The 72,089-nt window shown below is 40.0% G+C and overlaps 2 protein-coding genes across 3 annotated transcripts in view; both read left to right on the top strand.

Moving 5' to 3' along the window:
• The window catches only part of LOC148358624 (solute carrier family 13 member 2-like), a 29,693-nt gene extending 6,011 nt beyond the window's left edge, over positions 1-23,682 (top strand). The window contains exons 2-13 of one of the 2 annotated variants that reach the window (XM_088345266.1): positions 4,377-4,505; positions 4,574-4,710; positions 4,782-5,029; positions 5,115-5,153; positions 8,657-8,831; positions 11,739-11,861; positions 11,937-12,146; positions 16,034-16,131; positions 20,949-21,049; positions 21,127-21,288; positions 22,869-23,006; positions 23,220-23,682. In XM_088345266.1, the coding sequence (XP_088201392.1) occupies positions 4,377-4,505; positions 4,574-4,710; positions 4,782-5,029; positions 5,115-5,153; positions 8,657-8,831; positions 11,739-11,861; positions 11,937-12,146; positions 16,034-16,131; positions 20,949-21,049; positions 21,127-21,288; positions 22,869-23,006; positions 23,220-23,348 (1,689 nt within the window). In that variant the 3' untranslated portion in view covers positions 23,349-23,682. Of the gene's footprint in view, positions 1-4,376; positions 4,506-4,573; positions 4,711-4,781; positions 5,030-5,114; positions 5,154-8,656; positions 8,832-11,738; positions 11,862-11,936; positions 12,147-16,033; positions 16,132-20,933; positions 21,050-21,126; positions 21,289-22,868; positions 23,007-23,219 lie in introns of both variants that reach the window. The other variant, XM_088345264.1, reaches the window with a different exon arrangement.
• Positions 23,683-36,981: 13,299 nt separating this feature from the next.
• On the top strand, positions 36,982-71,593 carry foxn1 (forkhead box N1). Its single transcript, XM_088345650.1, has 9 exons — positions 36,982-37,085; positions 53,474-53,621; positions 56,122-56,397; positions 57,760-57,849; positions 57,963-58,084; positions 59,563-59,659; positions 68,641-68,848; positions 68,912-69,316; positions 70,795-71,593. Exons 2-9 carry the CDS (start codon positions 53,493-53,495, stop codon positions 71,064-71,066), a joined length of 1,599 nt encoding a protein of 532 aa, XP_088201776.1. The 5' UTR covers positions 36,982-37,085; positions 53,474-53,492; the 3' UTR covers positions 71,067-71,593.
• Positions 71,594-72,089: the final 496 nt, after the last annotated feature.

Raw genomic sequence — 72,089 nt, 5'->3', positions numbered from 1 at the left:
AGAACATGCAAACTCCACACAGGACGTTCGATCTCATTACTTCAGAACCGTGACGCACACGCGCTTACTACTGCGCCGCCGTGCTGCCCACTTTCATTTTATGTTTCTCTAAATTTTAAAAACTTGAAAATAAAAAAGTTTGCACATACACAAGGTAGGTAGGTCCGTCAACCTGTTTTACGAACGTGTGCAACTTGACGCAACGATATTGACGCACAGGCAGCCTTAGGCAGAAAAGGGGTGGGGCGCCTGTTGGGCCAATCACAATGCAATGCAGCCTCTCACGACTGCACTTCACTCATCATGCTAATGAGTCATGTTAATGGATACATACTAATGACTGCGTGCTAACGAGTCACTCTAATGACTACATGTTGGCGAGTCATGCTAGCGGCTATATGCTAAAAAGGCATGCTTATTGCAACATCTGTTGCAGCCTGGTCATCCTAGAAGGGATTACCTCATGTGCTGTCCCTTCTCAAGGTTTCTTAAATTACCTCATGTTGAGGTTTTGATTTTTCCTTGCCCTCATGTAGGTTTTAGATCAGGGGACGGTGTCATAATAGTCTGTTGTTTGCAATAATCTGTGGTCTGAGCAGCCCTTTGAGACTCCTTGTGATAAAGGGCGTCACAAATAAACATGACTTATTAACTTCAATCAAAAAAATGTGTGATTTTTTTTATGTTTCGATAAACAGAACAAAAAGCAAATTATATTTTATCAGTGGAAAACCAGTTAATATTTTTGCAGTATGGTTTCCATATCCACAGACAAGATGTCAAAAGTGAAAATAATATTGATGAATTGTCAGGATCAGGAACCAGAACAGGATCAGGACCCAATCGCGTGACGTTCTCACACAAGCCTTTATTTTATGGGAAATGGGGAGGCATGCACGTTAGGCAGCCGGTCTGGCGTGGAAAGAAGGGAAGCCAGAGACCCACGAGATCGATAACGAATCAGGATAACGAAAATAAACAGGAGAAACTAGAAGGGAACAAAAACTGGAGAAACTAACAAACAGGACAAAAACAGACGGAAACAAGACTGGAACCCGAAATTAAACAGGACAAAAATAAATGGGAACAATACCGGACTTGAAATACCAACAGCAAAAGAGCACCGGGTCAGCACCCACGTCTTGTGGGGCAGAAGTTCGTTTGACGGGCTGACCACCGAAGCAAGAGAGCGCTGAGCTTTATATAGAAAGAAAACCAATCTCTCAATGAGCCGCAGCTGGCGCCACCCGGGCGGGGCCAATTTGGCACCATGGCAACCGTGACACTCACGGGCGGGCCAATTGGACAACCATGACATGAATAAACTGTGAAATAACTTCCTATTTAACACAGCCATGTTTCTGTGGAGGATTCCTATTATTCTTTAAATGTGTGACAAATTTCTACACATTTCTATAATATACAGTAAATGTTTTGCTACATTTATTTGAAAGTCATATTTCTTTTGCAATTGAATGTTCCATAAGTTGGTGTTTCGTTGCTTTAATTCAAAACACTTTTTGTGTTGGATTTTTATTGATTATTAGCTTACATCAAGCATTTTTCTGATGTGTTTGATTGAAATTTTCAGATTTTGAGAGTGCAATGCAAATAGTTTTGTACTGAAAACATACCGATGCGTGAATCTATAAAGAGCTGTGGTGATATCGGGTTATAATTAGTCAAGATATGTCGTTTTCCACTTTTAAAAATAGCAATGACTTGTCCTGTTTCTGTTGTTGTTGATAAGACGTCACACCACTAAATAGCAACTTGGTAAGTTATGTAATATCATTGTAAATGGTAGCACAACCGATCGTTAATGTATTTTTAGTCATATCAGTGAACATTTGGGATTTTTAGTTTGCTGTTCTTTGTGATTCTTCGATTGTCTATGCAAGCGCTACCAGGCTGCTTCTTTGTTGCTTGTTAGTGCAAAGAGCAACCAGTTTGATATGCATTTCTGAAATAGTCTGTTATCATGTTATTACTATGTTGTTACTATGTCATTACTATTTTGACGTTATTTGTATGGGAGAGTGGACCCAAAATGGATATTATTAATACTGAGCGAATACTTGGATTGAAATGATACTATTGTCTTAATATTGATACTTTCTTTCCATTTTAACTATCACCATAAAAATGTTGTCAGTGTGTTGGAGGTTTATACAAACTTTCAAAAATGGTCCAATTGTGGTTACACTTTCCTGCAAAATCTTGTGCAATGAAAGGTACCATATTATTAGAGCTATAATATGCACCTACTGATAAGACGCACCTTCAAAAATACACACTTTCCAATCGCTGGCAAATTTGGGTTTTTGGGGCACCTTATTGTCGGTAAAATACAGTATTATAGCTGTTTTATTGACATTATTATACAGTATATGTATTTTCATTTCTTTGCTCCTTTTGTTTTTAGACTCTCTTGACTTTTGTTCTGAAACAGTTCTTGCTGTTGAAGTATACTGTATACTTGATCACACTATTTGCACTTCATTTTCAGAATACTGTGTAATGTGAGCTATTATTTTTGTCGTGGTGACGTAGTATAGCTGGATTTTCGATACATAGTTGTTTTTGTTTTTTGCTTATGGCGAAAAACCCTCAGAAAAGTCTCTCTATCCTTTTGGAAATAACAGTTTCCCTTCTCAACATCCATCTCGCACATTATCCGTTGGTAATTTGGAAGATCATTTTGGCGTATTAAGGTTTATGGTAGAGCAAAAATGGTTTTCTATACATATGATAATTGGAAATCACAATAAAAGCAGCTCATTTACATAGCAAGAAATAGCAACGGTAAGACACTAACATAGCTAGTTAGAACTAGCTAATTTATTATATTGAGTGTCTTTGACCCGTCAAACCTACATGACATGAAATTGCTCGCAATTGGATCAAATGTACCTTGTAAAAAATCTTTGCTCCAAATCCTACAATACTTGGGGGCTGCCAGCCTGCTACTGTTGACTGTAGATAAACATTGCAGTCTTCTGTCTTCATCCTAAGGGATACAATTCTAAATCGGGATTAGAAGCTTGCCCACCCAAAAGGAATTAAACACCATGGTAAAAAGTGGTGGTTATATTCCTCCGCCGTGGTTATTGGTATTTGTTTCAACTCAACTGCCTATTCAACTGCTGTACGCTTAACTGTTTTTGCCGTCCGCCATGTCTCCTATTCTGCAAAGGGGCAATATTACCGTGTGTTCACTTGGATAGGATCAATAACAAAATCCCAGTATCGCCCACCTCTAGTTATTTCTGAATTAGTGTGAGTTAACTAGTAAAGGGAAAAAGGCAATGGGCGAGTAGCGGACATATATAAATGACAGGCTAATTGAGGAAATGTGTATTTAGAGCTTTAACTACACGCTATATCACACAAATAAGTTGTTAAAAAAATCAGGCATTGTGATTTCTGGATTTTTCTTTTTAGTTTATCTCTCAGAGTGGAAATGCACCTACGATGAAAATTTCAGACCCCTCAAGGGTTTTTAAGTAGGAGAAATAGTAAAATAGCAGGGTGTTCAAATACTTATTTTCTTCATTATATATACTTTTTTATTGTTAGTTAGATCCCTCAACCCCTAGGGTCGTAGGGGCACCATTTTCTGTGGTGTGTCTTGGGCAAGTGCAGCCTGGTGGCGCCCATCCAGTGCAAAAAAGCAACTTTGTTGTTTATGGGTTGTTTTTGGAACAAGAAATCATAGTAAATCTGAAAACCCATGGACACATATCAATATCAACATTCCAGGTGTTAGCCAAATAACCAAACAATAAACAAAAACACATACAAATCAATGGTATACACCTGCAAATATATAAGATACTACTTTAAATGGTGCAAAAAATATGTATTTTTTGTTGTTTAAACATGCTTCCCGCAGATCCTTAAAAAGTTTAAAAGGTATTGATTTATTATTCAAGAAATTTGACCTTAATTGGAATTAAAATGTCTTGTATTTTCAAAAGTCTTAAAAATGTGAATAAATTAAAACAATTTATATTTGTTAGAACTAAAAAAAAATAGTAATATTTATCAATTATATTTTTTCATAATACACCGATTTAAGTAATGGGTTCAATGTAATCTAATGTAAAATTTATTTTTCAAAAATATACTCTAGAATAAGCAAAACGTATCGTGATCCAAAAATACTCCTAAAAGTACATCATCTACAACCATAACTCACCAAAACGTACTCAAGTAAATGTAACGGAGTGAATGCAACTCATGACCTCTCAGCTCTACCAAAATCACTGTTGAAAAATTATTTCGTTTTACTCTCAAGTCAGAGTAAGCCTGTTTTGTTCATATTCACATCGTTCAATACGCATTACATCACATGTAGTTTTCATATATTACAGCAAGCAAAATGTGGCTATGTGATCATCCTGATGGCGTTGTACTGGTGCACGGAGTGCATCCCTTTGGCTGCTACGGCATTGCTCCCCGTCATTCTTTTCCCCATGATGAAGATCATGGAGTCAGATGAGGTATATACAGACAAGCACTATGAAGAATTCGAGTCAAAAATTTGGCAACCGGTTTGACTTTGTCCCAGGTGTGTATCCAGTACTTGAAAGACTCCAACATGCTCTTCATCGGTGGCTTACTGGTGGCCATTGCTGTGGAGCATTGGAATCTGCACAAGAGAATAGCCCTTCAGGTCTTGCTGTTTGTTGGTGTCAAACCTTCGCTGTAAGACCGCAATTTGTGATAACCGCTTTAAAAAATAAGAGTTTGAAAGGTTATCTCAATGTACTTTCCAGCTTGATGATAGGCTTCATGGGCACCACGGCCTTCCTGTCCATGTGGATCAGTAACACGGCATCCACGGCCATGATGGTGCCTATTGCCAACGCCGTGCTGCAGCAGCTCAACGACTCGGAGGCCAACGCAGAAGAGCGAGTCAACGAAGGCCAGGTTTCCAGGGATGGCCTAGAAAATCAAAGTTTTGAGATGACAGAGAGCAACGGAACCAAGGATGTAGAACTGAAGGACAGCAACATCAACATGGGTCAGTTTAATTGACTTGACTGATTGAAGAAAATTGAATATTTTTTTATTGATTTTCGCTTTTGGTCCTATTTATGCCCTTGCAGATGGAGATTATACAGAGGTGACGGATAGTGATGTTTCAAGTAAGTTTTTGTCTTTTATTTTTTGTGTTTTAGGGAATAAACTATTTTCTGTAGATAAGCTTTGAGAAAAACATTGCAAACATATTTTGGTGTCACTTTAATTTGCCTATGGCATGCAATTGAGTCATGCCATCCAAAAATCTATCAATCATTACCTTGATTAGAAGGCTATGGAATAAACAAAAGCTTTCAGAAATATTACACAGTCATTACATATGAATAATACATATGAGTGAATTAAACTTAATTTAATACAACTGTCATTTTGTACAAAGGAAACACGGGAGAATTAATGTTCAGAAAACAAACAAACATCCTTGCGGTGAAGTTTGAACTTGAGCAAACATTTGAAAAAAGGTGAGACATCAATGGATTTTGAACTTAAACCAGGGAGAGAAGCCTTCACATAAGAGTCTTTGTCTAGTCCTTGTTCTAAAACCACCCAAAGCTCCCTATCTTAATGAAGTCTTCCTCCATCCATCCATTATCCGCATCGCTTATCCTCAGTAGGGTCACGGGAGCAGTGGAGCCCATCCCAGTTGTCTTCGGGCAGAGGACACCCCGAACTGGTTGCTGGCCAGTCACATGGCACTCAAAGACAGACAACTCTCTCCCTCATTCACACCTAGGGACAATTTGGATCGAACAATTAACCTGAAATACATGTTTTTCAATGTGGGAGGAAACAGGAGTGCCCGGACGATGCCCACGCAAGCACGGGGAGAACATGAAAACTCCGCACAGGATGATTCGATCCCATGACCTCGGAACTGTGCCGCGGACGCGCTCACCACTCAGTTGCCATGCTGCCCTATTCAATCTTCACCCTTGAGGGGTGTGGAAATTAAAGAACAGCAACATGATTGGCCGGTAGCGAAATAGTCAAAACAATAGACAACAGTGCGCGATATTAGTCAAAGCAAGGAACTGGCATCCTACGAAATCTCCTTTGTGATGGTCCACTATTTAAAACAGAATAAACTCATGACATATTTTTTGACATTTTATTGTCTTAACTTGTTTGACTCAAACCAAAGTTCTGTAATAGTTTCTTGCCAATTGGAGTTAGCATCTTTCAAGCGCCAAATTTAGTATTAGGAATGGACATTTTGCTTTCAAAAAAGAACAAAAAATCCCATAGTTTGTTATGATCCTGGACAGGCATCTTTGGTGGCTAAATACCTGTATATTTTATGATTTTTTTTCTTTCTTAAAAATGCAAATGGATTACTTTGAATTATATTTTTAAAACAACACAAAAAATAAAACCTTGAAGTTAAAGATGAAATAACAATAACAATTCCGCTCCATACAATAAGTTAAAAAGAAGAAAAAAAGATGATCGACGAATATAATATAAAATCTATCAAATACAAAAGGTTCGCTAAAAAAATTGTTGATTCATTTTTGTGAAATTCTAAATGGAAAATGGTCTGCAATTAAACAGACGCTTTACTACATACGAACGAGATTTGTTCGTAAGTTGCTTCAGTGCTATATTTTTTATGTTTAAGGTTTGTATAAGTATGTTTAAGGCTGGTATAAGTAACCTGTATTGTTTTGTACTAAAAAAAACATTTCATAAAATAATATGCTCTATAAAGACAAAGAAAGTTAAGATTAACTAACTTTTAGAAGATGACCTTCAACAGTTAGGTGACTCCCTCCTCCGTGGTAGAAAGTGGCCGAAAAAAAGCGATCCAACCATTTTATCAACCGCATCAAGCTTTCTTATTTCACTTTAATTTCAAAAGAAATGGCTTGCCTCTTCTTTTGAATTTACTCCAACCATATTGAATGGATGCACGAGATATTAAACAATAAACACTGCGCTGGAGATAGAGTATAGAATGTTTACACACGAACTAGGAAGAGGAAGTGGATGTCTTCTTCGGGGTGGATGCTGGGTGACCTCTAACAGTGCCACACGCCGGTAGCGGCGAAAAGAAGCTCTACACTAATCAATGTCCTGTACTTTGAAAAACGTGCACACAATACAAAATCTAACTTACAGCAATGTTCGGATATTTTTCGACATCCTGAAAAAAATGATCTATGTACCGTTTTTCGTAAGTCCAATGGTCGTAAGTAGGGAAGCGTCTTTCAAGTCACGGAAGACCTCCCAAAGTGCTTTACAATCTTCTTCACACTTACTCACACAAAGACTTAGCAGCGATAGCCATGCAAGGCACCTACCTGCTAATCGGGGGCAATAAGGATTCAGTGTCTTGCCCATGGACACTTCGAGATTTAACTCATAGGAGCCGGGTATTGAATCTGCGACCTCTCGCTCCCAAGACGAGCGCTCTACGTCTACCTTTTATTTTCATCACATATTCTACATTCGTTCACGTATTTCAACAATCTTTCTTATATTTCAAATAGTTAAAATACAGTACGGCATATATTTGTATGTGTTTGTTGATGAAAATCATGTAAACAAGATGTACATCATTGTAAAATTGTCTTTTATTTTGGAAATATTCAGAATAATAAAAATCTTGATAATTTTGAATTTAATCTGCAAATAACCATATAGAGGTGTTAAGCAAATATTTATTACTTTTTATAGTTTACCATATTTTTCTGAATTATTAACTGCAGTTTTTGGAAAAGAAAAAAAATACTTTATATATAAAATATATTGGAAAGAATACAGAAATTAGGTAAATGGTTTGCAAACAGAATAAAAAAATATTTTAAAATACATATGTATACATTTTCAATTTAAACAGTTTTTACAGTACTAACTCCATGAACATTCAATAGCAGGGGTGGGAAAATTTCCGCATAGGGTTAAAAGATTTTGCAGAGGGGCCGAACCAAAATAAAATAAAAATTAAGGGACACTGGGGACAAGAGCGGAACCAAAACTCCAATTATTTAAAAATATCTTGCTAAATAAAATATATACATTACAAAAAACATCATGTACAGAAATTTCTCATTAAAATCATAATGGGAGAACATTAAGGGTGTCACGAGACCGGACCAGATTGGAGGCAAGAGGCAGGAAGGGTGAACTCATTCGCGTTAACGCGAAGTTACTTTTATTAAGGAAATAAAAGTCGTCCAACACTCAAGGACAAAAACAAAACAAAAACAGGCTTACAGGCAAACAGGAACTCAGACTAGGAATACTCACAAAACAGGCTTTTACTCAGAACGGGCAAGTGCAGGTTTCCTCAAGTCAAACAGGACAGAATAATGCAAAGTAATGCAATGAACCCGCAACCAGCAATCCCCACAACCCGCCCTTAAGAAGCACACACGCAAATTAGAAAATCTGCTACAGCCGGTGCCAAGGGGGCGGGGCCAGCCGGTCGCCACGGCGACCATGCTGGACATGACAAAGGGACACTGGGGACAATCGCAGCACCAGAATTATTTGATTATTTTAAAGCTCTAGTACCTTTTTCTTACCATACATTAACATTGTTTGCCCCATCCCCCTAATTTGACTCATTTGGTGTCACAAAAACATCTCTAATGTCTGCCTTCAGAAAGTCGCAAGTGGAAGTCAGACATGATGGAGCAGCGCAAGAAGAAGAGAGATCAGAAATACATGAAGCTGACAAAAGGCATGAGCCTCTGTGTATGTTATGCTGCTAGCATCGGTGGGACCGCCACCCTCACGGGGACCACACCCAACGTCATCCTCATGGGCCAGATCGATAAGTACGTTCTCGTATTACCCGGAATGCATATTTGTTAGGATTATTCAGTGTGTGTACAGGTATTTTTTTATATTTAATGCTTAATATAAATACAAAATAATGTCAACGCTAACCAGCCTAAATGCTAACTTTCAATCCCTGAGCATGGGTTCAGCAACCTGCAGTGCTAGAGCCACATATGGCTCCTTAGCATCACCCTTGTGTCCATTTACCTTTCATATTAAGACGGTGGGCCTCAAACTATCATCCCAAGGGACGTAATCATCCCCAGACTGCAGTTTAAGACCCCTGCTTCAAAGTGTATACCATAAAGTTTATTAAATAAAGGGTATAGTTCACAAATGGTGAATGGTCAATTGTCAGGAAACGGACAGGGAAGCAGGAAGTCGGAACTCATATGCATAGACGATCTGTCACTTTAATTGAGAAATTAAAGTTGTCCAACACACAAACGGACCAAAACAAAACAAAACAGGTTCAAAGGCAACCAAAATTACAAACTAGGCATTATTTAGATCAAACGGGCATGAACAGGGTTTCAACGAGGGTTAAACAATGGTCTGGCAACGGGCAGTCCCAAAAGGAGTGTTTAAGTACTCCAAAAGCAATCAGTCCAATGCGTCTCAGCCGGTGTCAAGGGGCGGGGCCAGCTGGGCGCCATGACAACCGTGCAGGACATGACAGTAAATAGCATTTATGTAGATATTTTCAAGTCACTGAAGAGCTCCCAAAGCGCTTTACAAATAAAAATATGAAATATAAGTAATAAAGTTATTAAATTCAGAGGTGTGTTCAGAAGAAAACTAGGTGGTGCTTGAGCCTCTGCTCCTCTGCTTACTCAAAAAAGTGTATTTTTGGATAGTTTAAAAAATCTGTTGACTAGTTTACTGGCACCAATATCCCTTGTGCAGTATGACTATGTTTTTGTATTTATTTTTTCCTTGCATCAAAAAAGGATAGATAAAACATGGACATTTCCATGGATCTGTAAAAAGTGCTCCTCCGAGATTGCCCTAAACTATTAGATAGCACCCCCTGCCAAAGAAAACACACACAACCATTAATTTTGTATTCCATGTGTAGCGACCCTCTTTCATGCACGACACAAGGTTTCACAGTCTCTGTGTTTATTGCCTGCATTCAGTAAACAAAACAATACAAAAATCAGGGGCATCTGTTCACGACTGCAATTATCTTCAGCGCTTACAAATTCACTAAAGCTACGGCAACATGCGAGCACATTAATAATGAAACTTCCATAATAACAATGAACATAACTTTCCCAAGTACCTGCATTCAGTAAACAAAACAATACAAAAATCAGGGGCATCTGTTCACGACTGCAATTATCTAAAATATTAAAGATACAAAAAACGGGTCATCACTCAACAGGCCGCACCTCGTTGCATCATCGTTTCAAGCTGTATTGCTTTACCTCTTATTTAGTGCTTTTTTTAATATACATCATCTAGCAAAACTTATATATCTTTATATACAAAAATAATTTGCGAAAGCAGCTTATATGTCTAGCAAAATATGCATTTTTTATCCAACTGATATTGGGCACATCTTACCTTCAGCGCTTACAAATTCACTAAAGCTACGGCAAGAGCTGAAGCACATAAAGTGCCAGACGAAAAAGACAGTCGCAGACGCCCATGACTTAACAACTGAATGAGGTACCGGAATATTAACAGTAATACAACACAAACACAGATTTTGTGAGAATTCAAAAAAACATTCAAAACAATCAAATTTCAACTCTGTTACACACGGACTTCCATTGCAACTCATTATTTTTCAACCAGTGTAAGTTGCAAAATATTGCAGGCACCCCAGAGCAATCCCCCACAAAGTCTGTGCACATTAACTGTTTAACAAATACATTAACTGAATTATCTGAAATCAGCCATCTTTATTGTTTGCGTTTGCCTTGAACACCTTGACGCGATTTCCCACTTCCTTTTTTGTTATCTATTCCCTAATGGACAACAGAAGTTGTCATAAATGTGTTTCAACATTTTTATCAAGTGCAAAACACCTGCGGGTCAGATCTGTTTTCGCTCACAGGTCACGGTGTAGAATAACACATTACCATGGGGGCCGGACTAGTAGATTAGAGAGAAATAAAGAGAGAGAGAAAGAAAGAGAGAAGAATAAATAGATAGAAAGAGAGAGGTAGAAGTAGAAGGGATAGAGGAAAAGAAAGAGAAAGAAAGAGAGAAAGAGAGAGCAGATAAAGTAGGAGGGATACAGTGAAGGAAAGAGAGGGAGAGAGAGATAAAGAAAAAAAAGAAGAAGCAGAATGAAAATAAGAGAGAAAAAAAACAGTTAAGGGAAAGAAAATTATAGAAATAAAGAAAGAAATAAAGTGAGAAAGGAAGAGAAAAAAAGGGAATACTTGAGAGAGAGACAGAGAGAGAGAGAGGGAAAGAGAGAGAGAAAAAAGGGAGAAAAAAAGAAAGAAAGGGAAAAAGAAAGGTAGAATGAGAGAAGGAGAAATAAAGACAAAAAGAAAGAAATATTATAAGTAAAGAGAGAGAAAAAAAAGAGAAAGAAAGGAAGGGACACATACAAAGAAAGGGAAAGAAATAGAGTTAGAAAGAGGGGGAACGAGAAAGAAAAAGACAGAAATATAGCGAGAGAGAGAGATATAGGAAGACAGAGAAAGAATAAGCAAGACAGAGTGAAAGGGAAAGAAATACAGCTCCAGTTGTTGGGAATGGCCTGGCTTTGGCAACATGAAGTGGGCACATTAAGAGGTGCAGCTCGGTTTTCTTTTGTGCTTCTTTCAGTGTTGTCTTGGGAACCGGATTAAAACCCTTGGAAGGGCTGATCCGGCCCGTGGGCCATACGTTTGACACCCTTGCCATCCTCTGATAATGTCATTTCCTACGCTTATTCTCAGACTCTATCCCGACAACGGCGGCATCATCAATTTTGCAAGCTGGTTTGGCTTTGCTTTTCCCAACATGGTTCTCATGCTTGCATTAGCTTGGTTGTGGCTACAATTTATGTTTCTGGGCTTCAAGTAAGTGGAATTCTTCTCGTAATTCTAACATTTGACTCCATTTTGAAGCAAACGTCATCAATTGTTCTCTCGCAGTTTCAAAGAGTCATTCGGATGCGGTGAAAAGACTGCAGGTGACAAGGAGGCCTACCAGGTAATCAAAGACGAGTACAAAAAGTTGGGCAGGATGAGCTTCGCTGAGGCCAGCGTGCTGGTTATCTTCACGCTGCTGGTTCTTCTGTGGTTTACCAGGGAGCCTGGCTTCATACCAGGCTGGGCCACTGTTCTCTTCAACCAAAATAAAAAGTGCGTATCACGAGGAATGTCCAGCCAGAGTTGAGTTTCGAATTGTATGGAGGACCGATCCTGCAGCATCTACAAATAAATATGAATGAACAAATGCCTACAAATATATGCCATGTACAAAAATAAACACATAAATAAGTCACTTCAAACCTAAATAAATATGTTAAGTTTCAACTTTAGTAGAAACTCAAAATGAGGAGTGTTGGGAATTGAATATCAAAATGTACCGTTTACCAAATTGTTCGAATTAGTTATCTGACTCCAGTAACCAAACACAACCTACATTCACCCCAAAATTTATGCGCGCTCGTTTCTTGATGGAAAAGATGAACAAGGAAGTCAATATTTTCATACGGGGGCAGATTTAATTTTGTTAATCATTTCACTAAGTGTATTCCATCGTAAACGGCCGAATGAGTGTCGGTTAAGTCCCTGGGAAGCCTTTTTCCTGAAGTCCTCAAGCTCTCTTCTCGGCCCAAGATGGTGTGCCGGCTCCTCCCATGGGCGGGCCAATGAAGCGCAACGTGAGCTTCACAATCTCAGAGACGAGCGTCCCGATGTCTGTGGTTCCTCAAAACAATGGAGAGAGCTTCTTAAAACAATGCCTGCCATTCTCCGTCACCAGGGCCTTTCATCTGGATGTGCTGATTATCAGCCTTACGTCCCGTTCCCGCCATTCCTGTAAACAATATTTCCTACCAGGGTGCCCTGAGCTTTCACTGATCATTGAATAAAGGCACAATCAGTAAATAACTACAGCATTAAACACAAAGAAAAACTTGTATTCAATCGTATAAAATCCTTTATAGTCAAATGTGTAAAATCCTTCAGGAGAAAAGACATCAATGGATTTTGAATTTGCCGTGAGAGAAGTCTTTTGAAAGATAATTCTAATCCATTCCAAAACTCCCTCCCAATCCATCTCTTTCTATTAAATATAAAAAGTTAGAAAATGCAGATCAGCCCTACAGGGTTTGAAAATCAAAGAACAGCAACATGATTAGCCAATAGCGACATTGATGTAATAGTTACAACAGTGTGCTATAATATTCAGGCAGGTGTCCTATATTAAAAACAGAAAACTGGTGAACTTCTCAATATGACATAAATGCTTTTTATTAATGCATTTTGTCGTTTATTTATTATTATTTTTACAATTTATTACTTCAGAATTCATTTTAATAGTAATAATAATGATACACTGCATTACCAAGCACCTTTCAGAACACCCAAGGTCGCTGTTCATATGAGTAAGACACAACAATAAACGAAGACTAAAACAAGCAAGTAATGACTAGCCAATAAAACACATTATAGTTAAAAGGGGCAGTGTGTGAGGCATAAGGTCAAGAATAGGCAAGTCTGAAGAGGTGAGTTTTGAGTCCAGATTTGAAGGTGGACAGGGTCAGGCGGCAATGAGTTCCAGAGCTGCGGGGCAGAGCGGCTGAAAGCTCTGCTTAACATGAAGCTGAGGCAGGCAGGGGGTATAGTAAGATGGAGGGAGGAAGATGGTCAGAGGGTGCGGGATGGCGTGGCAGTATGAAGGAAGTTGGAGAGGTAGGGTGCGTCAAGGTTATGAATGGCCATGTAGTTCTCATGTATTTTGTCATGTATTTTGTTGTGTGTTAAACCATTTCTTCGTGTTTATTGTATTTAGTAATTCGAATAAGGAGGCTGCAAATTTGCCTGAGCTGCTCACTTATTGGTTGATCAATAATGATCAGTAACTACATTGATCAACCAAATCTCAGCCAGTTTGACCCGGAGCCCCATTTGGAAAACATTTTGTTGTGACAAAATACATGAAATAATTAATACTGAAATAAATAAACGACAAAATCCATCCATCTATTATCTAGGAAACTTATCCTCAGTATGGTCGTGGGGGTGCTGGAGCCCATCCCAGCTATCTTCGGGCAATGGGCAGGGGACACCCTGAACTGGTTGCCAGCCAGTCGCAGGGCACACAAAGACAGACGACTTACTCTAGGGACAATTTGGACAGAACAATTAACCGGACATGCAAGTTTTTGGAATGTGGAAGGAAACTGGAGTGCCTGGAGAAAACTCACGCAGGCACAGGGAGAACATGCAATCTCCGCACAGGAAGGCTGGTAACTGGATTTGAACCCATGACCTCAGAACTTTGCCACGGACGCACTAACCACTCAACTGCCATGCCGATGCCGCCCTATTGTCATCTAATATTTACTGTATAAATAATAAAAACGGCAATAATTTAAACTGTCATTACACCAGCCTAACACTGGAGAATAAAAGGGGCGCTAACGGAATGAAAAAGTCCCAGACCAGCATGTCCTCAAACACACCTAGGGACATTTTGAACCGGCCAATTAACCTGACATGCGTGTTTTTGAATGTGGGAGGGAACCGGAGTGCCTGGAGGAAACCCACGCAGGCACAGGGAGAACATGCAAACTCCACACGGGGAGGCTGCGATAGCTGGACTTGAACCCTGAGCACCATGGGTCTGTGTGCTAACCACCCATCCGTTGTGCTGCTACACAAAAACTAAAGGACAAATTGCATTAATATGAATACATTTAACATCTTAAAGTACCCTACACACTAAAACTACTGTTTTTCTTCCTTTAAAAGCACCTAGTTGGTTGGTTGGTTGGTTGGTTGGTTGGTTGGTTGGTTGGTCAGTTGGTTGGTTGGTCGGGCGGTTGGTTGGTTGGTAGGATCCCTTGACCATTAGGGTCATAGGGGCATGATTTACTATGGTTTGTCTTGGGTAAGTACAGTCTAATGGCGCCCATCCCTTTCCAGGCCAAAAAATGTTTCCACCCGGTCTCGAACCGGGTACCTTTCAACTACCGATAAATTAAAAAAAAAAAAAAAAAACGACCTTTTTCTCAAATGTAAACAACAACAAAGTAATCTTCACTCAAGACTAGTATTTTAATTTACGGCTGTTTATGTCAGGAGGACCAGAACAGAGCAGGAGACCCCAGAGCGTTCGTTACAAGTCTTTTAATTGGGGAAGCGTACAGGGTTAGCGGGAGACGCGATGACCGTCGAACGTCAGCAGCAACGCCGTGAAGACAACTTCGGAAGACGTAGCCAATCGTAGCGTGGGACGGAGGCAGGTCGAGTTTACCAGGACTTGAGAGAAGATCGTAGCGTGGGACGGAAGCAGGTCGAGTTTACCTGGACTGAAGAGAAGATCGTAGCGTAGGACGGAAGCAGGTCGGATCGGAGGCAGGCAGGCAGAATCAGGTAAACAAGAAGGCACATGTAATCGGGAGAGTCATACGGGGTACAGAAGTAATCCTCAGACCAAGAGGTCTCCGCGTAGCGTGCTTAAAAAGGGAACATAACCCAATCAGGAAGCGCATTCCAGCGCGCCAGATGATTACCCCAGGTGGCTCCACTTGGGTAATCATGACAGTTTATTATAAAGTGAGAGTTTGCGTGTGAATAAACCTTCAACGATCGTATCAGATTTTCGTTTTGGTTTTCCAATTCCTGGTTAAAACAAGCACATTTTATTATGATTTTTTTTTATATTCAGGAGACGGCTTTTGTTTCACACGTAAAAATAGAGTGCACGGTAATATCTGTCATTTTTTAATGTCAGAAGGTTGGCATCTCTCTATGACTTGATTTGTTTTTGTGTTTTTTTATTTATATGGCATCTATTGGTAGGTAATCATTTATCTATACGTTTATTTATATGTATTGGCAGAATTGGTCCTTCATACAAGTGAGGCATTGCACTTTATTCATAAAATTCCACTACAATGTTGTCTTTCATTTTATAAGTTGAGTATCAGGAAACAATGAAGCTTGTTAGAAAGAAACCTGAAAATCTGCAATTCTATTTTATAGCAAATATTTTCGTTTTCATTCGTCCTTCCTAGTTATGTCACGGATGGCACAGTGGCCATTTTAATGTCTTCGCTGTTCTTCTGCATCCCTTCCAAATTCCCAAGATGTAGGAGTAGCTCATCAGAGGACGGTAAGCAAACTCAACTCAATTTTAACATACCGGATTTTCCAGACTATAAGGTGCAGCTAAAAAAACAAATTGGGCAGAAATTTTGAAGTGCGCCTTATACAGACGCTCCCCTACTTACTAATATTCGAGTTACAAACGGAAGATAGAAACATTTTTTTCGGAATGTCGAAAAATATCCGGACATCGCTGTAAGTTAGATTCTGTACTGTGGACCTTTTTTCGAGTACAGGCCATTATTGTAGTGCTTTTTTCCGCCCCTAACAGCGTGGGGCGCTGTGAGGGGTCACACAGCATCCACCCAAAAGTAGAAATCCGGCTTCTACTTCCTAGTTGTTGTGTAAACATACGATGGTACGTGTACTGTTTCTCTAGCGTGCTAAGAACTTTGACGTTTTTATTGTGTAATATCTCGCGCATCCCTTCAATATGGTTAGTGTAAAGTGTATAGAAGAGGCGAGCTGTTTCCTTTGAAATGAAAGTGGAATAAGAAAGATTGATGCGGTTGAAAAAAAGGGTCAGAACGCTTTTTTTCGGCCACTTTTTAACACTGAGGAGCATATCTTGAAGCGCATCTCCCAAAAGTAGGTTAAACTTTACTTTATTTATCTTTATAGAGCATATTATTTTAAGAAATGTTATTTTTTTTTAGTACACAAAAAATACAGGTTACTTAAACAAGCCTTAAATAAACTTATATAAAACCTTAAACATACAAAATATAGCACTGAAGCAACTCATGAACAAATTCAACGATCATCCGCAATGTATCTCGTTCGTAAGTAGTGCTGCGTTTGAATGCAATGGAAAAAGCGAGTACTTAGGTTGGAAATGCATACAGTTTTTATAAGTGTGCAGTACCACACAATACTTTACAAAAACGTACTGTATGCTTTTCAATGACCTAAATCGCAAAATATTGTATGCAACGAAAATCGCACCGGTGTCGCCACAAGTGATAGATAAGAAGGCATTAGATTTCATCTCATTATCATACTATTTGTACTCATGGTGCCAGAAACGAATGTTAGGGACTTAGAAAAACCAGAAAGTTGTCCATGGAGATATAAATAAAAGTAAAGCCTGATCCATCATCAGATGCAGACACTGCCCTACTTACGAACGAGAGAGGTTATGGACGATCGTTTGTAAGTTAAATTTGTACGTAAGTTGCTTCAGTGCTATAATTTGTATCTAATGTATGTTTAAGGTTTATATAAGTATGTCTAAGGTTTGTATAAGTTACCTGTATTGTTTTGTTCTAAAAAATAAACATTTGATAAAATAATATCCTCCACATATATAAATAAAGTGAAGTTTAACTTACGTGTGGAAAATTGGCTTCAAGAGTTAGGCTACTTTCTCCTCCATGGTAGAAAGTGGCCGAAAAAAAGCGATCAACTATTTTCTCAACCGCATCAAGCTTTCTTATTCCACTTTTATTTCAAATGAAACGGCTCGCGTCTTCTTTACACTTGACACCAACCATATTGATTGGATGCACGTGATATTGAACAATAACAATGTCAAAGTTCTTAACGCGCTGGAGATACAGTATAGTATGTTTACACACGAACTAGAAAGAGGAAGCCGGATTTCCTATTCGAGGTGGAAGCTGGGTGACCTCTCTTAGCGCCACAGCGGCGGAAAGAAGCACTACAGTACTGCCCTGTACTCGGAAAAAGGTGCATTATACGAAACATAACTTACAGCAATGTCCGCATATTTTTCGACATTCCGAAAAAAACCTTCTTATGTACCGTTCTTCCTAACTCGAATGTTCGGAAGTAGGGGAGCGTCTGTACACCAAAGTGTTATTTCCCTTGTGGTGTTGTACTTTGCATGTATTTATACCTTCTCAGTTCTCTAACATTCATTTCTGGCACCATAAAAATAATGTGATAATGAGAAGGCGTGTCTAATGCCTTTTTGTATGTCATCTGTATCACTCGTGGTCTAGTGGTTAGGTTCTCACTGCTTTGATTCGGGTTTGATTCTCGTTGCATAGGATGTTTAGCGATCATGGTCAATGTTTCAACTGAACTAATACGTATATACACAAATAAATGCGGTAGCTCTTACACTCGTTTTAATTTATTGTGACTTATACTCCAGTGCACCTTATGTATAAAAAAATCTATTATGGTGCACCTTAAATTGCAAAAAATATGGTATGTCAGTTGTCTATTTATTTTATGCTCCGTCAAAAAAAGAAAAAGAAACCAAACACAATAGCTGAAGGAAATTTCCACCAGGTTTGTCGGGAAAAGTTTTATAATGTCTGTTATCCCTCTCTTCCCTTGAACACTGACTGTAAAGATAGTGCCTGTAACTTTTAGGGCTTTATAAAAGCAATCGAGCTGATTCTGTGTTTTTAGATGACCCTTATCAGATTGCTTTCCCAATAAGATGCCTTCAAGGTCATGTTTATAACATGGCAACGTTATACAAAATTTCCTGTGCTTACTCTCAGATGAAAAACACTACAGTGGGACCTCGTTTATCGCGGTTAATGGGGACCAAAACCACCCACGATAAGTGAAAATCCGCGAAGTAGCGGCGCACCTTCAAAAAAAAGAAAAAAAAAAAGTTATTTTTAAAAAAAAAATTAATTATTATTTTTTAGACCCGGTTAATGGGGACCAAAACCACCCGCAAAAAGTGAAAATCTGCGAAGTAGCAATGCCACTTCAAAAAAAAAAAAATATATATATTTTTTTTATTTTCTTATTTTTTTTACTTTTACAGGCCGCGAAGCTCTGAAGCCGTGAACGTCGAAGCGCAAAGTAGCGAGGTCCCACTGTATTATTCTGGACTATAAGGCGCACCCTCAAAATATTCCTCCCTGAGCTATTTGTTTCACATATAAGACGCACTTGTTTAATAGAAGTCAAATAATAGGAAAAACATTTCTGTCATTTATATTTGACTGTAAATATGCATTTCGGATTTTATTTACAGTATTTCCGGTCAATAAAGCACACTAAATTAGAAGGCGCACTTTGGAATTTCTGGCAAGTTTTAGGTGCACCTTATAGTCCGGAAAATACGGTAACTACTAACTATTCTTTTGAATTTTTTCTTTTTTCCGTGGAGGGGTGAACCCATTCCTGGACAATATATAGAAAGAGCCCCAATTTTTTTTTCTTTTTTTTTTAACATGAAAGCAACTTCAAACCTGAAAACAATAGTATCCTACCTATCAAAAGGTTGCTCTGTATTTTTCAAATCTTAAAGGGACAGCGAGCCTTATTTGACCACTAGATGTCTCTGTATTGTGTCATGCAACTAAAATCGGGTGCTAAAAGGCACAAGAAAACTATGGAGACTCAAAGTGCAAACTGCAACATTTTTCTCCTGTTTTTTTGCCCAGTGTCTCTGAAGTTCTTAGCGCGCTGGAGATACAGTATACAGTAGTATGTTAACACACGAACTAGAAAGAGGAAGCCGGATTCCTTTTTCAGGGTGGAGGCTGGGTAAGATCTCACAGCGCCACACGCCGGTAGCGGCAGAAAAAAGCACTACAGTGATGTCCTGTACTCGGAAAAAGATGCACAATACAAAATCTAACATACAGTATTGTCCAAGTATTTTTCAACATCCCGAATCTACAGTTTTCCGTAACTCGAATGTCCGTAAGTCGGGGAGCGTCTGCACTTTCTTTTTTAAAATAGTGAGGAAAAATTTGCGAAATGAAAAAATAAAAAACACTTTATGATTTAACATGACAGTGGCATTATTTGTGACTCGATAATTTTGATGCCTATTACAATTCCGATGTGTTTAAATAATGTAGTCAATGGGATTTCTTCTTGCATCTTGCCCAACACGAAAAAAAAGCCCCTAAAAGCTTAGAGTAATGTCTCTAAAACAAGAAGCAGTTTGAATTACATTTCTTGGACAATACAGCAAACCTGTCAACTTATAGGTTTTTCCTGTATTTTATACGTGTCTGATCATTTCAAATTGAGTACTGTGGATAACAATATTTGTACAGGAATTATATTTTTTAAACACATATTTTTTTTGTTTGTTTGACCATTTCGGCTCTGATCCAGATTGTCTCAGTCATTAGCAGCAGATGACGTCCTCGTAGATTGCTCATATTATTGGTATTTTACATTTTACATAAGTCTTTCTTGCTGTGAGTAAATAGGAGCTGCCTTGTGTTTGTAAGGTTTATTGTCGCTTAATAAGGGGAATTGCAATCATTGATAAGGGGAGCAATCGGCTAAGGTTGCCAGGTCTGAGATTTGGACTTTTACTTCAATGTTTCTCATGGATGGATACGCTCTATATATAATGGAAGCTAGAGCTCTTGTTGGTGATAGAAAGGAGTGGAGAGGTGTTGTGAAAGGATAGTGGGATTGTGGACGCGTTCTTAATGATGGGCTGGGCACCCGTATGATGCGGCAGGGGTAAACCAGTGAAAGCTGTCGGGCCCTGGTGTTGAACAAGAGTGTGTTGTGTCACCCTGACCCGAGTGACATGGCCGCTTTCTGGTGTCCCATTTCATCTGGAGGGATGAAAGCATGACCAACTTGGGTGCCGAGGTGCCTAACTTGTTTGGGTGTTTGGGCAATTGGGTTGGCCGTGGTCCAAAATTTTTTGTGTGTTTTTATGCTATTTATTTCTGTTTTATTTTATTTGTTATTGTATGAGTGTGTCTTGCTGTCGGTCACCCCTCTTGAGGGATATGACCAAGGTAGATAGATAGAAATAGGATACGCTCTGCCAGAATTCTCTTTGGTTGAAACAAAGATAGATAACCAAATTGTCGCCACGGTGGTGGTTTGCTCCAATAGATGGCCCTTCTGAAGTGGCACCTCCCCTACTTACATGGGAGACGGTCCACGAAAAGATGCCTTGGAACATCCTTTTGCTCCTGGGAGGAGGTTTTGCTCTGGCCCACGGTAGCGAGGTAAGCCCATTTCGCATTTTTCCCACAATTTTAATCTTTTCTTTTGACATTTGGACACAGTCGTGAATTTTTTATAGGTTTCTGGGTTGTCAAAATGGTTAGGGGAAAGTCTAATCCCGCTGCAAAATATACCTCCGTTCGCGATCTCCATCTTGCTGTGCCTGCTGGTGGCCATGTTCACGGAATGTTCCAGCAACACGGCGACCACCACACTGTTTCTACCGATACTCGGAGCAATGGTGAGAAATACTTATCAATGTCATTTTATTTTTTCCTGAGGGAAATTATTATTGAGGTTATTGCAAATTCAAAGTAAAATAATCCTCTTATGGTGGATCAAGTGATGTTCTCGGTTCACGGAGCCCTTAACCGCTCGGGTCATAGGGGCCCCATTTCCTGGGTTGTGACTTGGGCAAGTACAGCATGGCGGTAGCCACCCCCCTTCAGACAGGTTTTTGAGTTGGGGTTTACTCCCCCTGTCACGACCAGAACAAGCGGAGGACCCAAATGCGTGACGTTTCACACAATGCTTTATTAAGGGATAGGGGAAGTCTGGGACAGGGGAAAATACAGCGATTTGGTGCTCGCTGGACAGGTGGAACAGGAAGGCCCCGCGGCTGATGACAGAGGGCGAGGCGGACAGGCAGGGCCAGAGATCTGAGCGTGATCATGGACCGGACATGTCGGGTTACCGGGACCGGAGAATGAATCGTGATTGCGGATCAGAATAAGTCGGGCAGCCGGTACGGGAGACGGAGCGTGGTCGGCGATCGGAACAAGTCGGGTAGCCGGGACGAGTGGGAAACCAAGCATCGGGGATCAATACAGGAAACGAAATCAGGCAGGATACAGGTAGCCGTAACAGGAGAACGGAGCTTGGATCGGGGATTGATACAGGAAACGAAACCAGGCAGGATACAGGTAGCCGTAACAGGAGAATGGAGCTTGGATCGGGGATTGATACAGGAAACTGAATCAGGCAGGATACGGGTAGCCGGGAAAGGATAACGGAGCTTGGATCCGGGATCGATGCAGGAAACAGGTCGGGATCAAAACGAGAGCCAGAGTCATAAGTGATTGCCTTGCATGCGCTCCGGTTCGCTGACGGACTGACCAGGAGTGAACGAGAATTACTTGCTTAAACAGCAGAATGGCTAATTAGGGAACAAATGGCAGCTGGGCTAAAAGAGTGAGCTCAGGTGAGGGCAATTGACAAATCGTGACACTCCCACATGAAACAGATAGTTTCCATGGTTGCCAGTAGCAAGAGAAGCCTCCTAATCTGACTCAGATACAGCACCTTCATCATCAGGTCACTGTTGATTTCCGGCTTAAAGCGCCATCTGGCTTTTCAGAGATAAGCCAAATCTTGGCATTAATGGGCAGCACCGTGTGTGTGTGACAATACTGTTAGTAGACCTTACATCACTTAGGAAAAACTCTGCCCTTACGAAATTTAAAGTAGATCTGTTTTGTTCATATTACCATCATACAATATGCATTGCATTACCTGTAGCTTTCATAGTCTGATTAATATTTTTACTAGGAATTAATTTGTTCTACATTTTAGAGGGCAGTTATTTTACTATATTGTCGCTGCTATGCTAAAACAATGTATCTTCATTTTTTTGCTAATCCAATAATCTGAAGGACATGAGTCCTGGTTTTTAACGACCTTTCTGGGGTTTTTACGTTCAAGTAGCGGGGTTCACAACAAACTCCTGTATTTTAAAGGAGAAAACATTGTTTTAGTTGCAGGAAATGTATGCTCAAATTGAATTGGAACATCTCTCATGAGTGTTTTTCTTTGATTCCATAGGCCACAGCCATTAAAATCCACCCACTGTATGTGATGTTTCCCTGCACCATTGCTGCCTCCCTGGCGTTCATGCTGCCTGTGGCCACGCCCCCCAATGCCATTGCGTTTTCCTACGGCAACCTTAGAGTCATGGACATGGTAAGTTCGATTCCTAGCGTGCGGTGCTTGTCCTTTTTAGATCCTGGGTTCCGGAATCCAATTTTGACAAAAAGCAGCTTATATTAATACCATGTCTGATCTCATTGTATTATTCATTTGTAAAAATGGAACATCCCCCAAAAATATTGTAGTAGAAAGTGAGTGAACAGATATGTTTTTTGCACTTCTAAAGCGCATTGTTGTTTTTTACAGGCCAAGGCTGGTTTCATCCTTAACTTCCTGGGAGTCATCACCATCAACATCGGCATAAACACGTGGGGGGTGGCCATGTTTGATCTGGACACTTTTCCCAGTTGGGCAAATGTTACTAAAAACCCTTAAATGTGATTTCTGGAAAAACTACAGTAACAAATAACCATTTTCTTTATTCCATTCCATTTTCAAAATCAAGCTCTGCTCAACAATGAACATTCAGTGCCATTGCAGGCAAATTATCAACAATCGTGAAAACTGGGTCTTGTTTTTTGTTATATTTCAGAATAATTGTGCAATAGGGATATGCCAGTTAGAACTTTATTGCCGAGTGAATATGATTTCTGTATTCTACGCACAACATCACCGTTTTTTTTAGTGCTTTACCAACCACTGCAATAAACACACCTGCATTAACTAAATGAGGTCAAATGCAAGTGCTGCACGTACAAATATCTTCATTTTCTCGATGATTACACTATTACACTGCAAAAATGTTTAAGAGTTAAAAAATAAAGAGCAAATATAGAACAAACAAATAGTAAAACAATTATTATTATTATCATCCATCGATTATCTTCCGCTTATCCGGGGTCGGGTCGCCTTAACAGGGAAGCCCAGACCTCCCACCTCAACTGACTCCTCTCAATGCGGAGGAGCAGTGGCTCGACATACAGTCCCTCCCGGATGACTGAGCTTCTCACCTTATTTCTAAAGGAGAGCCCAGCCACCCTGCAGAGGAAAGTCATTTCAGCTAATTGTATCCGGGATTGTGTTCTTTCAGTCGTAACCCACAGTTCAAGACCATAGGTGAGGGCAGAAACATAGATCAACCGGTAAATCGAGAGCTTTGTCTTTTGGCACCCTCTTCACCGCGACGGACTGGTACATGGTCCGCATGAAAGCAGACCCGTCTGTCGATCTCTTGTTCCATCCTACCCTCACTCGTGAACAAGACCCCAAGATACTCGAACTCCTCCAGTTGGGGCAAGATCTCATCTTCAACCCGAAGGGAGCATTCCACCCTTTTCCGGCTAATTACCATGGTCTCGGACTAAGAGGTGCTGATCCTCATCCCGGCTGCTTAACACACGATTGCGAATCGCTCCAGTGAGAGCCGAAGATCACGGCCTGAGGAAGCCAACAGCACCAAATCACCTGCAAAAACCAGAGATGCAATTCTGAGGCCCCCAAACCGGACTCCTTACCCTCCAAGGCTGTGCCTAGAAATTCTGTCCATAAAAGTTATGAACAGAATCTGTGTCTAAGGGCAGCCCTGGCGGAGTTCAACTCCCACCGGAAACTAATCCGACTTACTGCCGGCAATGCGGACCAGACTCTGGCACCGGGCAAACAGGAACCGCACTGCCCGGATATGACTGTGTGCTACCCCATACTCCCGAAGCACCCCCTGCAGGGCTTCCAGTGAACCACAGTCGAACGCCTTCTCCGAGTCTATAAAACACATGTAGACCGGATAGGCAAACTACCATCCACAAGGACCCTGCAGAGTTTGAAGAATGTGTGTATTAATATTTTTATTATTAATCAATTCTTATTAAATTGTATATTTTCTATAGTTTTAACAGGGCTTTCTTGCATTTTGAAGAAGCAAGCACACGAAAAAAATTGTTTTGTTTAAAAATCTACAAGAATTCGGTTTGAATGAGAAAAATAACAATCTGTCCAAATAAATTTCTCAAGCTGGTGGAAATTACTATTTGTCAGGACCAGAACGGAGGCAGGACCCACTTGCGTGTGTTTCTCTTAGTTTTTATGGGAAGAAGGGAAAGGATAGTACACATGCTCCGTAAATCGCTGGTCGCGGGGAGCAGGTTGCTCAGACGCGGAAGTGGTATTTCCGTGGCGAGCAATGGCGGTGTCGAGAGTGGAAAAAACAGATCAGTAGCCGGGACGGGGGAGCAAAAATCGTGGTCAAGATCAGAAAAGGGGTGGAGCCGGGAAACAGACAGGAATCAGAACAGGAGGGAGTCGGGGTTGAAAAGCTTGCCTTGCGTAAGCTGAGATTTGCAGACGGACTGACAACCGGTGACAGAAAGACTGGGGTTTAAAAACTGGCAGTTGGCGCCAAAGTAGCGGGCACAGGTGCCTCGCATCAGTAATCATGACACTATTGCTCAATTCAAAGGGTTATTATTTTCATTTATTATCAGGATTTCTGGTACCCATTTTTTAAATATCTAAGATAAAATGCAACTTGAGGTTGATACAACTTGACTTTTCGCATTGTGGAGTTGCAAGCACACAGCGAAAGGTCCAATTTAAAGTGAGGATTTTTTTTGAACTATTTTTTTTTTAGAAAAATAGCGCTGAAACAGAATTGTCTTCAAACACAAACACAACCACATACACAAACAAGTTACTAGAAATTATTAATTTTCTTTTATTAAGAACTTAATGTCTATTTATTCTTTTTTTTTTTTTGCCTTTTACACCACCATCATGAAACATTTGTGACATTTAGATCAAATTTCCTCCAAAATGTTTCCTTTGAAATCTAGTTGGATGAAGCACTTGCATTTGAGCTCATTATTTTGTGCAAGGATTACCAATGAATTGTCAAAAGAGTTGTTTTTTACTTGCCACTCTGTCGTTGTTGTCTGATGCACACATGCAATTGTAAAGCTTATAAAAATCCGGGTTTTATTCATTTACTGTATATTATCTTATATCACGCCGGAAGGCGAGTGTTTATGTTTAGCATACTGAGGTTACATGTAAGCTAAGTTTCATATGCATGGGTTCTGACCTTGACCATATGGAACTATACAAACCTGATGTTATTTTTTAAGATGTGCTCGTTACTTTAAAATTGATTGTAACATTTTCCTCTTTTTTGCACGTGAGTTATGCGTCCAATAAATATCGTACCTTTGACCCCTTTGTAAATCCCTTCAATGTGAAAGTAAGGCGAACTGATTGAAAGGGAATTTCGGGAACGGAAATCTGATTGGAATTATTTCATTGAGGTCTTTGGCAAGGGGCCGAATGTCTGCCCTATGCAAGTGGGTACTGCGCTTGATTTGTTCATTTTTTCTCCCTGGTCAATGTTGGCAGACATCAGCGCGGTGGCACTGGAGATGGACGTGTGTCAAAAGAGGTAAGACACGTTTATCTTGTTTTTAATAGAATTGGAATTGTTTTATTGTCATCGATAACAACATGGTGATAAGAAATTTTGAACTTGCAAGCAGAACAGCAGAGTGCTCTTCCCCCTGAGATCCGATCTGCAACCTCAGTGGAACTGTTTAAATCTAGGCTTAAAACACACTTCTATTGTCTAGTTTATGAATAACCTATGTTTCATGTTGACAATATATGGGTATTTGTTGTTATCCTGGAAGGGAGATTACCTCATGTGCGGTCCCTTCTCAAGGTTTCTTCATTTTTCTCATATGGAGGTTTTTGAGTTTTTCCTTGCCCTCATGTAGGTTTTAGATCAGGGGATAGTGTAATAATGGTCTGTAGTTTGCGATAATCTGTGGTCTGTGCAGCACTTTTAGACTCTTGTGTTTAAGGGCTATACAAATAAACACGACTTGAGAACACTGTAAAAGAAACCCACACAATCCGAATTTTGAAATCTGTTCTATGTCAGGACCCGAACGGAAACAGGACCCAATTGCGTTACGTTTCTCACAAGTTTTATTGGAGGAAAGAGAAAGGGCTGCACCCACGATCTGGTATTCCCTGGACGCGGGAAGCAAGTCGCTCTTGTAATCGGATGGTGCTCTGAAGTGGATCCTCCGTAGCGAGCTATGGCGGTGTCAGGGATGGAAAAAACAGGTCGGTAGCCGGGACTGGGAGAGCAAGGCGTGGTCGGGGTCGGAAGCAAGTCGGAAGCCAGAACGGGAGAGTAGACGTAGTCGGGATAAAAAGGGGTCGAAGCCGGAGACAAACGGGAGCAATAAACGGGACAGGTGGGAGTCAGGGCCGAAAAAGGCTTGCCTAGTGTTCACTGAGGTTCGCAGACTGACTGACAACAGGGGACAGACAGGACTGGGTTCAAATAGTGACAGGGAGCCAATCAGAACCCGTGGCGGTTGGTGCCAAATGGGCGGGTCACATTAGTAATCATGACATTCTAAAAGCCCTCCCCCGAGCCCTTTCGTTTTACTTGATCTCCAAGCAGTTTTGATGGGATCAGATGAGTGTGGAGATAAAAGAACAGAAACATCATTGGCTGATTGTAACAACGATACATGCAGTGCATAATAGTCAAAATAACGAACCACAGTGAATACTGTCGAAACAAAACAGGCATCCTATGCAATATCCCATGGAGATGTCCAACATTAAAAACAGAAAAAACATATCAGTAATGAACACTGTTTACAGCGAGATTACACAAGGCACTCCAAGATAAACACAAAAAAAACCTAAAAGAGAAAAATAAGATAAGAAGAATGACGGGATAAAAAGGCACAAATATTTACATGGTAGTGCTTGGAGACTGTAGGTGCATCGGAACAACAGTTCAGTAACATTTAGCAGAAACAATACCCCAAAATAAATTGCTAAATAAGATATGAGTACCCATTTTTCTATACAGTTTTTTACAGTCTTGTGCGCTTGTTTAGGGTGGTGATGGCCCTAGGGAATAAATTGCCTCTGAGTCATTAAGGCGTTGATTCAAGAGACCTGTAGTGTCTGTCAGAGGCCAGCAGATAAAGAGGTGGTGGTCATGGTGGGTATCGGAAGCCAGCAATGTCCTCCAGACTGGGCAGAGAGCAGCCAGTGATTTTCTGGGCTGCGTTGATTACTCTGTGTACAGTTTTTCTGTCTGCTGCTTCGAGCATACCAAACCCTGGCGCCTTAACTATCTGACTGTTTTGTCCACGTTCCCATTGTAGCGCCTTATAATCCGGTGCGTCTTATCTATGTCAAAAAATTTTTCGGGGTGCGCCCTATAACCCGGTGCGCCTTATAGTGCGGAAAATACGGTACATAAAATTGGCCGCTTCACTGAATAAGCCGCAGGGCTGAACATTTGGGAAAAAAGTAGCGGCTTATAGACCGGATTTTACGGTACTTCATTCAAAATAGGTGGATACACGTAGTGACCATTTATAATGAAATGAAATAAAATGATCTGCATTTATATAGCGCTTTTCAAGTCAAGACTTCCCAAAGCGCTTTACAGTGTGCTTCACATTTCCCAATAGCGGCCGTGCAGCAACTAAATGAATAATATGTTTATCAAAGTAATGGTGTGATGACTATGTAATATAACTAATATCGCTGAAAAACTCATGCAATCATTCAGGGACACATTTTATTAATAATCTAACATTAGCTTGGTGACTTATTATTTCTAAACCTTTTTAACCTTCATATTGGCCTGGCACAGCTGTGTGATTGCATCATGATGTCTATATATATCCTTGGGGGGAAAAAATGAATGTAATTACTCAATACATGCAAGTGCTCCCTGAGCCAAAATGTCAAAAAATAACCGCTGGGTCCTTTCAGGGTTTTAATGCACTCATAAATGTGTCCAATCACATAAAATAAGGAATTTAATTACTTTAAATCTACTCTTAGTTCTTTGAGTTACACCGGTACAAGTCATTATAAAGTCGTGTAAATAAAGAATGAACCAGAAACATGCTCACTCATGCCCCTCGATCAACGGGACACCCACCGGCCATAACACCTGCAGCATTCAATGGGATCAAAATGTGAGACCTCGGGAGGCGAGTTCTGACAGAGCGCTATCTATTTAACATTATATTTTTATGATCAGTGAATTGCTTAGAACTTTGTTGAGGTTTTCCCAATATTTGGTTTGCACAACACTTTGACAACACTGCAAAATAAAACATATTGTTAAAGCCCTAATGTGTAATTTTCCAACACTAGATGGCACTGTATTGTCTAATGCGAACGAAAACCAGTGCCAAGAGCACAATGTAGCAGCAAGATGCCAAAGAAGCATGTCCGCGACTTTTAGGTAGGAATTCCACTATGTAGAAGAAATACAAATTTTTCTTGACATGTGATATTTTTTATCAAATCCAGCTACCAGCCTTCCTTTGCTGAGTTTGCATGTTATTTGCAATAACAAATAATACACAGATATTGTCGACATAAAGTATAGGTTATTCATATGCTTTAGAATAGAAGTGTGCTTTAAGCCTAGATTTAAAGAGTTCCACTGAGGTTGCAAATTGAATCTCAGGGGGAAGAGCATTCCACAGCACCGGGGCCCAAATGGAGAATGTTCTCGAACCTGCGGATCTCTTCTTGGCTCTTGTGGACTAGTAGACCAGATTTTTCAAAGCGAAGGCTCTGGACTGGAACATAGGGGGAAATTAAATCTGAAAGATATGAGGGAGCAAGTCCATGCACTTTTATCATTTAGTTAAAAAAGTATGAGAACTAAGTGGACCATTAAAATGTTTTTTTAACTGTTCCCCCGGCCACGGTTTTGACTCCCCTGATGCAGGTAACCAAGAAGACAGTGTGACTTTTAAACGACAGCACATACGCCCTCTCAAAAATTCTGGCAGCAAAAAGCCCCTGGCAAAAAATTTTCCCCACTAGAACAAGTTTATTCAATATGTAATAAATCCTGCTATTGCCTCGCCCTGACACAGAGGACATGGCAAGTATGTTCAAGGCGGACTCTTTGAATGGGAATTTAATGGACCATTTCCAACCCAGCAGACTAACATAACTGCTTACACAAAAAGTATTGTTGGGCTTGGAATCTAGAGTTTTTATATCAGAAATGATGTTCGTAAGTAAATTTCTTGCACGGGTAAAAATATGATGCCAATTTTCAGCTTGTTAGCAAGCTTTGTGAGAACTTGGTAATGATCCACGTGATTGGGATCCACTGTATTGGAGCAGAGAAACTCCAAACACATGCAGAACATGCAGATCTCGAGGACTGGGTTGGCCACCCCTGGGCTGCACAGGTCAAAATTACACCATTTGACAGCGGCAGGCTTGCTGCACGCTAGCATCAGGGATCCTCAGGCTGAGCTAGGTCTCTGTAATGGAAACACTCAAAAACCTCAGCATAAGGAAAATAAAAAACTTTGATAAGGGACCACAAAAGAGATCACCAAGATCCAAGATCACCAGGCTGCAATTGATGTTGCATTGGGTAACAATACCCAGCAAACATCAACAATAAACATATTTGGTATGTAAAGTTGTTCAAGACATCCAAGACAACGAGTGCTGGTCCAATGTCTCATCCCGGTTCGTCCTTCTTTCTTACTCAGCCACAGGCCAGGCAGACGGAAAGGACAGGAAAACAAAAGTATGAGTTCGTCATCAATCATAAGCTATAGAACATAAGTGTGTCTTAAGTCTAGATTTCCATGGTCCCACTGAGGTCCCAGTTCTTATCTTTGGGGGCAGATCATTTCACAGGACCGGTCTGAATGGATAAAGCTCTAGGTTCTGCGGATTTCTTCTTGGCTCTTTGAGTCACATTTACCGGACTAAGGCTCCGAGCATGAGCATAGGGGGAAATCAAATCAGAGAGATAAGAAGGCATACTTTTGTATGTCAGTAACAGATCCCTAAAGTCATAGCCTAAATGGACAGGGAGCCAGTGCTAGTCATCTAAAATTTGAGTGATACGATCAAACTTTTTTCTTGCAGTCAAAAATCTCGCAGACGCATTTTGAACCAGCTGCAAACTTTTGATGCTAGAGATAGAGAGACCAAAGAGCAATTGATTACAATAATCAAACCGAGAAGTAATAAACGTTTATAATATCAGCATCTGATTTTGAGAGCCACCACAAGTTGTTTATGTCACTTATTTCTCAGATTAAGATGGCGATTACAAAATAGCACTTTATCTATGCGCCGAAAGAAAATGCGATGAGGGCTGCTTCGCATAAATTCTGAGCCCTATATTTCTAGACGACAGTGCCAGGGGCAACAATACTGTGGAGTCTAGTGCCAGATTGCAACACAGATGTATCTTTTGTGTTGTTGTCATTGCCGCAGTCATGGACCAAATTGCATTAGCTTGTCATCGTTTCTCGAGGATTAAAGGAATCTTCAGTACACTGACCTTGACGGCAATGATACGGAAAGAGAAGTGTAGGGTTTTTGAAATCTAACTTCTACTGCTGTTCAATTCTGAAACAGAAATTGAGAACTTTAATTTTGGGTGAAAAGTTGAAATATCGTGAGTATGTCGTAAATATTGAATAAAGTACTGTCAAATGTCCAGTTTTGCTCCTGACATGTATTATATGATTAATGCTGTCAAAATCATGGAGTAATTTCTCTCAAAGGGTGTCATAAACGTTGTTAGACTTCACTGTAGTGTGTGATACAGGATTTAGAGTGCAAGCATTGTAGAGAAGAGCAGCTCGCCGTTTTCCTTGATGACTTTATGACTAATATACAATAACAAGTATAAACTACCCTGTGAATTGCACATAGATTTATTGGTCAAGTGTTGCTGGGCCAAATGTTTTTCTCGCCATGAGAATAAATAAATAAGCTGCCCCGTATTTAAAGCCATAGTGTTTAAAATGAAGGCAAGATTGGGCCTAATAAATACACCCGGGACCGGGCCTGCTGTCGGGACACGAAGGGACACAGGACCCAATTGCGTTACGTTTCTCACAAGTTTTATTAAAGAAAAGAGGAAGGGCTGCGCCCACGATCTGGCGTTCGATAGGCAAATCGCTCTCGTACTCAGATAGTGATCTGAACACAGAAGTGGATCTTCCATAGCGAGCGATGGCGGTGTCAAGGACGGAAAAACGGGTCAGGCGCCAGGACAAAAGAGCAAAAACGTGGTAAGGGTCGGAAGCTAGTCGTAAGCCAGGGACGGAGAGTAGATGTGGTCAGGATCAAAAACGGTTCGAAGCCGGGGGACAGACGGGAGCAAAAAAACGGGTGGGAGTCAGGGTCAAAAAAAGGCTTGCCTAGTGTTAACTGAGATTTGCAGACGCATTGACAAAAGAGGACATATAGAAGTGCGTTTAAATAGGGACAGGGAGCCAATCAGTGTCTGAGGCAGTTGGCGCCAAAGGAGCGGGCAAAGGTGATTCACATCGGTAATCATGACACCTGCGGAAATAAAAGCCTGAGCCCTACCCTCTAACTTAATTTGAGGGACCGAGCCCAAAGAAAACACAAATTTTCACATTTTCCTTGTGAGGACTAGTGAGGCGTGAGGCACTACCTGGATAAGGGGACGGAATTGCAAGAGGGTGACAGAATCCACACAAAAAAATAAACAAAGTACAATAACAGGTGGATAATGTTTTAAAAAAAATACAGTGAGTGAGAAACCCTGCTCAGCCCAAACCCGAACGTAATGATTGGCATTTAAGGCCCAACCTGACCTGAATTTCGGGTTAGGCTCAGCTTCGGGCTTAAAATCTAACCTCTAGTTTGAAATGTGCCAAAAAGGTAGCGGCTTATAGTCCATAATTTATAGTAAATGACGAAATAAATGACAAAATGTCTAAATTCATGAATATATTTCATTTATGTCTTGTATTTACGTAATACTTTTATGTGTTTATTTGTATAAATTCATTTATTTCTACGTTTATCTATAAACTTGGCAGGATCAGTCCTCCAGAGAAAAACACATTCATCATCTGTTGTCTGCATGTTTGACATTGTGTGACATTCTTACCTTTCATTATCACACATTTAACCTCTTTTCACATTTGTTTGACAGTTTTGTGGAATGTCAAAAGCAAAAGGTTACCTCAACACCTCTAATAAGCCTCCCCTTCAACTTAGACACTGTAAGAGGGTTAAACATAGTTGAGAGTCGGGGTTTGAGAATGTAAAACACAAAAGGAATTTTTCGTTATATTCTCCAACCTTTTTAAGAAACAATCGTAAAAATGACTTATTATTAAAATACATCATGGGAAGCCTCATAGGTTGTTACTATTGAAAAAAGCAGGTCTTCTACATTGAAAATGCATCGCTGATTTGATTATTTTACGTAGAGGGCAAGATTCTTCAACTTCATGTGTGCTCCACTAATGCTGAGATGAATAAATGACACTTGATCAGTGTTTTGGGAACTGATAAACAAATGCCAGTAGATAATGCCCTCAGTTCGATATTTTCACCATTTTAGTTTCCTCAATTCTGGATATTTTTAGTCAAATAACCCAATTTAAAAAGTGACCTGCTTTACATCCCTATTTGAACTTGATAGCATCCCTATTGTCAAATTATAATCCAAGGCCCAACAATACTTGGAATGCTGTTTTTCTCAATAGTTACAATTTCAAATTTACGGCTTGAATGGCAGTTTTACAAAATACAGACACCCCTCATGTGTTATTGCTGGTTTACTGCTTTGCAGATTTTAAATTGAATTGAATTGTCTTGATTGTCGTTGATATCGACGTGACGCTCATTGTGTTCGGAGCAGACAGCAAACATCAAATGCAATTGCAGGGGCAGGTTACGGGTGACGTTGTGTGGTGGGGGGGCTGTCTGTCTGAGCTGATGAATGCTGTCACTCAAGCCAATGTGTTCACTTAAAACAAACTGGGAACATGGGGACCGCTAGCTTTTAGCGGCTCGTTACATTGGAAATACATTTATGAATTGGAAATACATTTATAAATTAAATCGGACTCTGGCAAAAGTCAGAATAGCGCGAAGAAAAGGTGATTATCAGCGGGTGCTCCATGGATTGTTTTCGGTCCGGGAAGCGACTGAGGTGGTGTTGGAAAGAAGGCAATACTGAGGCTGCAGGTCCAACCTACTGCTACAGCTAGGCTAACAACTCTCTTAAGCCACCCCTATATCTCACCAACGGCAGATCCATTATCCATGAAACAGATGACTTGGAGATACTACTTGTGGTAAACCGTTAAATTCCTGACTCTTGTAATCATCACAGAGACCTAGCTCAACCTGAGGATCGCCGATGCTAGCGTGCAGCTAGCCAGCTGCTGTCAAATTTGCTTTCAAGTACTGAAAAGAAAAGTTCTTCAATACTGTAATGCTTTTGTATGATAGCAATAAAGACGATTCATTCAACTAAAATTCTGTGTTCATTGTTTTTATTTGTAGATCTTTAGTTTGACCCCTGGGGGCTTTTATGAAGGTGTTCTGGTCCTCATCAACCGCAATAACCGAAAGATGACTGAACTACACATCTATTTGTGACTTGCCAACATGTATTATATTTCAATTTAGGTAAGAACATCTAAGTAACCAATACTTATATACAAATGTAGACTACTTTATTTAATGTATGGCTGATTTATCTTGAAGTGAGACTAAGTCTTTGTGCGCGAATTGTCATGATTACCGTGGGAATCACCTGTGCCTGCTCCTTTGGCGCCAACTGCCTCGGACTCTGATTGGCTCTCTGTCCGTATTTAAACCCATTGCTATCTGTCCCCTGTTGTCAGTCCATCTGAAAACCTCAGTTTACACTAGGCAAGCCTTTTTCGACCCTGACTCCCACCTATTTTGCTCCCGTCTGTTCCCTGGCTTCAACACGTTTTTGATGCTGACCACGTCTACTCTCCTCTCCTGGCTTACGACTCGTTTCCGACCCCGACCACGTTTTTGCTCTCCTGTCCCGGCTACTGACTGGAGTCGGAGTGGCAGACCGGAGAGTTGGAGTCGGACTGGCAGGCCGCGGAGTCGGAGTCAGACTGGCAGGCCGCGGAGAGTCGAACAGGCAGGCCTCGGAGAGTCGAGCAGGCAGGCATGGGAGTCATTGCGCAGTCACAAGGCCGAAGGTGCCTTAGCCAATTCCGCCACGTCGGAAATGACTTGCCGAACTGCACATTCTAAAGGGGAATTAGGCTGCTGGTTCTGGCTTTCATAGTCGTCAGGGGGCAGATGTACGAACGCGGGGTCCATTCTGGTCGGAGGATTCTGTCAGGAGGACCAGAACAGAGCAGGAGACCCCAGAGCGTTCGTTACAAGTCTTTTATTTGGGGAAGCGTACAGGGTTAGCGGGAGACGCGATGACCGTCGAACGTCAGCAGCAACGCCGTGAAGACAACTTCGGAACACGTAGCCAATCGTAGCGTGGGACGGAAGCAGGTCGAGTTTACCGGGACTGGAGAGAAGATCGTAGCGAGGGACGGAAGCAGGTCGGATCGGAGGCAGGCAGGTAGAATCAGGTAAACAAGAAGGTACAGGTAATCGGGAGAGTCCTACGGGGTACAGAAGAAATCCTCCGACGAAGAGGTCTCCGCGTAGCATGCTTTAAAAGGGAACATAAACCAATCAGGAAACGCATTCCAGCGCGCCAGATGATTACCCCAGGTGGCTCCACTTGGGTAATCATGACAGCAACCCTTTCCTTTCTTCCAATAAAACTGAGAGAAACGTTATGCGAGCAGGTCCTGCCTCCGTTCTGGTCCTGACACGAATAAGCCACTCTATTAGATTTCCATTTTGGTAAAGGTTTTCCATTTCTGGCATTAAACAAGCGCATGTTTTAATTTTTTTCAAATATTCTGGATAGGTATTGTGTATTGTGCCTAAAAATAGAGTGTGTGGTAACATTTACCGCTCTTTAATGGCATGTTTGTCTATGCAGGTTGATTGGCAGGTAAAAAATTGTTTTGGGGCGTGAGAGGTTTTCTGTCTGTGTGCCCTGTGATTGATTGACAAACAATCCTTTGTCAGCAAAGATGGGGTCCTGTGAAATAATAGAGAGCACAAATTGATAAAAAATGCAAATGGATGATTTGACTTGGCTTTTTTGAATAATAAAAGAAAATAATACCAGCGTCTGAAATAACGTCTGCCTGGATGCCCTAGGCATGCATCTTTTAAAATAGGTCATTCATAAGCTATAGAATAAAAATGTGATTTAAGCCTAGATTTAAACAGTTCCACGATGTTGTAGATCAAATCTCAGGGGGAAGAGCATCCCACAACACCGGGGCCCAAATGGAGAATGCTCTCAAACCTGCGGATCTCTTCTTGGCTCTTGGGATCACTAGTTGACCAGCACTTTGAGAGTGAAGACTCCAAAGCCTTTAGAATTATTAGTTTTTAAAGAAAAGCAAAAATATACATACATATATTTACGTTTCGGCACTCAGGAACAAAGGTTCTGAAAACATATGAGTTGAGTCGAAAAAGCCGGTTCTCAAAAAAGAGACGGACTTCCTTTCACTACACAAACCACCAAATGAAATCCGAGGCGGCAGAGGCATGCGCACAGTATCATCAAACCGCTCGCTTCGTTTGCAACGAAAAAAAACGATACAGAGATAGAGGTCTCCGCGGCGAACTCGTTTGACTTGATTGATTTGCCGTTTCGTGATTGTCGGTGTTTACCAAATGGTACCCATAATTGACAAATTTGCGTTTTTCCGTACAGATTTTCTCGGACGTCGTACACGTCTTAGAATGCATATTAAAAGTACTTTGTACGGCAAAAACGTACAGGTTGACAGGTATGCTACATTGGTTTGGTTACAATAAATGGGAATCATAGGCGAGGGGAACAGTACCATCGCTCTTGGCCACTGATCGTGTGATCGGCCTTCGAGTGTATCGCATGTCTTCTGCACACACGGAAGGAAGAGAGGGCTCAGAGTATGCACTCCAATACGTACATCAAAACCTGTTGCAGCAGGTTGTCTTCTTGCTTATTGGCTCATCTCTCATCTCATTTCTGTCTTGAATTGGACGCTCGCCAGGGAGAGGAGCGCACGCACACATGCACACATGCCATGACAATATTATTACGCGCAGTCAAATCCTAAACTGGCTCATCAACAGTTGAAATGTACATTTTGACGGTTTGCACAGCGAAGAGCACGTCTGTCATTGTGAAGAACGGGATGTGTTGAGGCCCAACGCGGATTAAAGCCACGTAGCGCTGAGTTGAAATTCGGGGTGAGTCTCCAGATTTGAACTGTTTTCTTGCCATCTGCAGTATTTTGCACAGTCGGCATTATTCGTTGTTTGTTGACATCAAGGCGAACTTGTTGAACCTTTCATATTTCCTCCTTAAAATGTTGTGCAGAAGACATGTTTCTTTTATGACATTGAAGATATACTGAAGAAATAAATACTGTGCTCACCTGGGAACTTAAGTCTTTATTACGCGTTTATCCTAGAGTGCCATGTCTAATCTCTTTGCAAACAATGTTCACAACGTTGTTATCAGTGGCAGTAAAGAGTCCAAGTCACACATGTGCAAGTCTCAAGTAAGTCTCAAGTCTTCACCTTCAAGTCCCAAGTAAGTCCCAAGTATTTTTTTCTTGGGCAAGTCAAGTCACAAGTCAAGTCCCGAGTCTTAGATTGCCAAGTCCAAGTCAAGTCACAAGTCATAAAAACAGCGACTCGAGTCGACTCGAGTCCAAGTCACTAAGTCTCAAGTCCCCATGTCTGGTAAAGACTATTCTATTAGATTGTATTGCGTTTTATTTTATTCTACTCTATTTCGATACATTTTCTCATTTACTAGAAAACAAGTTAAAAATTAACAGCTCATTTTGAAAATTGTTACCTTTATTTTGCTTATTTTAAATTGTTTTTTTACAAGCAAAATAAGACAAAATATACTAACTATATGCAATTTTACCTGATATTACTTAGAACTTGCAATATCAGCTGCTATCTGCCTTTATATTTTTTTCTCATTTCATAGAAGAATATAGTAATATATAGTAAAAGCATGAATGAGTAAATCTTCATTGTAAAGAGTAAGAAAGTATAACATTTAAATTCTAAAATCACATAACAAAAATCTTTAATAAATCATTCAGATATTTTCTGTCGGAAAAAAGTAAGGATCTAATTATAAAAATATCCACCATTGACAGACACTTTTTTCATTTTAGTGATATTTAAGTGAAATAAGAAACTTTAATTTAGGCAATTAAAAACATACAACTCAAAAATAAAAAAAAAACCTTGCTCATTTTATTTTGTATTACTTCTTCTATTTGCAAAAAAGCTTCCAAAAATGTATATAATACTGCATTTGAGTAGTATGTTTTAATTTGCAGGATAAAATCACATTAAAATATTTATATATTAATAACAAAAAATGTTTGGAAAATGTATTTTGATTTAGTTCATTTTAAGTATAACTTTTCTTAATATCTTAAAAATATTTTTTAAAAATATAGTAAACTGAAAAGACCAATATTTGAAATAAAAAATATGACCTTTGTCGGTTGGTTGGATCCCTTAATCACTAGAGTCGTAAGTATTATAAATATAATAATACTTGCTATAATTATAATGATTACTATTACTGTTCTCCCGACAACTGTCAATTTGATGAATCACCCGATTACATTCTCATAATTTGTAAAAAAACGCTCAACTTAATATTAATAATGTACCCACAAAATAGGCTTTTTTAAAAAATGGACTCCCACAAATTTCACTGAGACATTTTATTTCCCTAGCTTTTATCTGACCAGGGGCAGGTTGTGCATTTCAAACCTAGGTCTTCAGTAGTGCTCCACAAGGGGGAACTCCGAATCGATCATACTCTTAACAACTACTTTATGGCTATAAAACATTTATTGCAACTACAGCTGCGAGACATATGAAAATCCTCAATATTCACCTCCTAAAATTTATTACTATTATTAAGGAATACAGTCATATTTTACTCACCTAAATCCTTTTTATTTGTGCACTAAATACATTTCAATTACTCTGTTATACTCACTGTCCATGTGTTTTAGTTCCAGCAAGAAGTTCTTTTATGACTGCAAATGCTGAAAATCTAGCCTGTCTTGTCGTATTTCTGGTATAGTTTTTTTTTAATTTTATTTCATTTTTTAAATTTAGGCCTTAAAAAGTCCCTTCATAGAAGCAGAGGGCATGGGAATTATTTTCTTCACTCCCGATACTTTCGTTACCTCCGCCTAGCCAATGATTGTTTGTGAAACCGTTGATGTTTCCTTATGCCTTCGAGAAGGCCCTATATCACCAACTCTAAATTGAGTTGCCAAAAGCAACAGCTTTAATAATACTGATGTTATGCTTCAGGGCCTGCCAAACCGAGTGTGAAGGCCTGCGGGTAGATTTCTGACCCAGGCAACAAGTAAAGGCTAAAATGTGATTGGTTAAATACTTACCAGTAAATATAAAAGCACACAGCTGGAAACAGCGAAACTAGTGGGAAAGTATTGAAAGAAAGCTTTTAAAATAATTTAGTAAGTATTCATGGACAAATAATTATGAACGTCACATGATTCAGATATGTTTAGGCGAGCAGAGAAGGCATTGCTGTCACGGTTGCCCATTGCCCTCAATTAGCCCTGCCAGTTTGGCGCCAGCTGCGGCTCGTTGCCTGATTGGCTTCCCTCCTATTTAAGCTCAGTGCTCTCACTCACCCTTTGTCAGTCTGTCAACCAACCTGTGCACTCACAAGACGTTAATTTTGACTCTGTCCGGTATCCTGCTTGTGTACCTTGCCCGGTATCGATCCTGTCTGTCCCGTCTTGTCCGGTATCGATCCCGTCTGTCCTGTATCGGCTCGTGTATCTAGTATCGTTCCCGTCTGTCTCGTCTTGTCCTTACCTGACTCCAGACTTCGGTATCTGTTATTGATACCGTCTATTTCATCCTGTGTGATATCTTGCTCCAGTGTCCATTGTCTGGTATCGATCCCGTCTGTCTCTTCCTGTCAGGTATCTCGCTCCAGTATCCGGTATCGATCCCGTCTAGCTCGCCTTGTCCGGTACCGATCCCGTCTGTCCGCTATTTGCTCGTGTATCTGGTATCGATCTTGTCTGCCTCTGGCTTCCTGTCTTTACGCGCCGAACTTCTGTCTCACTTCTTCTGTCTCACTTCTTCCACCTAGCGATCGCCGAATCACTGGCGTTAGTGTTCACACGCATGACTGCCCCATTCCCGTAAAATAAAGCTTGTGTCAAAACGTTACGCATCTGGGTCCTCCGTCTGTTCTGGTTCTGACAATTGCAGGCCCTGACAGCCCGACCCTGCATATGACAGAGGAGCCTCGGTAAAAAAATAAATAAACAACTTTTAATTGGCCTCCACCCTGAATAAGTTGCCAAATCTGGCCTACAAAAGTACACAGTTTTGATCAAAGATAAGTTGTTTCCAATTTAACATATCCAGGAAGAAAAAGCAGTTTGTAAACAAAACTTAAACTTTGTCTTTTTTAGTATTGGAGACCCCCCTCCCTCTAAAAACCTTTAAAGACAAAACCTGTGTCTTCATGACCACTTCGCCTGATTAAATAAATCTTAGATCAAAACAAAGACAACAATGAAAAAAATGAACGTCAATTGAAAGATCTGGAGCTCTATATAAAAAGCAAATGTCAGTTTTGGTTCAAATTTGTTGATTTATGTCAAATTCCTAACAGGGGTGGCACCGCCCCATGATGCGGTGGTCCAGGGTTAAAATCCAGCTACAGCAGTTCCCCCGTGTGGAGTTTGCGTGTTCTCCCTGTGCTTGCTTGGGTTTCCTCCGGGAACTCCGGTTTCCTCCCACATTCCAAAAACATGCATTTCAGGTTAATTGGCCGATTCAAATTGTCCCTAGGTGTGAATGAGCGTGTGAATGGTTGTCTGTCTCTGTGTGCCCTGTGACTGGGTGGAAACCATTTCTGGGTGTCCCCCTGCCCACTGCCCAAAGATAGCTTGGATGGGCTCCAGCACCCCCGCGACCCTAGTGGGGATAAGTGGTGCAGAAAATGGATGGATGCATTAAATCCCAACGAACAATGCAATGCTGTCTTAGCAATACAAGTCAGTTATTGTATTTGATTTGCACAAGAAGAAACATTTTTTGTAAATGAATATATCACCTTATAACCCAATATTTCCTCTTAATGTAATGGTTTTTAACTCGTGTGCCGGGGCATACTAGTGTCCCGTGAGAGCTTGTGTAGTGTGCTCCAGGAAATTACATTTGACATTGTTCAGTATCTTTGCTTTCTTTCATTGATCAGGCAAGTAACTGTAATACTCATCCATATCAGTAGGTGGCAGCAGACCATCAGTACTTTTTCCCTTTATCTGCTCATGTGGTAGTAAAGGTAAATGTATTGGACAATTCATTTGGTTTGATAAAATGGTTTAAGATTACACTGCAAAAAAAATAAAATCAAATGGGGTTAAAAAATCTTGCAAAAACAAACTGATAAAAAAACGTTTTTTCTTTTACTAGTAGATACTTTTTTGATCATTTTCAGTACCTATAAATGGCTCCAGATTATAAATTGCACCATCCAAAAATGCATATTTATATATATATATATATATATATATATATATATATATATATATATATATATATATATATATATATATATATATATATATATATATATATATATATATATATATATATATATATATATATATATATATATATATATATATATATATATATATATACCGGAGCCATGTCTCCTAGTGGGAGGTGGCTAGAGTCAAATACATTTACACTTGGAAAAGCAGGTTAAGATTTTAAGCAATATTAATAACACTCTATACAAATAAATGTGACTTGACTTGACTGTTTTGCTTCCTAAGCCACAGTGGCCATTAATGATAAGAACACCTTTATACTGTTAACTTGAAGAACACTATCAATTAGGATGTAAAACAAAAACTTGAAACTGATGCCAAATCATTTTTAAACATTCTCGAAGGACGCTGAGCCTTTAAATTATACAGGGGTACCTCTGTCGTCAACCATAATGCGTTCCTAGTTGTTGGTGTCACGGTTGCGCATTGGCCTCACTTGGACCCGCCCGTTTGGCGCCAGCTGCGGCTCGTTGCCTGATTGGCATCCCTCCTATTCAAGCTCAGTGCTCTCACTCACTCTTTGTCAGCCCGTCAACGAACCGCTGCACCCGCAAGACGTGTGTTTTGACTCTGTCCGGTATCCTGCTTGTGTATCCTGTCCGGTATCGATCCTGTCTATCTCACCCTGTTTGAAATCTGACTCCAGTCCCCAGTGTCTGGTATCGATCCCGTCTGTCTCGTCCTGTCTGATATCTGACTCCAGTCTCCAGTGTCTGGTATCAATCCCATCCTTCCTGTCCTGTCCGATATCTTGCTACAGTCTCCAATACCGATTCCGCCTGTCTCATTCTGTCCGATATCTTGCGCTAGTCTCCAGTATCCAGTATCCGGTATCGATCCCGTCTGTCTCGTCCTGTCTGACAACTGACTCTAGTCTCTAGTTTCGTTCCCTTCTGTCTCTTCCTGTCTGATATCTGACTCCAGTCTCCAGTATCTGGTATCGATCCTGTCTGTCCCTTCCTGTCCGGTATCGACCCCGTCTGTCCGGTATCTGCTCGTGTATCTGGTATCGATCTCGTCCGCCTCTGGCTTCCTGTTTTTCCACTGTCTTTCTTCTTCTGCCCAGTGATCGCCGAATCACTGGCGTTTGTGTTCACGCGCATGACTGCCCCATTCCCGAAAAATAAAGCTTGTGTGAAAAACGTTACGCATCTGGGTCCTCCTCCTGTTCTGGTTCTGACAGTTGGTTGAGTACCTATTTGGTTGAGCACCGAAATTTTCTTTCCCATAGGAAACAATAGTAAGTATTTTAATCCGTTCCACCTGTAAAGAAAATACCTAAAATATTAAGAAAACGTGTATCTAAACAACATTAAGGACCGTATATGTGTAGATAATGTATAAATAACATAAAAAAGAAGTATTTTGTATCGGTTACATACCTTTGAACTGTGGTATGATGGCATACAGGAATGGGTGTGGGTGCTTAGCCTTCTTCTTCTCCTATTTTAATAAGAAACCTGCCCATTGTTAGCTGCCATTGTTTTTGGGACCCATGTTTAAAAGCAACGAAAAAGCAAAAACTAGGAAAAAAACTACTTCGAAAATGACGTTCTTCTTCACTCATAAAAGTGGCTAAAGCTAGGCTAACTCGCGACGCCGAGTGCATCTCGGCTTCACTCGGCCTCACTCGTTACGTGCCAAATCTCATTCGATTCAATTTATTTTTGTAGGTAATTTAGAAATGCTTGACCTTGATTTGACCTCTAATTCCGTAAAAAATGGAATCGCATATTCACATCCATTCCCGTCCGTACTGAACAAACGTACGGAAGCTCAAAAGGGCCAAAATGCAATACAAAGAAAACTATTTTGCTTCAAAAAAAGAATAGGTGTCAAAAATTACTTTAAAAAACTTAATTAAAATGTTATCATGAATCAGTATTTTAAAAACATTGTACTTTTAAAATATATTACATTTTTATGGTTTTATGTTTTTTTTCGGCTATTTTGACTCGGCTATTTTCGGTTGGGCACCCATTTTTTGCGCACGTTGTTTGGTCGAACACAGATTTGGTTGAGAATTGAGGCGGTAGAGGACCGGGGTACCACTGTATAACGAAAATAAAGATTGGGAAACACTGCTACAAAGCAAAACAAGTTGTTTCTTAAATTGATTCATCCCAAAGTGTTTTGTCAGAGGAATAACCCACAAAACAACCCATTTATTATTATTATTTTTTTACACTAAACAACCAAACGTTTCCATGTTCAGTAATCCCTCGCTATAACGTGGTTTACTTTTCATGGTTTCAGGGATTTGCATCATGCATTTGTCAAGAACCAGGGCAGGAAACAGGAATGAGAACCCAATTGCGTAACGTTACTCACTATTTATTAGGGAGAAGAGGTATGCGCGCACACTCGATCCGGGGATCCATGGTCGCGGAAGTAGATTGAAATCAAACAGATCGGGCCGAAAATAAAACAGGATCAAACACAGGCAAATTCACAGGACTTGGCATATCATGCAGAGTCTAGCAGGAGTTTCGCAGACGCTCTGACACCAGGCAACTCGCAAGACGGCGTTTAAGTAATCCGGCAGCAAACTGTCAAGGCGTTTCAGCTGGTGTCAGTGGGCGGGGACCAATTGGGCGCCATGGCAACCATAACACCTTTGTGTTCTACACTCAGATTAGCTTATTTTTACTTGACGGTACAATAGTTAATAGTTTAATAAACTCTCATCTCATTAGCTACACCGCTTATCCTCAGTAGGGTCGCGGGGTTGCTGGAGCCCATCCCAGCAATCATCGGGCAGTGGGCAGGGGACACCCTGAACCGGTTGCCAGCCAATCACAGGGCACACAGGGACAGACGACTCAAGTTTAATACACTATTTAATTTAATTAAATGAATGCTTGAGCTTGTTTGTTCTTTGGTTTTCATGCATAATAGAATATTTAACTGAATAACAATTGTTAAAAAAATAAAAGTTTCTACTTCATGGATTTCACCTACCGTGGGTTCTATTTGACACATAACCCAAGCGATAAACGAGGGATAACTGTATTTTTGCTACCCCAAAAATGAATCGTTTATGCTGCTTCCTGGTTTATTCATTTAAATATAAATATTTTTTTATGTATCATGTTGGGCCAGACTATCATCTCATCTCATCTCATTAGCCGTATCGCTTATCCTCATTAGGGTCGCGGGGGGGGGGGGCTGGAGCCCATCCCAGCCATCTCCGGGCAGTGGGCAGGGGACACCCTGAACTGGTTGCCAGCCAATCGCAGGGCACACAGGGACAGACAACTCATTCGCTCATTCACACCTAGGGACAATTTGGACCGGCCAATTCACCTGAAATGCATGTTTTTGGAATGTGGGAGGAAACCGGAGTGCCCGGAGGAAACCCACGCAAGCACGGGGAGAACATGCAAACTCCGCACAGGAAGTCTGGAGCTGGATTTGAACCCACGACAGGTTCCCATGACATGAACTGCGCCGCACAAGCGCTAACCACTGCGCCGCCGTGCTGCCTTCCAGACTATCATATTCCATTTTTTTAAAAAGGTTTGTCGAGTAAGAGCCCTTCGGTTTCTCCTTTTGGGGTTATCAAGTCTAGTCAAGGTTATTAATCCAAAATGTTATCACGTATTTTGATAGAACAGCACCATAACTCCTTAAGTTGTAAAACTGTCAGAACTCCCACCGAACTCTATCTAACTATCTAACGATCACCGTCTTCATGAAACATTTATATGGCCATCAAAAAGGACAGTGTTTTATCGTTCAAGGTCATTTTCTTGCAGTGCTGCCATTTTCTGAAGTCTATCAATATGCACCAGACCAGGGGTGTCAAACTCATTTTAACTTGGGGGCCACACGATAGAACAAACATTTTGTCAGGGGCCGGACTAGTAGATTAAAGAGAAAGAAAAAGAGACACAGAGAGTGAAAAATGAAAAGAGACAGAGAGTGGAAGAAAAGGGGTGGAAAAGAGCGAGAGAGAGAGAAATAAATACAAGTACAGTGTCTTTGAGAGCAGCACCTGGCTTTGGCAACATCAAGTTGACATATTTCAACCTGCAGCTTGTTTTTCTCTTGCGCTTCTCTGAGTGTTGTCTCGCAGCCTGGATTCGATCCCTTAGCGGGCCTGATCTGGCCCGCAGGCCGCCTGTTTGACATCTGTGCACTAGACAAGTTTGAAAAGTTTTTCAGGGGGTAACTAAATAATATTGAACTATCCTGATATGTTTTTTTCTCCATACGCACAGGCAAAGTGTTAAAATACTTTGTTGGCTTAGTTTGAACAAGTTCAACACAAATCCAAAGAGACTTGTACCCGTAAAATGCTATGATGTAATTTTTAAAAAACAGTCTGTCAGGTTTCCTGCTTATGTTTCCTGTCCGGTATCTTTTCCGTCTATTTTGTCCTGTTTAATATCGATCCCCAGTGTCTGGTATCGTTCCTCTCTATTTTGTCCTGTTTAATATCAATCTCCAGTGTCTGATATCGTTCCCGTCTATATCGTCCTGCTTGTTATCGGACTTCAGTCTCCAGTGTCTGATATTAATCCTGTCTATCCCGTGCTGTCCGGTATCTGCTCGTGTAACTGGTATCAACCTGATCGGCCTCTGGCTTCCTGTCGTTCCACGCCAGACTGCTGCCTTACTTCTTCTGCCCAGCCATCACTGGCGTTTGTGTTAAGGTCCATGACTGCCCCATTTCCCGTAAAATAAAGCTTTTGTGAGAAACTACGCATCTGGGTTCTCCTCCTGTTCTCATCTCATCTCATTAGCCGTACTGCTTATCCTCATTAGGGTCGCGGGGGGGGGGGGGGCGGTTGGGGGCTGGAGCCCATCCCAGCCATCTCCGGGTAGTGGGCAGGGGACACCCTGAACTAGTTGCCAGCCAATCGCAGGGCACACGGGGACAGACAACTCATTCGCTCATTCACACCTAGGGACAATTTGGACCGGCCAATTCACCTGAAATGCATGTTTTTGGAACGTGGGAGGAAACCGGCACGGGGAGAACATACAAACTCGGCACAGGAAGTCTGGAGCTGGATTTGAACCCACGACAGGTTTCCATGACATGAACTGTGCCGCACAAGCGCTAACCACTGCGCCGCCGTGCTGCCCGTCCTCCTGTTCTGGTTCTGACATATTTAGCAGATGATGGATTGTTTTGTCAATTTTAACTATTATATGCTAGTGTCTTAGACGCGCGCGGATAAACTCTTCCTTTTTCATCTTGGTGGGTTTTGGGTTGGCATTTGGACTGTATTAAAGACAGTCCTTTTCTTACTTTCACCATTTTCGACCTAGAATAACAGAAAACTGCATGCATGCACGTGAAATCTCTGATTCCCCCCCATGCCCACACCTCCTTTCCTCCAGCGCTCTGTGGCCTGAACAACAAGGGTAAAAGTAAGATAAAAACAAATACATGTTGCAGGAAAAATATACACAGGCTCTTTGAACTCAGTCAGGCATTGCTAAAACATAAATGATAGAGAAAATATTTAATTTTCAACGTTTTAAGCATGTTGGTTTAAGATCGGGATGGCAGTCCTTACAGACATCTTGTGATGAAGGGCATCACAAATAAATGTGACTTGACTTGACTGGAAGGTATTTTGTTTTATCTGTCTAAATCGGGGGTGTCAAACAGGCGGCTGGCGGGCTGGATCATACGCGGGGGAAGGGATTGAATCCGGCCTGCGAGACAACGGTGAGGGAAGTGCAAGAGAAGAACGAGCTGCAGGTTGAAATATGTCCACTTGATGTTGCCAAAGCCAGGTGTCTCTCACAAAGACGCTGTAGTTGTATTTCTTTTTCTCTCTTGCTCCATCTGTTTTCCTCCCTTTTTCTTTCACTCTCTGTGTCTCTTTTTACTTTCTTTTGCTCCCTCTTCCTTTCTACCTTTTCTCTCTCTCCCCTTCTCGCTTTCTATTCTTCTCTTTTATCTCGTTCTCTCTTTCTATTTCTCTTTGAATTTCTTTCTTTCTGTCTTTTTCTTTTCCCCTCTCACGCAATTTCTCTTTAATTATTTTGTTTATTACGTTATCTCTCTCTCTTTTCCTTCTCTCTTTCTCTCTCTCTTTTCTCTGTCTCTTTTCTCTGTCTCTTTTCTCTCTCTCTTTTCTCTCTCTTCTCCCTTTCTCTCTTTCTTTGTCAAGTCAAGTCATTTTTATTTGTATAGCCCTTAATCACAAAGAGTTTCAAAGGACTGCACAGGTTATTGGAAACCACAGATTATTATTACAGACTATTATTACACCATCCCCTGATCTGGAACCAACATGAGGGCAAAGAAAAACTAAAAAACCCCAACATGAGGAAAATGAAGAAGCCTTGAGAAGGGACCACACCCTTTCTCTTATTTCTTTCTCTTTTTTTTTCTCTCAAATAAAATAGTCCGGCCCCCGAGAGAATGTTCGTTCTATCGTGTGGCCCCCATGTTAAAATTAGTTGGACACCCCTGCTCTAAATGTATTTATTAAAAAAACGCTCATAGAATGCAGTTTGAGCGGAATTTCCCAAGGTTATATAAAATGAAAAGTAATGATGCTGATAACGCATGACATAGCGCGATTCGGTTTCAGGTTTGTTAAGGCGTCACTTGAACCCTGAGGCCCCGCTGCATTCGTACAGATTGATGACAGCCTGTCAGGCAGGCAGAGTGGAGTTTGTAGCCTGAAATCATACCTGTCAACCTGTACGTTTTTGCCGTACAAAGTACGTTTAATATGCATTTTAAGACGTGTACGACGTACGAGAAAATGTGTATGGAAAAACGCAAATTTGTCAATTATGGGTACCATCCGATATACACCGACTATCATGAAACGGCAAATCAATCAAGTCAAACGAGTTCGCCGTGGTAGCCTCTATCTCGGTATCAATTTTTTCGTTGCAAACGAAGCGAGCGGTTTGATGTAGTGTAAGGAAGTCCGTCTCTTTTTAGAGAACCGGCTTTTTCGGCTCAACTCATTAGAGAGAGCCGGCTCTCAAACGGCTCACTTGCTTTGATGCATTATATTACGAATTATTGTTGTTGTACAAAGAAGTTAAGAAAAAAGGGAAGTATAAAGGAGAAAAAGACGGGTTTGTGGTTATCCCTTCATTTAATTTCATTTCATAATCAGTATATTACCAACAATAATTTAATACAGAAAATGAATTCATAATTTGAATAAGAAAATGTATTATTCTACTGAATTATATTTGCATGCATTATTTTCCTTCTACAGTGAACATCCAAGCTACTTAATTTTTGAACTTTTTTTTAATAATAAACCTCATTCATGTCGAGCAACTCAGGATCTCACAACAAAATGTTAATTAACAATATATATGCTATAACGAAACACATGCACAATATAACATGTTAAACTACATAAATAAACACGTTTGAAAAAAAAACATGGTGTAAGATTATTTTGTATTTTGTAAGGGAAAATACGACAGTTTGTAAGGGCATGGAGCCGTGGAGCTTGACAGATATGTGAAATGGAATCACTCCATTTTCACGTTGACAATTTTGCTTCCTTTGATGTGTGCAGAAAGCCCTTGGATTGCTCTTACTTTCTGTTTTCTCTTTTGGTGCTATTCGGCGAGGCGCGACCGAAACGCTACGCTTTGTTCCCACTTTAATGGGCTTCCTGTATATTAAAGCGATGAAGTTACCTTGACTGGTGGTGTGTCTCCAGGCTCTGCAGAGATTTTATGACATTTGAAGACACAGAGTAACGTTTAGCCTCTCTTAACCTGCACACGTCAAACTTGATTTACTGTCTTTCAAAAGGACACTCTTTCTGGAGAAGCAGAAGAACAATAGTAAGCATTCATACAGTGTCTAACGAAAGTGTTTGCCCCCCCATACCTTTTTTGTCGTATTGCCACATTTCAGGCTTCAACATTAAAGCTGAAAAACTGAAAGTATTTTTGAAGAATTATCAACATGTGAGGGCAGCACGGCGGCGCAGTGGTTAGCGCTTGTGCGGCACAGTTCATGTCATGGGAACCTGTCGTGGGTTCAAATCCAGCTCCAGACTTTCTGTGCGGAGTTTGTATGTTCTCCCCGTGCTTGCGTGGGTTTCCTCCGGGCACTCCGGTTTCCTCCCACATTCCAAAAACATGCATTTCAGGTGAATTGGCCGGTCCAAATTGTCCCTAGGTGTGAATGAGCGAATGAGTTGTCTGTCCCCGTGTGCCCTGCGATTGGCTGGCAACCAGTTCAGGGTGTCCCCTGCCCACTGCCCGAAGATGGCTGGGATGGGCTCCAGCCCCCCCGCGACCCTAATGAGGATAAACGGTACGGCTAATGAGATGAGATGAGATGAGATCAACATGTGAGACACAATCAAAACACATACACACGTCAAAGCAAAACACTTCAAAGCAAAACCTCTAGTCTGGGACACTAATCACAAAAGTTCACTACAGCCCCTTTTCATCCTTCAAAAACGTGCAATAAGAACCATACAGCATACCTCTCGTTATCCTCAGTAGGGTCGCGGGGGTGCTGGAGCCCATCCCAGCAATCACCGGGCAGTGGGCAGGGGACACCCTGAACTGGTTTCCAGCCAATCGCAGGGCACACAGGGACAGACAACTCGCTCGCTCATTCACACCCAGGGACAATTTGGACCGGCCAATCCACCAGAAATGCATGTCTTTGGAATGTGGGAGGAAACCGGAGTGCCCGGAGGAAACCCACGCAAGCATGGGGAGAACATACAAACTCCGCACAGGAAGTCCGGTAGCTGGATTTGAACCCACACAGGAGGTTCCCAAGACCTTAGAACTGTGCCGCACATGCGCTAACCACTGCGCCGCCGTGCTGCCCCCATACAGCATACCAATTTATTAAAATTGGATGATTTAATAAAATCTTTCACTTCACAACTGTTATTTAAGGTCAACAAAAACATGGTGCCAGAAAACATCCAAAAATGATTCATTCATTAAGAGGGAAGTTATAACTTGAGGGGCTGTAGTAAATTCAAAATCCCAAAGGTGAGAACAACCAGGAAAAGTATGTGTGTGTCTGTGTGTGGAGTCAAACTTTGGAATCATTTACAAGATGAGATAGAACAATGTCCAACTATTGTTGCTATTATCATATCATGTTTGTTATTAAATATTATTTTTTTAAAATTGTTGTTATTATCATTGGCACTGCAGTGATATTCGGTAACTGGTGGCATTATGACGTTGAGGGATGGGTATTACGAAGATTACTGTATAAAATATGTGATTATTGTAATTATTATAAAAATGTATATCTGACCTAAGTAATAAGTATATCTATGAGATTTTGTTATATTAGACACAAGAGGAGAAGAGGATTTGTAAAATGTATTTAATAGGAAAGATGAAGGGGTAGGCAAAATAAGCATCTGCTTCTGACTACTCCTTTTCAAACATGTTATGTAACATTATTTTGTTGTTGACTCATTGTTTTTGTCCTGTTTTTATTCGAATGTTTGAAATAAAGTTTTCATTCATTCATTCATTGTTTTAAATGTACCTGATCTGTGGCTCAGAAGGATACACTGGTGAACAGACAGCGTTTAGAAGACCAAAGAACACACCAGGCAGGTCCAGGATAAAGTTGTGTAAAAGATCAAAGCAGGAAGGGGATACAAGAAGATTTTGAAACATTTACACATCCCCTAACCGCTGTGCGATAATATCAAAATAAAAAAAAAACCCTGTTCATCTACAAAGACCTGGCTGTCCCTGTAGACTTTCACCCTGAAACTAATCAGAGATGCAACCAAGAAGCACATGATCACATTGGATGACCCAAGGCATACAAGGTGGGACAATATGTGCATATCAAAACCATTAATCGTACTCTGCATAAATCTGCCTTTTATGGAAGCATGAAAAAGAGAAAGCTATTTTTGAAAGAATATTATGGAAAGGCCTGTTTCACGTTTGCAAGAAGCCACATGGGAGACACAAAATCATGTGGAACAAGTTGCTCTGGTCAGATGAGACCAAAATTAAACTTTTTGAGCTGAATACAAGTTGCTACATTTGGCGTAAGAGTAATCACACATCACGTGGAAAACACCATTCCCACCGTCAAACATGGTGGTGACATTATCTTGCTCTGGGTTTGCTTTTCTTCAGCAGGGACAAGGAAGTTTGTCAGAGTTGACGGGAAGATAGATGGAGGCAAATACATGGCGATTCTGGCTGAAAATCTGTCAAAGTCTGAGAGAGACTTGAGAATGGGACACAGGTTTACCTTCCAACAGGACACCAACCATACACATAAAGCAAAATACACAGTGGATTTGTTTAAAACTAACTATACCAAGGTGTTAGGATGGCCAAGTCAAAGACTGACCTCAATCCTAATCCTAGAAATAATGTGCATTGTCAAACCTTAGAGGGACAATATTTAATGCCTCGTAGTGGCACAAAAAATATTCAGTAAAAGAACAACAAAATTGATTTAAATATTAGGCAAACTATCATACCAATGTTAATTTTTAGAAAAAAAAGTAGAATTCCGACTAGGATGCCGGCACGATTTGCCGTGTATCACTCGCTCGTAACAGACAACACAGTGCCAGTGGTCAAATAATACACAGAAAAGTGGGGTGCATAGTTTGAGATGTCCTTAAAAAGTTTAAAATCGAAATTTTTTTTCTTTCAACCATCTGTTAACAATGCCCAAATGAATTCAAATAGCCTTTATTGATATTTTTTTCCACTTCGCCTATCTGCTCCCATCTTACCTTTACCCCTGGTTTTCTGCTCACGGAGAAAAAATATGCTGGAAGGAAAGGCGACAGGATCAATGGGGAGTAGAGTGATTTCACACGCATGCTCAAGATTTTCTTGAGAATGGTGAAAGTAAGAAAATGACTGTTTGAAATACAGTCCATATGCCTACCCAAAACACCAAAAAGAAGGAAAAAAAGAGTTTGTTTGAGTGCGTTTAAGAATTTCACATACTTGCAAGCACAACACAAGGAGCTGCAATGATGATTTCAGCCAGTATAATATTTTAAAGTCACGCACACCTTTAAGGAATAATGGGCAAAATATTCTGTTTTAAGATGCTCAAAACCTTTAGAGACATACACAAAATTATTTGTTGTCATGATTACTGATTCAGGGCACCTGCGGCTGCCCTGTTGGCGCCAACAGCCCTGGTCGCTGATTGGCTCCCTGCCACTTTTTAAACCCCCCGGCTCCCTGTTACGAGCAGCAGACCGTCCTGCGAACCTACGCATTTGCTAGGCAAGCACCGTACAATCCGACAATCTCCTGCTCTGTTTTCTCCTGCCTGTTACCTGTTGCCGGCCTGTTTCTGGACCCGTTTCTGGCCTGCTCTTTTGTCCCGGCCATGGACCTGTTTTGCCCTGTTTCCTGCCTGATACTTGTTGCCGACATTAATTTCTGGACTCGATTACTGCCCTTGCTCCCCTGTCCCAGCTACCGACCAGCTTTCCGGCCACCCAGGACTATCACCGCTGCACACGGAAGTGCCACTTCCGCGTTCCTGCCATCAGCTACCCGTCCGTTGATCATCGGATCGCGGAAGCAAGCTCTGCTCTCTTTATCAATAAAACTGACTAAAACGTATGCTATCGGGTCCGGTCCGGTCCGGTCTCCGTTTCTGGCTTGTGACATTTGTGGCTGTAATTGCAGCAAAAGAAGGTTTTCAAAATATCAACTCAAAGAGGAACGATATTTTTGTAACACCTACTTATCGATGTTTTATAAAACAATGTTGAATAAATCTAGTTTATTTTCTGTCTCACATGTTGTCAATTCTTAGAAAACGTTTGGAATGTAAAATCTATGAATTTAAAACCTGAAATATCGCAATATGTTAAAGAGTTCTTGCTGGTGGAGCGAAGGGGGGGGCAATACTTTTGCAACACTGTAGATTTAACACCAGCTGCAGTTTAAAAAAAGTGTCTTGGATCTTGAACTGGACTTAAGGACTTCTGTTCTTCTGTTTCATCTGTTTTTATATGCTTACAGGTTCACATCTTGGTATAGAATGTCGGACTCGGCAGAATTTTCACAGAGCAAAGAAGAATCGAATACCTCGACCCCCCATGCAAGACCTTACTCTACACACAAGAATCTTGGGACCTCCTGCCACCAGGTGGCGGAATCACAAGCACCGGTAATAACAAATATTAGTTTTTTGCAAAGTACTGCTTATCATTTGCATGCGTTGATGTTCGTGTCTGGTGAGGCACAGTCAGATAAATTAACCCATATTATTCATTAGCAAGCTATATATAAACTGGAGCGTACTTATAAATCAAGAGTATGGATTGAATAAATGCATCAATAGATAGCTTATTATTCGTTATGAAAAAAGAAAAGTCCACACATCGCCCAAAAAAATACTGGATGGCTTGACTTTCTATTAGCTTGCTAATACAATCACTAATTCTACTGTTTGGGGCTAAGGTGTGCTCCAAATCAGAATCCTTGGTCTACATATCGCCCTCTGCCAAGAGGCAAGAGAATTGCGTGCCTCACTCTGCATCTGCATACACACTGCACTGTAAAATTTAACATAGTAATTGTATTAATAATGTTCATGATGTGACAGGAAGGTTATGCAATTTAGAAATAGAAAATACTACAATTGTGAAGTTAAATAAGAAAGAAATTGAACACTGAACGATTTAATATGTTAATTATATATTTCCATGATGACAAATGAGGCACCGCCTCCCCTGCCTGCACAACACTGCCGCTAACCAGAATTTTCTGTTGAGAAATATTAGACCAAGCAGCACAAGTAAAAGTAAACGAAATTAGACGTCCTAGTTTCGGTTCCAGACAAAAAACTCCTTGTGTAGAGTTTGCATGTATTCCCCATGCCTGTGTGGGTTTTTTCTGGGTTTTTCGGTTTCCTCAAATTGCAGCACGCCCAAGACGACCTGGAAAATAAGTGGTTGGAAAATCGCTGAAAAGATAAAACAATGCTTTTTAAACATGCTAATTTTTGTGTTAAATATAATTTATTGTAATTGATTTCAAACATGATCATTTGGATGGGAAAATAAACGTACACCGTGATGACACAAAATTTTTTCCCAATAATTTTCATGTTTTGTATGATAGTTGTCATGCATTTACGTGGTTATGAATTATTAGATTTATTAGATTTAATTAGGAAACTGAAAGTGCAATAAAATTATGATATAGATGCAGGTTAAAACATTGGATGGCTCTGGTTTTCTTTCTTTATTTCTTCCTTTCTTTTCCACCACCTCTCCCTAAACACATAACTCCCTTCCTTCTTTCCTTTCTTTCTTCTTTTCTTCCTTTCTTTCTTTCCCACACCTCTCCCTAAATACATAACTTGCTTTATTTCTTTCTTTTTCTTTCTTTCTCTTTCTTTCTTTATTTTTCAACTCTCCCTAAATACATTTCCACCCCCTGCCTCATTTACCGTGCTGAAGTTGAATATGGTCATGAGACGAGACTGCTACGTTTGATTGGTTGAACATGTTAGAGCCTGCCAAAGGTCTCAGTCATAATAAATGCGCCATAGCAGAGACAGACGCGTACTTACATTTCTTTCTTTCTTTTCTTTCTTTCTTTCTTTCTTTCTTTCTTTCTTTCTTTTTTCCTTCCTTCTTTCCTTTCTTCCTTCCTTCCTTCCTTCCTTCCTTCCTTCCTTCCTTCCTTCCTTCCTTCCTCCCTTCCTTCCTTCCTTCCTTCCTTCCTTTCTTCCTTCCTTCCTTCCTTCCTTCCTGCCTGCCTGCCTTCCTTCTTCCCGTCCTTCTATCATTCTTTCCTTTCTTCCATCCTTCATTCCTTCCTCCTTCCTTTTTTCTGGGTTTCTTTCGATCTTTTACACCCCCTCCCTAAACACATACCTCCCTTCCTTCTTTTCTTTCTTTCTTTGTCTTTCTTTCTTTATTTTCCACCCCCTCCCTGAAACATAACTTACTTCCTTCCTTCCTATATTTTCCACTCCCTCCCTATACACATAACTCCCTTTCTTTCTTTGTTTGTTTGTTTGTTTGTTTGTTTCTTTATTTCTTTCTTTGTTTCTTTCTTTGTTTCTTTCTTTCTTTCTTTCTTTGTTTCTTTGTTCCTTTGTGTCTTTGTTTCTTTGTTTTTTTGCTTCTTTGTTTCTTTGTTTCTTCCTTCCTTCCTTCCTTCCTTCCTTCCTTCCTTCCTTCCTTCCTTCCTTCCTTCCTTCCTTCCTTCCTTCCTTCCTTCCTTCCTTCCTTCCTTCCATCAGTTTCTTTCTTAAAGCATAACTGCCACGCACTGTAACAAAACGCAAATGCTTTCAAGATCTTGCTCCAAAATATTCTTCAAACGACCAAAATTGTGTATCATTTGGATAATTTCATCAAATTTTAAGTACAAATTAAGTGTAAAATTTTCATTCTTTTATGATAGGAACCAAATCAAATTTGAGAACGCTAAGAAAATTGACTAAATGTATTATTACCAATTAATGTTTTTTCAGGGTAAACCACAATGAAGCTATTGACACCCACCCACACACACCCACACAACCACACCCACAGATTCTTCACATAAATGTAATAGTACAAATATTTATGAACTGGCATTGTTCTATCACGTCGAACGCCATTTTTAGGCCATGACAAGACCGTTTCATGAAATAACTTCTGAAACCACAGACGACACGTTGCAGCGATGTCCACTTCAGCCGGGAAACCGGACCCCCCTTGAACTTAACCCAGACCCCGGCGAACAGGAGGCACAGCACGGGTGTGAGGGCCCGACAGGGGCCCCTCGAGGCTTCTCGTTTCCACCCGTATTTGAGACAACTCAGCGAAGGCACCTTGACCAACGTGGTTTCTTTCCATCCTGGTTCTTCTCCATTAACCAGCCTGCAGGAAGTCTGCAGCCCTCCGTTGCGTGAGGCCTGGGAACAACCTCCTTACAATGATCACGTGAGCAGAAATCCCACACAATGATGGCAGAATTCCTCTTTTTCGCAGTAACGGCAGAGGTGGGTAGAGTAGCCAAATCATGTACTCGAGTAAAAGTAGTCATCCAAATACTTACTTGAGGGAAAAAAATGACACAAGTAAAACAACCAATCAGATCCTCAAATGATCTAAGTCCATCGAATCAACAAAAAATACATTTCATTTAAAAGTAGAGTAAACTAATCAACGTCAATTCAAGTACTTTAATGAACACTACAATAAAAATAGTATAAATCAAATAAATAAATTAAGCACATGTAGCACCAAGTAGCATACTTAAAACACCAATACTTATCTTAGCAGGCTCTGCAAGTAGAACAACAAGCTAGCTCATGAACTCGAAAAAAGGAGACATTGCATATTGTAGCTGGTGTTTCGCAACATTTTTGAGAGGAACATGCTTTTCCATGTTTTTATAGGCGGTATTGTTAAGCAACATTTTCGATCCGTTTCACCCGTAAACAAAATTTCTCCCGCTGAAGTTGAATAGGGTCACATGACAAGCCTGCAACGTTTGATTGGCTAAACATGGTCGAGCCTGGCGGAGTTCTGCATCAAAATAAATGCGCCTTAGCGGAGACAGACAGACGCGTACTTACATGGAAGTAAAAAAGTAACGACTTCAATGTTGCCTAATCTACCAGAGTAAAAGTAGTGTTTTCTCTTCACAAATTTCATACCTGTCAACCTGTACGTTTTTGCCGTACAAAGTACGTTTATTATGCATTTATTAAGACATGTATGAGGTACAAGAAAATCTGTACGCAAAAATGCAAATTTGTCAATTAGGGGTACCATCCGGTATACACCGACTATCACGAAACGGCAAATCAATCAACTCAAACGAGTTCGAGTTGTGTAGTGAAAGGAAGTCCGTCTCTTTTTAGAGAACCGGCTTTTTCGGCTCAACTCATTAAAGAGAGCCGGCTCTCATACGGCTCACTTGCTTTGATGCATTATATTACGAATTATGATGTTGTATAAAGAAGTTAAGAAAAAAAAAGAAGTATGAAAGGAGTAAATGAAAAAAGATAGGATTGTGGTTATCCCTTTAATCAGTATATTACCAACAATAATTTTTGAACTTTTTTTATAATAAACCTCATGTCGAGCAACTCAGTATCTCACAACAAAATGTTAATTAACAATATATATGATATAACGAAACACATGTACAATATAACATGTTAAACTACATAAATAAACACATTTAAAAAAAAAAAATATGGTGTAAGATTATCTTGTATTTTGTTAGGTAAAATACAACATTTTGTAAGGGCATGGAGCCGTGGAGGTTGACAGGTATGTTTTTTCAATCTCCAGTGTTCCTACCCTGACCTCCCGAGGGCGCCAGCTGAGACTCCTGGTTCCCGTCCTCAATGCTATCCATACACTTCTAGTCCTCCGCAACAGGTAGAGTCGACGGAATGATTGATAGCATAAGTGATAACCGCAAAAAGTGTTGCAAAATAATCTAATTGAAGAGCGCGGGTACGATATGTTCCTGTCGTGCATGTTCTCTGCAGGTTGCAACAGGGCCACGTGCTACTGAGGAGCATTCCAACAAGAGAAAGTATTCTCCTCAGAATTTGGCCTGTCAGAGGAACAACCAGCAATGCCTTTTCCCCAAACCCGTTTATTCATACAGGTAATGATTTATTTTCCGATTTTTATATTTTTATACCTTATATTTACAGTACATTGTCCAGTAAACAGTATAGTAAAATATATCAAGGGTGTTTGATTATTAAATCAAACTCTCACAACCTGAGACAACTGGTCAAGTAGACATAGCCTACTTCAAGTAATTTGGTCACAACAAAAGTCAATTGTAAAACAATATGGATTTCATTGTATAGAATTAATCATAATCTACAGTCAGACAACTGCAATAGTAAACATATGCTACTGTACTTGATTTCCCGAAACTTATTCTTAGAATTTTCACGCAAAAAAAGTAAACAGTACAACAATATAAAGCGAGTTTAACCTGCGTTGTAAAATAAAGAAATCAAACTCTCGCAACCTGAGACAACTGGTCAAGTAGACATAGCCTACTTTATACTTCAAGTAATTTGTTTACAAGAAATTCAACAGTAAGACAATATGAAATCAGTTTCACTCTACAAGATAAATAACAATCTTAAATCAGAATAATGCTCATGTAGACAATTGCTACTGTACTTCAAGTATTTTTACACAACAAAAGTAAACAGTTCAACATTATAAAGTGTGTTTAACACTGCAGTGTAAAATATATAAATCAAACTCTCACAACCTGAGACAACTGGTCAAGTCAACAAAGCCTACTTTATTTCAACTCATTTTTCCACAACAAAAGCCAATATTAAAACAATATGAATTGAATTTCACAGTATAGAATATATCACAATCTCCAGTCAGACAACTGCTCAACTAGAAGTATGCCACTGTATTTAAAGTATTTTAGCACAATATAACTAAACAGTTCAAAAGATAAAATGCCTTTAACATTGCAGTGTAAAATAAAGAAATCAAACTCTCACAAACTGAGACAACTGGTCAAGTAGACACAGCCTACTTCAAGTAATTTGTTCACAACAAAACTCAATATTAAAACAATATAAATTAAGTTTCACTCTATAGAATTAATCACAATCTTTAGTCAAACAACTACTCAATTAGACATATGCTACTGTACTTCAATTATTTTCACACAACAAAAGTAAACAGTTCAACATTATGAAGTGTGTTTAACACTTTAGTGTAAAATATATTAATCAAACTCTCACAATCAGACAACTGGTCACGTAGACGTAGCATAATTTACTCTTAGTAATTTGTTCACAACAAAAGTCAAATCTTGGGATCACTACTAGACGAGCATTTTCAGTGCATTTCCATCAGAAGATATAGTTGAGTGTCATCTGTGTCGAGAACCAACTTCACCTCTGATGACTTGTCTCGGACTTGACTTTCATAATAAGTGGACCCATCCTTGTTTGAAAAAAAACAATAGTGGACCTTTAAGATTTGTATTTGAGGACCCCTGGTATAGCACTTCAAAGTTTTAAATTTAACAGCAGTGAAGATACACGTTCCCATGTAAAATAAATTTAGAAACCTGCTTTTTCTGTGTCACTGCAGCATTCTGATCTTCATGGCTCTGAAAAACTGTAAAACCGGAAGCCTGCCTGTCAGTGGGATCTACAGCTTCATGACTGAAAACTTCCCTTATTTTAAGGTATGCACATGCGTCGGCCCAAGACATGGAGGTCGCTGGTTCGACCCCACCTATACTTAAGGTATATTCCTAGGCTCAAAGACTTACAACATTGGTGCCCGTTGCCTCCCTGCTTGGTATTCGACTTTCAGGGTTGGAATTGTGGGGGATATCGGTTGGGTTGAGCGAGGGGGCTGGGAATCCCCTCCTCTAAATCAATCTCTCAACACAATCTCAATAGATAAATATATTTAAAGGGCCCAAACATGAACCGACTTGGGTGAAGTTCCCCACCTAAATCCAATTAAACTGTCACAGTTGGACATAAAACTCATACCTATCAACCTGTACGTTTTTGTCGTACAAAGTACGTTTATTATGTATTTTAAGATGTGTATGACACACAAGAAAATCTGTATGGAAAAACGCAAATTTGTCAATTATGGGTACTATCACGAAACGGCAAATCATTCAAGTCAAACCAGTTCGCCGTGGTAGCCTCTATCTCTATATCGTTTTTTTCCGTTGCAAACGAAACCAGCGGTTTGATGCTACTGTGTGCATGCGTCTGCCGCCTTGGATTTCATGTGGTAGTTTGTGTTAGAGACCCGGCTTTTTCAGCTCAACTCATTAAAGAGAAATGAAATTCATCATGCCACATTTCATTGGAAAGGGGATTTAGGATACAATGACCATTTCAAAACATACTCATTACAGAAATATCACGATCAGTCCGAAACAAGATACTCGAAAACTATAAAGCCGGCTAACTCACCATTAGGCCCCCTGGCAGTCATCCATTGAGTACGCAAACATGGAGTTGTTACTTCCTGAATTGTCTAGGTACTCCAACTCGTTACTCCAAAACACACGATAATGCCAAAAGAATAAAAAAATACGCCTAGAAGCATGTCTTTTTCTCTGTCTATTTCACTCTCTTTAACTCTCTCCTCCCTCTTTTACTTTTTTCCTTCACCTCTCTCTTTTTTTTTCTGTGTTATTTTTCTCTCTTCTCTCTCTCTCTCTCTCTCTCTCTCTCTCTCTCTCTCTCTCTCTCTCTCTCTCTCTCTCTCTCTCTCTCTCTCTCTCTCTCTCTCTCTCTCTTTACTCTCTTGTTTTCTCTCTCTCTCTCTTTACTCTCTTGTTCTCTCTCTCTCTCTCTCTCTCTCTCGCTCTCTCTCCCTCTTCACTCTCTTGTTTTTATCTCTCTCACTTCCTCTCCTTTTCTTTTGTTCTGCCTTTTTCTCTATTCTGTCTCCCTTTCTCTGTTCTGTATTTCTTTCTGTCTTTCTTTCTGTCTTTCTTTCTGTCTGTCTGTCTGTCTTTCACCATTACTTTCTTTCTTTCTTTCTTTCTTTCTTTCTTTCTTTCTTTCTTTCTTTCTTTCTTTCTTTCTTTCTTTCTTTCTTTCTTTCTTTCTTTCTTTCTTTCTTTCTTTCTTTCTTTCTCTCATTCTTTCTTTCTTTCTTTCTTTCCTTCTTTCTTTCTTTTCTTCTTTCATTCTTTCTTTCTTTCTAACCTTGCTTAATCTTTTAGTCCAGCCAAGTATTCTTTTTACCATGTGGCCCCCTAGCTAAAATGAGTTGAAATCCCTGTTCTAAAATAATAAGCTACACAATAGTGGTGTTTTTAGTTTGAGGGTAAACAGAACAAAATAATAATTCTTCATTAAATCATTTTTTAACAAAGTTGGTAAAAACATGCACATCTACCACGGTAAAGTCAGACACTTGCAAAACTGCAATAAAAAACGGGCTTCAATAGGACAAAGACTACTACTGTATTCAATCTGGCACTCAAACGTATGTTTGTCTTGTGAATGCAGTTAAAACTTAAATGTCTGACTCTCAAGTGTCTTTAAGGTGTGAATATGAAAGTGAATAGTATGGCGGTTGGCCACCAGCCAGTCAGTCTGTTCCACGAATCCTAAGGAGGTAGATCATAAAGTATAATAGTTTGATATGAATTTTATAAAATAGGAACTTAGCTAGATGGCTTACTACTTAGCTAAAAAGTACATTGATAGTAAGCTAGAAAAGTAAATAGGTGAAGAGTAAAAGGGAGCTAGACTGTTAGCAATAAAGAGCCAAAAGACAACTAAATAGAAAACTAAAAAAGAAAGCTAGATAACTAGTTAAACTGGAACTCAAATTTTAGTTAGATAACTAGCAAAGAATGTTAGCAAAATAGCATGCAAAAGCTAGCTGGATAGCTAGCTAAAAATGTAGAAAGATAGCTTGCTGAAAATATACAAGGTAAAGTTTAAACTATAGTTTATACTTACACCAACAGACCCCCCTTTGGGCTGTCTATGGAATTAACTATGTTCGCTGTTAAGACACTTTACGATGAAAACCCACAGACAAACGGTCAATACCTGAAAATGCCAGCCAAGCACCCAGAGCGATTTCATTGGGTGAGCAGCAGTGGTGGGTGGATTGCACACATCGCGGACGTCCCTAAATCCTTTCGTATTTTTCTACTTTGCAGTATTTTGTGGTATTTTTACACTGCTCACACCTTGTTTTGAAACCATTATTTATGACAAAATGTATTTATGTAAATGGGAGGAGAGAAAATCTAATAATATCTAGTCTTTTCTATAATGTCTAGTATTGTGATTTCTGGATTTTTCTTTTTAGTTTATCTCTCACAGTGGACATGCACCTACGATGAACATTTCATACCCCTAATAATAGCAACATAGCAGGGTGTTCAAATACTTATTTTCTTCACTGTATATATTCTAGAAAAGTGATTGATAGGTGTATCCTGTACTTAGAATCTTTTTAAGAAGTAATAAATTAATGACGGTCATATTTTTTCCCACCATTAGAGAATATCACATTGTAGTAGTCAATTTGTTTTTTTGCTGGATCCTGTTTAGCTAGTATCTCATACTGTAGTTATAAAAGAGCATCATCAGCTTTTGTGAACCTAATGACTCTAATTACTCGATGAATGATGCATTGTAGATATTTTGCCCATGGCTTTGTGTACTGGTATGCGGAAGGCATAAGAGATTCAATGAACTTGTTTTGACATACTAGAAGGAGTGTGTAAGTGTACTGTACAAAAACAGAGTTAGATTTAGAATCGAAATTGTCTTTATTGCCATTTATATCAACGTTGAGAAACATAGCATCCAATGAGATTAGATATGGCACTCCAGGGTGAAACGCGTAATATAAAGACTTTGAAAAAAAAAAAAAAGAATATCGGGACGAATAGGCAAGAAAAAAAAATACAACATAGTGCTTAGAAAAAATTGCCTAAGTTATAATAATAATAATAATAATAATACAATAAACAAAATATAGTACATTGTAACTATAGTGCAATAAAAATAAGTGCAGTAACATTTAGCAGCAGCAATTTAAAAAAAACAATATTATTCACGAGGTATATATATACTCACCGGCCACTTTATTAGGTACAGCTGACCAACTACTTGTTGACACTTAATACCTAAACAGCCAATCACATGGCGGCATCTCAGTGCATTTAGACACATAGACATCGACAAGAGAATCTCCTGCAGTTCAAACCGAGCATCAGTATGGGGAAGAAAGAGGATTTGAGTGACCTGGCATGGTTGTTAGTCCCAGAACGGGTTTCTCAGTGACTGTTGATCTATTGGGATTTACTCGCACAACCATCTCTAGGGTTTAGAGAGAATGGTCTGAAAAAGAAAAAAATATCCAGTAAGCTGCAGTACGGATTTGCCATGTTTTTTGTTGTTGTGTGAAAATACTTGAAGTACAGTAGCATATGTCTACTAGTGCAATTGTCTGACTGGAGATTATGATTAATTCTATTGAGTGACACTCAATTCAAATTGTTTTAAAATTGACATTTGTTGTGAACAAATTATTTGAAGTAGGCTATGTCTACTTGACCAGTTGTCTCAGGTTGTGAGAGTTTGATTTCTTTATTTTACACTGCAGTGTTAGAGGTCAGAGCAGAATGGACAGACTGGTTCAAGCTGATTGAAAGGCAACAGTGACTAAAATAACCACCCCTTACAACCAAAGTAGCCAGAAGAGCATCTCTGAACACACAGGCAGATGAGCTACAGCAGCAGAAGACCACGCAGTTAGGAACAGAAACCTGAGGCTACAATTTGCACAGGCTCATCGAAATTGGAGAGGAGAAGAAGAGTGGAAAAACATTTCCTGGTCTTATGAGTCTCAATTTCTGCTGGTATTTGACATCAACAACATGAACACATGGATCCATCCTGGTGATGGTGGTATAATGATGTTGGGGATAGTTCCCATGCACGCATTGGGCCCTTCATTACCGATTGAAGATCGTTGCAACGCCACAGCTTACCTGAGTATTGTTGGTGACCATGTCCATCCCTTTATGACCACAATGTACCCAACTTCTGATGGCTACTTTCCGCAGGATAATGCGCCATGTCATAAAGCTGGAATCATCTCAGACTGGTTTCTTGAACATGACAAATAGCCTCCACAGTCACCAGATCTCAATCCAATAGAGCATCTTTGGGATGTGGTGGAATGGGAGATTGGGATGATGAATGGGCTGCTGACAAATCTGCACAAACCTAAGGAATGCTTCCAGTACCTTGATGAATCGATGCCACGAAGAATTAAGGCAGTTCTGAAGGCAAAAGGGGGTCCGACACAGTTCTGTTAGCAATAAAGAGTCAAAAGACAACTAAATAGCCAGATAGAAAACTAAAAAAGAAAGCTAGATAACTAGTTAAACTGGAACTCAAATTTTAGTTAGATAACTAGCAAAGAATGTTAGCAAAATAGCATGCAAAAGCTAGCTAGATAGCTTGGTGAATGTAGAAAGATAGCTAGCTAAAAATATACAAGGTAAAGTTTCAACTACAGTTTACACTTACACCAACAGACCCCCTTTGGGCTGTATGTCCCTAAGTCATCATTTATATGAAGCTCAATTAACTGTGTTCACTAGTAAGACACTTTACGATGAAAACCCACAGACAAACGGTCAATACCTGAAAATGCCAGCCAAGCACCCAGAGCGATTTGATTGGGTAAGCAGCAAGGGTGGGCGGATCGCACACATCGCGGACATCCCTAAATGAAATGATGAAATGAAATGATCTGCATTTGCGTAGCGCTTTTCAAGTCAATGACTTCCCAAAGCGCTTTACAATGTGCTCCACATTTCTCAATAGCGGCCTTGCAGCCATGTAAGGCGCTAACCTGCTTATTGGGGGTATTAGGGGTTCAGTGTCTTACCCAAGGACACTTCGACATGTAACACGGATGAGCCGGGATTCGAACTGGGATCCCTTGATCCCAAGACGAGCGCTCTACCTCCTGAGCTACTGCCGCCCCTTTCAAAAGTTGGTCGGACACAGTTCTGAGGTCATAAGATCGAACCTTCCTGTGTGGAGTTTGCATGTTCTCCCCGTGCTTGTGTGGGTTTCCTCCGGACACTCCAGTTTCCTCCCACATTCCAAAAACATGCATGTCAGGTTAATTGGCCGGTTTAAATTGTCCCTGGGTGTGAATGAGCGAGTGAGTTGGCTGTCCCTGCGACTGACTGGCAACCAGTTCAGGGTGTCCCCTGACCACTGCCCGAGGATAGCTGGGATGGACTCCAGTACCCCCGCGGCCCTACTGAGGACAAGCGGTGCGGATAATGGATAATAATGGATATATCATATATAAATATACAGTATACATTAGTTTTTTACGGTTTCATTTGGGAACAACAAAAAGAGAAATAAACCCAAAATTGGCACAAGATGTTTTCACAGTTTAGTGCATTCGTTTAGGGGTGTGATGATAATAATAATGATAATGATAATAATAACACTTAATTTAGTGTAAAAAAGATTTCTAATGTTACCTTCAGGTGACTGAAATGAATTCTTTTTCTTGCTCCTTGACATGCCGCTGGATTTGACTTCAGTTTTCAATACACCTGTTCACAACGTCAAGTATTTGCTTATGTATGCAACCTAAATGGCGCTAATCCAAGCGGCTGTCTGTCACTTTGAAAAACATGCTGCAAGGCCACAAAACGTGACAGTTAAATGACACAGTCAGCTTTTAATGGTTGGGAAATTTTATCACTATATAGGTTGAAGTATTTAGACTACACTGTAGTTATTTGTTTTTCATTCCGAGAGGCTTTCTACACCTCGAACTTCAAATATGTACAGTGGCTGACGAAACTATTTGGCCCCCTTGGACTTTGGGACTTTTTGCCAAATTTCAGACTTCAAACAAGAATATATAAAACTAATTTCTTGTGAAGCATCAACAATAAGTGGGTCGCACTTTATTGGATATTTTAAACTATTTTAACAAATAAAAAACGAAAAAGTAGGTGTGCAAAATGATTCAGCCCCTTTACTTTCAGTGTAGCAAACTGTCCAAAAGTTCAGTGAGGATCTCTGAATGATTCAATGTTGATCTTAATGACTAACGATGATAAATGGAATCCACCTGTGTGTAATCCACTCTCTGTATAAATGCACCTGCACTGTGATCGTCTCTGTTTAAAGCGCAGAGAGCATCATGAAGAACGAGGAACACACCAGGCAGGTCCGAGATACTGTTGTGGAGAAGTTCAAAGCTGGATTTTGATACAACAAGATTTCCCAAGCTTTAAGCATCCCAAGGACCACTGTGCAAGTAATAATATTGAAATGGAAGGAGTATCAGACCACTGCAAATCTACCAAGATCGGCCCGTCCCCCTAAACTTTCAGCTCATACAAGGAGAAAACTGATCAGAGATGCAGCCAAGAGGCCCATGATCACTCTGGATGAACTTCAAAGGTCTACAGCTGAGGTGGGAGAATCTGTCCATAGGACAACAATCAGTCGTGTACTGCACAAATCTGGCCTTTATGGAAGAGTGGCAAGAAGGAAGCCATTTCTTAAAGATATCCATAAAAAGTGGCTTTTAAAGTTTGCCACAAGCCACCTGGAAGACACACCAAACATATGGAAGAAGGTGCTCTGGTCAGATGAGACCAAAATATAACTTTTTGGCAACAACGCAAGACGTAATGTTTGGTGTAATGGCAGCACAGCTGATTACCCTCAACACACCCTCCCCACAGTCAAACATGGTGGTGGCAGCATCATGGTTTGGGCCTGCTTTTCTTCAGCAGGGACAGGGAATATGGTTAAAATTGATGGAAAGATGGATGGAGCCAAATACAGGACCATTCTAGAAGAAAACCTAAAGGAGTCCGCAAAAGACTTGAGACTGTGATGGAGATTTGTCTTCCAACAAGAGAATGATCCAAAACATAAAGCAAAAGCTACAATGGAATGGTTCACCAAAAAACACATCAAGGTGTTAGAATGGCTAAGTCAAAGTCCAGACCTCAATCACATTGAGAATCTCTGGAAAGAACTGAAAACTGCTGTTCACAAACACTTTCCATCCAACCTCACTGAGCTCATTTTGCAAGGAGGAATGGGCAAAAATATCAGTTTCTCGATGTGAAAAACTGATAGAGACATAACCAGAGTGACTTGCAGCTGTATTCGCAGCAAAATGGGGCGCCGCAAAGTATTAAATCAATGGGGCTGAATAGTTTTACACACCCACTTTTTATTTGTTAAAAAAGTTCAAAATATCCAATAAAGTGTGCTCCACTTCATTATTGTCTCCCACTTATTGTTGATACTTCACAAGACATTATAGTTTTATATATTTATGTTTGAAGTCTGAAATCTGGCAAAAGTTTACAAAGTTCAAGGTGGCCAAATAGTTCCGCAAGCCACTGTATATATCACTATCGGATTCTACCATGAGGCAAGAGAATTTCGTGCTTCGCTCACAGTAATACATACTGATTGTATTAACGGTATCCGTTACACACTGTGACAATTCTGTGGTTTTCAAAAAGAAAATCCAAAAATTTGTGAACTTAAATGAGAATATACGTAGATAGTACATGTATATATATCATTTATCATATTGGTATTGATCTACTTTTGAATTCTGTTACTTTTTTAATTCTATGTATATTTGTACACTATATGGGGCAGCATTGAATTTCATTGACACTTTGTGTAATAACAATAAAGCTATTCTATTCAGTTTTATTGTATTCTATTAAAAGTAGAAGGTGTAAAAAAGAAGTGGTTGTTGAGTACGTGATAAAAGATAAATACAAGTTATTGTCTGATAAATGATGAATGATAAATAAAAATGTGATCATTTTAAGTATTTTTTTTTTCTTATTTTACAATACCCATACATCCTTTACCATCCATTATCTGCACCGCTTATCCTCAGTAGGGTTGCGGGGGTGCTGGAGCCCATCCCAACCATCTTCAGGGCACAATTCGGGACCAGCCAATTAACCTGACATGCATGTTTTTGTAATGTGGGAGGAAACCGGAGTGCCCGGAGGAAACCCACGCAGGCACGGGGAGAACATGCAAACTCCACACCGGAGGTTCGATCTCATGACCTCAGCTCTGTGCCGCACACGTGCTAACCACTGCTCCGCCGTGCTGCCCCTATTTTACAATATATTTAAGTAAAATAATCCTTGAAATCAACAAACTACAGTTATCCAATAAAAAAAAAGACTGGGGACATTTTTTTATAAAAATTAAAAGAAAAATGGTGCTGTTTGATCACTTAAAGTCTCGGTAGTTTGTTTTCTTCCTTTTTAGCTTTTTTTGTGTTTCTGCTCATTATAACTATACAGTTCATGTAAAAAACGAAATTGATGTCTTGTCATCTTTGAAGAACAACGTGCTCATTGTAAGTTTTGCTTTTTCCTATTTTAAAATATATTTATCTAAACTAAAACACACAGTTACCTAATAATCCGAAAAAATACTCGATATGGCGATATGGTCACTGAATATCCGTAGTTTTTATTCTCCACCCTCGTGCATTTTTTACCACTCGTTTTCAGGAGAATGACACACTACAGCGACATTTAGTGGTTAAATAATACACACTGTTCCTTTAAGCTTATTATAGATCCCGTTTCTGCCTGTTTGTTTTCAGACGGCCCCAGAAGGATGGAAGAACTCTGTGCGGCACAACCTCTCCCTCAACAAAAGTTTTGAGAAGTTGGTGGGTAAAAACGGCAATTCTTCCAGAAAAGGTTGCCTGTGGGCTCTCAATCCCGCCAAAGTGGACAAAATGCAAGAAGAACTTCTCAAATGGCACCGCAAGGATCCCGTCAGCATTCGCAGGAGCATGGCGAGACCAGGTAGGGCACCAAAACATTTTCATGGTCATGAAATAGAAACCCACTTCTTGATCTTTTCGGCAGAAGACTTAGACCATCTACTTGGACAGATGCCCGAGATTGTTCGAGCATCTCTACCATACTCACCACACGAATCTGCTTATGGCCAACCCCAAAGTCGAGCTATTCGACATCCACAGTTTGCACATTCTCCTCCATCTTCACAGCATCCCTCGTTCATCTCTCTTCCCGATGCTCATTTTCGAGACTTGTCTGCTTTGGGCCAGTCACGCGATGGGCAATGTACTGCTAATATCCATCCTGGGACTATGAACTTAATTGCAAAAGGAGATCTTCCTCCAGCCTCTATTGTCAGCCATCAGGATGATTTCAATTCCGATCCAAGGAGCCTGCAGCACTTGCAATTGGAGGGAGATGCATACGATGTGGACGTGCTCAACCCCAGTTTGACTGATCTGCAAATGAAAGGTAGGTAATGCAAAAGTAAGGTATAGATCAGTTGTTGCTCATTTCGTAGATTGCGATCTACCGGTAGATCACTGAGGTAGAACTGGTAGATTGCGGGTAAGTATTTAGTTTGTTTTATTTGTTTAAATATGCTGCAACAAATGCAACATTTAAGCATAGACATCAATGTTGCTCAGCTGCTGTAGCAAATTAGAGAACTACCATTTTTGCCAATGTAAAGTTTAGTTTGTTACAATTATTTTTTTTTTGATTTTTTGCTTATAATGTAATAAGTATTTCATGATTATGAGTCCAAATGAAATGTAATATTTGCATTTACATTAATTCATCATAAAATGTGTGATGCTGAAGTTTATCAACATTCCTTACAAATAAATGAAGAAACATTACAATCAAATAAATTATTTAGGTATAATTTGGAATTTTCTCTATTGATCACAAATGTATTTGCCTAGTTTAAGTACAGGGTACTTATTTTTTCCAATCAATCGAACTGCAGTCCAACAGTACAGTAATACTTGATTCTTGCAAAATAATTTCAATTCTAGGTACGAGCATAATCGGAAATTTTCTCTGACATTTTTAGGATGATTTATTTCTTCTTTCCACTCATCAATATGAATATACTAGCATGTAATGCCGCTGAGCCATCACTTCACAGATAGCTTATTTGACAGGCATTGTGAATAGAATAGAATAGAATAGAATATACCTTTATTGTCATTGTTACAAAATGGGTTAACATATTGTGACAACGAAATTGGGCATGACACTCCAGTTTTACACATTCACAGTTAGGTATGAGCCAGGAAGATAAAGGAACAGAGAAGATAAGGTTATAAAACAAGGGGGATAAGGCTATAGTTATAATTTACATGGTATTTACACAAGAAATGTCGGCATGTGGGATGTTACATACAGTGTTGTCGTGATACCGTTGGTATCGTAAGGGTTGTGCAATATTGCATTTGGTGCAAAGTCATCATAGTGCAAAAGTAGTCAGCATATGCATTGGTGCAAACATAGACATCATAGTGCAGAAAAAAGGAAATGGTCAGACATTGTGCAAGGTGAGCAGTAAACGTAGTGCAGTCGACATGGCAAGAACATAGACATGAGTACCATTATATTCGTATGAGGTAATGGAGTTATGAGAGAAAACAGTCTTTTGACCTGTTTGTTTTTAGACGCTCAGATATTTTGAGTTCTCGCAGGCCACATAAAATTATGTGGAGGGCCACAAATGGCACACGAGCCATGAGTTGGACACCTGTGATTTAAAACAAGGCAAACTGCTCCATAAATAAATAATTGGTTTATTCTATGCAAAAATAACATCAATACTGTAATGGGATGTAGACCAATATTCTGTTCCCGACATTCAATTATCTAAAATCCTTTTTTGTTTATCATGATTATGATTTATTTATCTTAAAATTTCCAATCCAAAACACAAACTAAATCTGATTGTTTTCAAGGTACTCTGTGGGAGGAACTACAAGAAGACAGCCTGTCGCCACATCTGCTAACAACCCTCACGCCCGATGGCCTCACCTCAGACATGCAGTCGTCCTGCGTCCATTCCAGCTACGTCCTCAGAGAGACCTCAGCGCTAGAGCAGACGGGATTCTGGGAAACGGAGTTTGACAACACCAAACAGCAGGACCGTTCAAGCGGCTGGCCTTCTGATGTGTACTCGGCGGACAATTTGCCACTGTGTTGGACCTACTGCACAGAATCTTTAGTGTAAGCGGGCTGCACGACTGAGTTTTTCATAAACGAGATGTTCTTGACACAAGAGGACTGCGAATTGAAAGAGCGTCAAGGTAGCAAGCGGCTTCCATTATGGATCTGTGACCTGTGAAGCCTCCAAATCTTTAGTTTCCTAAATGTGTTTCTCTCCACCCAGTGATAAAGGACAATAGACAAGCTTATGTCACAACACATTTTGCGTACCATACATTTTTGACTATAGAGGGCCAAAAACTGTGACAGAGTCCACAAAGAAGTGTCTTAATCTTGATACAATGTGTTACTTTTCTTAGACATTTCCCCCCTGGTTCTGTTAAGATTGCAATAATACTCCATATGAACAGTGGGAAATTCATTCACCCGTTCCTGCTTGACACAAATTAGCATTTGGCATTTGAAGAGGGTCATAGTTACTTGCGCCGTTTACCGACGATGTATTACGTTTCTTCACTTTGACAGTCAGAGCACTTGGCAGAAATCGTGAAATTGTTTTAATGAAAGGGTCGCATTGCCCTGGTCCGCATGAGTTCCAAGCAAGCCACAGTTTTTAAAATGTAAAAAAGAAGTAAAGCCTTGTGGTCTGGAATTCACTGTGGTCGTCTGAAAAAAATTGCAAGTTGAGAAAAGTGAGAAAATGACATTGTTTCATGTACAAAATCTGAACTACTGATGTCATAAACTGATTTTATAAAATCCTATCGCACTGTGTTATGATCTGGTGGTTGACCCATATGCGTGCAAGCAGGAAATGAGGCCAGCAACTAAACCCAGGCACAAAGTAACAAACCAATAAAATGTCTGAACAAGAAACAAGTCACAAGAAACAAACCTGTGTGATGTTACCATAGCGAAAACTGAGAAGATCTTGTTATATTATTTCATCATACACCAGGTATCATTAAGTATTTTTTCACGGTACGATTGCTCTCCATGAAGAAAATGTTCCTTATGGTTAATGGATTTTTGCACTTTCTTGTATTACACTCCAGTTCTATATAAACTATGTGTATATCAGTTGAGA

Source organism: Urocampus carinirostris, chromosome 10 (assembly GCF_059441175.1).
Source record: "Urocampus carinirostris isolate Australia breed hairy pipefish chromosome 10, RoL_Ucar_1.0, whole genome shotgun sequence".
In the NCBI taxonomy this organism is placed as follows: Eukaryota; Metazoa; Chordata; class Actinopteri; order Syngnathiformes; family Syngnathidae; genus Urocampus; species Urocampus carinirostris.
The sequence above is the reverse complement of the archived record's forward strand: the minus strand, read 5'-3'. Positions and strand labels throughout refer to the sequence as shown.

What these genes read in the sequence shown, in the direction of transcription:
- foxn1 (XM_088345650.1), top strand. Translation starts at nt 53,493, where the DNA reads ATGTCGGACTCGGCAGAATTTTCACAGAGCAAAGAAGAATCGAATACC. An exon ending in TGGCGGAATCACAAGCACCG is followed by an intron (nt 53,622 to 56,121) that starts GTAATAACAAAT and finishes CTGAAACCACAG; the next exon opens with ACGACACGTTGCAGCGATGT. An exon ending in CTTCTAGTCCTCCGCAACAG is followed by an intron (nt 57,850 to 57,962) that starts GTAGAGTCGACG and finishes TGTTCTCTGCAG; the next exon opens with GTTGCAACAGGGCCACGTGC.